The sequence below is a fragment of the Pelophylax lessonae genome, assembly GCF_965119305.1.
Source record: "Pelophylax lessonae genome assembly, chromosome: 13".
NCBI classification, from domain to species: Eukaryota; Metazoa; Chordata; class Amphibia; order Anura; family Ranidae; genus Pelophylax; species Pelophylax lessonae.
This window is the reverse complement of record NC_138780.1, coordinates 67,023,193-67,095,281: the sequence shown is the minus strand read 5'-3', so window position 1 is coordinate 67,095,281 and position 72,089 is coordinate 67,023,193. Positions and strand designations below refer to the sequence as shown.

Sequence of the window (72,089 nt, the reverse complement as noted above, 5' to 3'; positions counted from 1 at the left end):
GCGTCTCAATCTTGCGTCATTTTTGGCACCTTAAGCGAAACCTAATTTTGCTGCCTCTTGGCTCCGCCCCTGACTTCACCCCCTTTGCCCTGCGAGAGGAGGAGGGGAGAGGAGGAGGGGGGAGGAGAGGGGGGTGGAGGAAGGGAGAGGAGCAGAGGTAGAGGAGGGGGGAGGAGGAGGATGGGATGACATCACATATTTGAGGAGTCTGAGGACAGGTAAGTCTTGTACACTAACACTATACATTCAGTTATAGAATGTCACTGTGTTCTTCACTCACCACTGGGGCTCTGCTCTGCTGCCTCTGCATCCAATGATTCTGTCTCTCTCAGTCTCCGGCCTTGCTAGTGTCTCCAGTTCAGGCTTCTCCAGCTGTCATACACCACACCACCAGGCACTAACCCTGGAGTGCCCACTACTCAGATGATTGGATCATCGCGTGACTCTGCTCTGCCACTGGGCAAAGGGGAGAGGAGAAAGGCAGAGCAGAGCTGGCTGGCTGTACTGGTCTCAGTGGGATGGCATTGATCATGGGAGGGACGATCACCACTTCTGGAGCTCTGGCACCAGAGAGTCTCTGAGACAGTCTGTGACCTGTCTATCACTGATCATAGAGGCATGGGCCGCCTCCATTCTGTCGGGACTCAGGAGACTGTCAGGAGATGTCGGTTTGGGTCTTCAGTGCTGCCGCTGGGCTGCGCCGCCTATACTCAGTGATCGGCCCGGTGGTAGCGCCGGCCCTGATTACAGGGTAATCCTGAGTGTGGCTCTGGGTTACTGCTTTTGGTACTGAAAATTAACCCCGAGCCACACTCGGGTTTACCACCAGGGAGGTTAATCATTTAAGCCTATGGTTTGAAAGGACAAAGTCTCAGCCTTTTTGGGGAGAGCACACTCTACCAGAAGTGTGGGGACATATTGGGCTATCTGCCATCAGGTGTCCTCTGAAGACGTCTAGCCAATGACGAAACGCGTTAGTGTAACGGACGTCGTAACGTCACATGAGCTCGGTGGAACGCAAGCCGGAAGTGCCGCTCTCTACATCGTAGCTCACACGTGTGACGGCATTTTATTGTATTTTCTCCTGATTTCACTCGTTTTATTTTATATTGGGACTTTGTTATGGATTATCTGTATTGTGTGCAATAAAAATATCAGTTTTTAAAAAACGGTACTGCACTATCTGGACCTTTCCTTTTTTATACATCCCTGACTGGAGGTGGATGACAAGAGGAGCGTTGCTGCAGGAAAAGGTACCTGTCTGGAGGGAACGCATCCTGGCCCTGGGGGGTCACTAAAGCTCGTATGGTCCTAGTGTCATAAGGCACATAGGACCCACGCAATCCGGTGAGTGTGAAATTCATCTATCTTGTCACGGTAGAACACAAGGAGGGACACCAGGGAGAGAGTGGAATAACCTATCACGAAGCACCAAGCACTATTCACTGTGCACTTTATTTTGAACTTTTATCACCAAGAAGTCACAATATTATAAACTTTTTTTTGCACATGAGCTTATTTTGCACATGAACTTTAAGGAAATCTTATGAGAACATTTAATTTATGCACTATATATTAACTTGCATTTTTCATATTTATATTTATTATCATATTTATTAATTATTGCAATCTTATTTAAGTATATTTATATAATTTTATATACCATTTGCATCAGATCACGGGGTTTACACGCAATTTTACAATCTTTAAACATTGCAATTATCTTCTAAGCAATATATACTGTATATAGGTAATCCTATATAAACAGATTACTTCACATTTGATCAGGTGTCCAGTGACTGGTTTGCAAGGCTGCTACATGGACTTTTTTCATATATTCACAGGGTTTTACCAGGTGGATGTCAGAGCGGCGGAGGATACTGCCTTTGACCGTAGATCCTTTGGGGTTTGATGGCGGTGGTTATTGTTGTGTCTCTTGCCCCTCAGGTTTTGTTGCTATGGTACATCCCACATATTTATGATTTTAACCTGCTCTGTGTCCGGTGATGTACGATAAAGTAAATTGGATTTTTTCCACATACTTACATCCTGGAGTACATCCTGGGACAAAGAGGTCCCTCCCGTCTTTCTGGGAATTCATTGCTTGCTGCAAAACTGAGGTACTTCCTGTGTACAGGAGGGGTTATATGGGGAGGGACTTCCTGTTTGATTGATCTACCAGTGTTAATCACCTATAGGTGACGCATAAACCACATAGTTATGATTATAACCTGCTCTGTGTCCTGTGATGTACTCCAAGAAATGGATTTTACAGGTAAGTATGTAGAAAAAAATGACATTTTTGTTGCAGAGAATGCCAGAAATCTGACTTGTATCTTAGGCAGACTTCTGGGAAAATTGGTGAGCCAATCACACAAGCAGGAAATGATGTTGCTGGGGGATGGTCAGTACACATTCTGTGTACAGAACCGCTCCAGGTAGCCATATTGCATTTTCAGAAAATTACAACAGCTGCAGATTGAAAAGGAAAGGTCATTTTTAACCGCTTGCTGACCGCCGCACGACTATTTACGTCGGCAGTCAGCCCCTCACAGGCAAAGCGACGTAGGGCTACGTCACTAGCCTGTGAGGCTCTAGGGAGCAAGCGTGCGCCGCCGGAGGCACGCTCCCGCGCGGTCACAGACCCCCCCACACGTGTGCCCGGCGGCACTCGCAATCTTCCGTTACATCGGAAGAAAGGCAGGCGGCTAATGTAAACAAACAAACAAATGTAAACAAAGCCGCCTGTCATTCTTCCCTGTGTAAGAATGGAGATCACACGGTTCTACTATGTAGGACCGTTGATCTCTGTTCTTACACTAGTAGCCACAGCCAATCACAGTTAGAAACACGCCCCTAGGGACACACTTAACCCCTCCCTCTCCAATAAAGTTAACTCCTTCACTTCCAGTGTCATTTTTACAATAACAGTGCATATGTATAGCACTGATTACTGTAGTAAAGTCACTGGTAACCCCAAAAGTATCAAAAATGTCAGTCAAGGGTCCGATCTGTCCGCCGCAATGTCGCAGTCCCGCAAAAAAAAACGCAGATCGCCGCCATTACGCGTTAAAAAAAACAACAAAAATGACAAAAATCTTTCCCTTTGTTAGTAAACGCAATAACTTTTGTGCAAACCAATCAAAATAAGCTTTTTGCGATTTTTTTTTTTTACCAAACATATGGTAGAGAAAAAAAATTGGCCCAAAATGTTAAAAAAAATTTATTTTTACATTTTTTTTTGGGGGGGGGGGGATTTCATATAAAAAAATGTGAAAAATATTGTTATTTTTGCAAAATTGACGCTCTTTTTATAGCGCATGATCAAAAAATCGCACAGGTGATCAAATACCACCAAAAGAAAGCTCTGTTTGTGGGAAAAAAAGGACGTCAAATTCGTTTAGGTACAGCGTCGCACGACCGCGCAATTGTCCGTTAAAATCACGCAGCGCCGAATCGCAAAATAGGCCCTGGTCAGGAAGGGGGTAAAATCTTCCAGGGCTTAAGTGGTTAATAACATTCAATTACAATATGATTTGTGTCGCAAATGTATACGCTATATTTTTTTTCTTTATTTGCTTTTTTTTTTTACCACGGAAGTGGAGTTACCCTTTAAAGATATTTATTACCTCAAACAGAAATCACAGTACTTTTGACAGTACTTACCAGATAGTTGATTTTCTTTCCAGAAGGCTGACATCTTTTTTTTTTTTAATCCAGGGTCAGCATCTACTTTCTGGACAGAAATACTGAATGCTGCTAAATCCTAGGTCAAACCTCTCCTGGTGTCTTTCACCTCCTGAATTACTACTAAAGTTACAAGGTAAAGATTGAGCGATCACCGAGTGAAAGGAGACTGAGGCAATGCTTCCCCCTGCCTGCAACAGACTGATGACATCAATGCCTCTTAGTTTCCCTCACAGCCTGGAGCTTAAGGAGGAAATTTTCTCTCCCCCCATGTGTTTTCCTTTTTAATTCTCTTTCATCTTTTTCACTGGGTTGTTCACAAAAAAATACTTAATTACCGAGCATATCCAGCTTTGTTCTCCCGCCATTCTCAACTGTCACATGCCTGGTCCAGTGCCGCTATCTTATCTCCTTATGTCATCAGGAGTCAGCTCTCCTTTCCTCACACGCTGTCTTTGTGTGAGACAAGGAGAGCTGATAATTGGAAAGTCTGACAGAGCACAGTGATTACATTGTTTACACTGATATTTAGGGCACTGCTCATTAATGTCCTGATTATCAGTGCAGCTTATGAGTGCCCATCAGCGCTGCCTCGTCAGTGCCTCCTCATCACTGCCCATCAGTACAGCCTTAACAGTGGCCATCAGTGCAGCCTTATTAGTGCCCATCAGGGCAGCCTCATCAGTGCCTGTCAATGCCCATTAGTGCTGCCTCATCAGTGCACATCAGTGAAGAAGAAAAATTACTTCTTAGCAACATTTTTTAACAAACAAAGAAAAACATTTTTTTTTTTTTGGGCCTTTTTCATTTATTTAGCAAAAAAGTAAAAATGGTTAAATTAAATACCACCAAAAGAAAGCTCTATCTGTCTCAACATAATTATAAAAATATGTCATATGTCATATAGGTAAAGTATTTGCTTCGTCATACAACTGTCATTCAAAGTGTGACAGCACTGAACGATGAAAATTGGCCTGACACCAAATGACACCAAAATATAGTGTCCTTATTAGGTAGGCCAAAGATGATTCGCTTTTCTTTTCTGCAACCACAGAAAATTGCTGGATTCTCCCATCAACACAGTCACTGTTAATGGGGGAATCCCAATTGCGGAGCTATTGTGTTCTCCGGGCAGGGGAGAGGGGGGGGGGAGTGGGGAGCCCTCCATGCTAGGAGAACACTGTGACTGCAAGTAAAATCCTGCTGGTTGTGGGGTACAATCAACCTGTCCATAAATGGTTTGAGACTCGGCCAGTTCAGCAGGGACCAGCTGAGAGTCAAGCCATCTATGGCCGGCTTTACTATGCAAGTATAACAAGCCTTAGTAAACATGTTTTAGGCAACATTGACCAAAGGACAATAAGGAAAAGAAGGAAACAGGAAGGGGAAGGGGGGCATGTATGATTTTCATGAAAAGCATAAACAATTGGAAAAAATCTAAAAAAAAATGTATACAATTTCATACAAAATTAATGAAAAAAATAATAGAACATATGGCAATCAATAGTACATCACTCATTCATTAATAATTGGCCAGTTCAAGAGGCTCAATTGCAGTAGTACAGTTTTACCCGTATTGTAAAATACAACCTGTATCCGGGTTCTAGTCTGCAGTTGGGCCACACTCGACATGTTTCGTGGCCAAAGCCGCTTCTTCAGGAGTATAGGAACATGAAAGGACCAAAGTACTACAAGGACAAAACATACATAAGTCCACAATATACAACCAATGAAAAAATAAATACATTTATTCTGTTACACATCGTTTGATAGCTGTGGAGAATCACAAATGCTCACCCTGGGTAACAATACCACCAAGTATCGAATTCAGTAAGGGCTCCAATAATACTTTCCCCTGGGGGGGGGGGCGAGTGCGGGAGTAGATACAGTTAGCCAACCTGGGTGGTACAGATGAGGTAATACAAAGATCATGATCATGTCGGGTGAGAAAGATATAACAGCAGATGATCTAAAATATCCTGAGTACATACCACACTAGTATTGCAGATGGGAATCTCCTAATATGTGGACATTGTAGGGAGATAGTCCAAATGCCCAATCAAAAATAGATATGTTGTAAACTGTCCACGAGGCGAAATTAAAATATATACAGACTTATAAAAAGAATGTACACTGAACAAAATTATAAAAGCAACACTTTTGTTTTTGCCCCCATTTTTTATGAGCTGAACTCAAAGATCTAAGACTTTTTCTATGTACACAAAAGGCCTATTTCTCTCAAATCTTGTTTACAAATCTGTCTAAATCTGTGTTAGTGAGCACTTCTCCTTTGCCGAGATAATCCATCCACCTCACAGGTATGGCATATCAAGATGCTGATTAGACAGCATGAATATTGCACAGGTGTAAAGTGTATAATGCCCTGTACACACGTTCCGATAATCGTACGATAAAACTCGCTTTCGACCTGATCGCACAATAATCTGATCGTTAGTACATAGCTTTCGACAGCCGATCATGACAGTTGGTCCAACAAAATCCGAAGGGACAAACAGAAAAACTTCTGTCATACGATAGCCCCGCGAACGACAATCGTTTCATCAGTACACTATGCGTCCGCTAAAAATCAATCGACAAAGACCGCGCATGATCAGAAACACTAAAATAGCACGGAAAAAGCCTGGCTGCCATTGTTTTTGTTTTGCACCATCTGATACGTAGCTAAGCAACCAGGAAGCTTTTCCCAAATTGTACGACAAAAATCATACGGTTTGTTAGTTATCACATTGGGACTTGTCAGCCTGGGCTACTGGAAATGTGCGAATGTACATAGGACTTGTATGTATATGTAAACATGGAATGTGCTACAAATGTAATGTATTGCCATGAATGTTGAAGTGAGTGTAACACTTGGGGCCATAACTCACAGTTCGCTCTAAACTGATTTTTTTATTTTTTTTATTTTGCCTTTTTACAGGCAGGTGCAGCTTTAAAGCTTGACATGTTTTGTATCTGTTTACTCAACTAAATCCTATCTTTTATATTTTACAAAAAAAAAAAGGGTATTATATTGTGTTTGTAGGCACTCATTATTTTAGTGTATTTGTTTCACTGAAAACATGCACTTGATAAACATTCGCCCAAATAACATGTAACACAAAAATTGCAGCTGCCACAATTTTATTCTACAGCCTCAGATTTATAAAAAAAAAATATATATCATTTTTGCTGATTTTAGGTAATTTTCTAGCAAAAAATTCTAATTTTAAACTGTAAGTGAAAAATTTAAATGTTGCCCTGGTTGTGAAGTGGTTAATTCTCATGGCAATACGTTTTATTTAAAGACTGATGGGTCATAGCATTAGCACAAACATAGCCAAGACTAATAAAAACTACAATTAGCTAATGGTATATATAGATATTTTAATAAAAATATGACTAATTCAGTAACGTTTGAGGCTTTAGGTGCATTAGACACAAACGGGGCCTCTTGCTTTCCCTGGTACATGTTAAGTCACGTCTCTTTCTTGGTAAACAGACTGGTTTGGCAAGCTCTAGTGAGTATCAGGCCTGTTATACTGAATGGCTGAGTCATTAGTGCAGGTCACAGAGACAAAAACATTCATTATTTAGAGCCATGACGTACAAAGCCGGGTATGAACATTTCCTGCACACAGAAACATTACATATACATGGGCTTTGTCCCACTTTGTTTAATTAATAGATGAATGCTATAGAGACTTACTACATAAACTAAAAAACTTGCCATTCTCTAGATCCTATCATCCTGTGCCAACAGAAGTCAGACATTTCCTGTATTTAATGTTCAAGAGGGAAGGATATTACTTATTACTCAGGAATTACATTTTGGTTTTAAACAAATGTTCTGGCAGCAACATTTCCCAACATTGCACTCCAAGCAAAACTTTTTTTACATTTTTGTTTTAGAAAACTGCCAGATTTTTATTGCTCTTCCTGCTTGGGAAATGTATCCTCACTTTCTGTGTGGTCATCAGGATGGAGCTAATCAGAACCCACCTGAGTGAGCCTGTCAGGAGGCTGTCACTGTATTGGTCCAATCATAAGTGGCCGAGGCATTTCCAGCCCCTGAGCTGCCAGTATACATGCCCCTTCTATAAGTGTGGCTGTAGGGCCAGCAATTGCCCCCCTGGCCCAGTCCTCCCCTGATCACTAGTCACCATGACAGGAAGGGAACAGAATATCTTTAACAAACAAATGAAATTCACTTATTAAATATTGCTGGAAAAGGTTAGAACCTCTGACAGGTTTTTTATGTCTGTCTGTATCCCCGGCTCAGAAATGTACTTCACTTCCTGTACTGTCACTGGGACAGTAAGGCCTCATTTACACTTGCGTTGATTAGAAACACACATTAAAACGCCTACCGCTTTAACATGTATTTTTTATGTGTTTTTTAGGCTCTAGTGCTGCTTTATGAACCTTTCTTGAAGCTTAGGAAATGCCCTGTGCGTGTTTGTTTTCTATTTATTTTAATGGGGAAATGATGTCAAATGGGACGTGATGATGAGAAAGTTGCCAGATTTGAGGCATGGTTAGGTGTTGGTGTGATATCTGGCGTTCTGTTTTTTCTTTATTTTGGTGTTTTCATCATCTGGAATATGCAGTTTTGGGCAAAAAGGATAGGGAAGGGCAACCAAACTGATAAGAGGCATGGATGAGCTCAGCAATGAGGAAAACTTAGAGGAACTGAATTTATTCTCTCTTGAGAAGAGGAGATTAAGGGGGGATATGATCAACATGTATAAATACATAGGTGGTCCATATAGTGAACTTGGTGTTGAGTTATTTACTTTAAGGTCATTGCAGAGGACAAGAAGGCACTCTTTACATCTAGAGGAAAAGAGATTTTGTCTCCAAATACGGAAAGGTTTCTTCTTCCTAAGAGCTGTGAAAATGTGGAATAGACTCCCTCCAGAGGTGGTTTTAGCCAGCTCAGAAGATTGCTTTAGAAATGGTCTGGATCCTTTAACTAGGTGTACATTTATAGGTAAAGTTGATCCAGGGAATATTCGATTGTCTCTCTGGGGATCAGGAAGGAATTTTTTCCCTTGCTGTAGCAATTGAATCATACTTTGCTGGGGGTTTTTCACCTTCCTCTGGATCAACTGTGGTTATAGGATTGTGTACAGTATATGGGATTGTATGGTTGTGTTTTCTTTTTTGTTTTTTATTGGTTGAGCTATATGGACTTGTGTCTTTTTTCAACCTGACTAATTATGTAACTATGTTTTTGGTGACTCAATAGAACCCCCGCTCCTCAATTTTCTTGGCTTGTTAGTACACCTACTAATCAGATCTCCAGCTCAGGTGTTTCCTGGCTCAGTAGATCCCCTGCTCTGCAGATTCCTCTTGGCTCAGCAGATCCCCTCCTCAGCGTTTTCCCAGCTCAGTAGTACTAACCGCACTCAGTAGTACGTTCTCCCCTCAATAGTACCCTCCACTCAGTGGCACACTATCTCCCCTTCATCGGTCAGTAGTACCTCCCTGTTCAATAGTACCCCACCTGCTCAGTAGTGCATTCTCCACCAACCCTGCTCAATAGTACCCCCTTACTCAGTAATACATTGCCCATACCCCCCCACCCCTCCACTCAGTAGTATCCCCTGTTCAGTAGTATATTACCAACCCCCAGCTCTCCACTCAGTAGTACCACCCCTGCTGTTGTACTTTTCAAAAAGGGGTCATTTGGGGAATATTTGTACTGTCCTTGCATTTTAGGGCCTCAAAAAATTAGATGGGTCTTTAATACATGAGGATTGATCAATTTTAAAATATATATATACCATAGTTTGTAGAAGCTATAACTTTCACACAAACCTAAATTTATGAGGACATTTAATTGTATTACAAATATTTTATAACTGAAAGTAAGAGTGATTTTCAAAATTTGCTGTCTTTTTTTGTTTATGCAGCAAAAAATAAAAAACTCAGTGGTGAATAAATATTACCAAAAGAATGCTCTATTTGTGTGAAAAAGTGTCATTTGTGTACAGTGTTGCATGACCGCGCAATTGCCAGTTAAATTAGCACAGTGCTGCATAGCAAAAAATGTCCTGGTCATGAAGGAGGTAAAACCTTCCAGAGGTCAGTGTTTAAAGACAGCCATCAAGGCTGTACTAAAATGCTACAAAGTATTAGCTGCCTTCCTCTACCCTTGCGGTACTTATCAAGTCTAGGCTCCACTGCTGTGCTTCTCCTCCTCTCTGCTGACAGGAGTAGGAAGTGACTCTGCTGTCACATCTCTCATCATCCCATAGTGACAGAGCCTAATGCAAGATTATCAGGGGGCCCCCAACTATCTGGGACACTTGGGCAGTGCCCATGGTGACCCTCGCACTAAGACAGCCCTGCTGCTTCCTCCTGCTCAGTAGTACCCCCTGCTCAGTAGTAGTATCCCCCTCCCTGCTAGGTTTGTAACCCCCCCCCCCCCCACTTTCCCTTGGTCTTCCTCTCGGCTTAGTAGCAGTCCCCCCTGCCCATTCTTCTGATTCTCAGTTCTGCTGATTTCCTGCTCTGCTGATCTGATTACCCACTCGGCTGATTCCACACTGCTCAGTTTCCCGCTCAATCCTCTCTCTGGTCCTGCAGTCCTCACCTTTCTGCTGTCTCATTTTCACGCTGTACACCATGTGTGATATCTGTTGATCCCCCCGCTCCAGTCCCCTGTTCACCTTCCTGCTGCTCCACACTGAACACTACAGCCTGAATGTGAACATAGTATAGCTAACACTGAATGAGTGCTCAGACTGACTGTAGGGCATAATGGGCATTTGCCCGGTGGGCTGGGGCCGCTGGGCCATTTGTCCCTATGGGGCCCAAAGTTGAGCTGCCCCTTGAGCCTGCGTGGCTCACCCAGCCTCTCCACGGTCGGCTGCCTATTAAGTCCGCCTATGAGGAGACCCCATCTCCTGATCCTAAGACAGGACAGACTGCCACTGCTGCTGACTGACACATGGAGGGAGCCAGAGAGAAAGTGCTAATGAATATATTATATATCCCCAAGGTAAGAACTTTTCATGGGGGTGGAGTGCCGGGAATGGGGGAACCGGGGAATGATGATGATGGGGATGAAAGCTTCCATAGGAGGACCAGACCTTTTCACTGGTTTGTGACCTCCTCCACCTGGCAGCATCCACTCTGCCCCCCTCCACCTGGCTGCATCAACTTTGTCCACCCCTCCATCTGGCACTGAAGCCAGATCAAGCCATCAGACAGTTCCAAATCCGTGGTCATGCTGATACAGAGCCCTAAATATCAACCCATTGGTTACAAACTTACATTTTCGCAATACTTTAAAATGGGTCAGAGACTAAATCTCCCATTGGACCAATACGTTTACAATGCAGATGTGTTATACACACCCCCTCTATGATATCTTACAAAATGGTAGGATTTTACTGTGGAAATTTAAAGATACAGAGCCCCAAATACTAACCCATTGTCTACAAACTGAAGTTTTCACAATTCTTCAAAATGGGTCAGAGACAAAATCTCAGATTAGACCAATACGTTTACAATGCAGATGTGTCATACACACCCCCCTCTATGATATCTTACAATACATATGGTAGGATTTTACTGTGTAAATTTAAAGATATAGACACCTAAATATCAGCACATTAGTTACAATGAATGTATGCCCCAAATATCAGCACGTTCATCAAAATGTATGTTTTCATATTTCTATATATGGAAAATCCTTCTATATCTTCTAATACATCTAAGAATTTACACAGACATATCTGTTTAAAAACATTGGTTTACCCTAGATATTTTCCTTTTTCAGTCAATGTGTCCACAAATAGTTTGTGGTTGGCACTTACATTGGAAATATTGTAATATAACATATACATATAGAACACCAGCATGGCCACTGTAGTAAAATCCTACCATATTGTAAAATATCATAGAGGGGGGGGGGGGGGGGGGTTGTAAGATATCATGGGGGGGTGTATGTGTGAGAACTGTGTTTAGTGGTTATTTTATATATTACATTCTGTTATATACTGTGTCATCTAGTTTTTCTCCTGAATATCCAACCAAAAAAATTTGGAACTGTCTGATGGCTTGACTTCAGTCCTGTCCCCCTCCACCTGGCTGCATCCACTTTGTCCACCCCTCCACCTGGCTGCATCCACTCTGTCCTTCACCTGGCTGCATCCACTCTGTCCTCCACCTGGCTGCATCCACTCTGTCCACCACCTGGCTGCATCCACTCTGTCCTCCACCTGGCTGAATGCACTTTATCCACCTGACTGCATCTACTTTGTCTACCTCTCCACCTGGCTGCATCCACTTTGTCCTCCCCACCCACCTGACTGAATCTACTCTGTGCACCCCTCCACCTGGCTGCATCCACTCTGTCCATCCCTCCACCTGTCTGATGGCTTGACTTCAGCACCTGGTTGCATCCACTCTGGCCAACCCTCCACCCAGCTGCATGCACTCTGTCCACCCCTCAATCTGGTTGCATCCACTCTGTCCTCCCCTACATCTGGCTGCATCCACTCTGTCCACCCCTCTGCCTGGCTGCATCCACTCCGTCCACCCCTCCACTTGGCTGCATCCACTCTGTCCACATGGCTCTGTCCTTCCCTCCACTTGGTTGCATCCACTGTGTCCACATGGCTCTATCCTCCCCTCCATTTGCCAGCATCCCTCTCTCTCCTCTGTCCACCTGGCTTGGTCCTCCTCTCCACCTGGCTGCATCCCCTCTTCTGCCCTGTCCACCTGGCTTTGTCCTCCTCTCCACCTGGCTGCACCCCCTCCTCTCCTCTGTCCACTTGGCTGCATTGCCTCCTCTCCTCTGTTTACCTGGCTTTGTCCTCTCCTCCACCTGCCTGCATCCCTTTCTCTCCTCTGTCCATTTGGCTTCATCCTCTCCTCCACCAGGCTGCATCCACCCCTTTCCTGTATCCACCTGGCTTTGTCCTCTCCTCCACCTGGCTGCATCCCCTCCTCTCCTCTGTCCACCTGGGTCCCTCCTCCCCTTCACCTGGCTGCACCCCCTCCTCTCCTTTGTTCACCTGGCTGCATCACCTCCTCTCCTCTGTCCACGTGGCTCTGTTCTCCCCTCCAATTGCCTGCATCCCTTTCTCTCCTCTGTCCACTTGGTTGGCTCAGTCCTCCCCTCCACCTGGCTGCATCCCCTCCCCTCCTCTGTCCACCAGACTGTGTTTTTGCCTCCACCTGGCTGCATCCCCTCCTTTCTTCTGGCCACCTCGCTGCATCGCCTCCTCTCCTCTGTCCATATGGCTCCGTCCTCCCCTCCACCTGCCTGCATTCCTTTCTCTCCTCTGTCCACTTGGCTCAGTCCTTCCCTCCAGCTGCCTGCATCCCTTTCTCTCCTCTGTCCACTTGGCTCAGTCCTCTCCTACACCTGGCTTTATCCCCTTCTCTGCCCTGTCCACCTGGCTTTGTCCTCCCCTTCACCTGGCTACACCCCCTTGTCTCCTCTGTTCACTTGGCTGCATTGCCTTCTCTCCTCATCTGACTCTGTCCTCCCCTCCACCTGCCTGCATCCTTTTTCTCTACTCTGTCCACTTGGCTTGTCTTCCCCTCCACCTGGCTGCATCCCCCCTTTCCTGTATCCACCTGGCTTTGTTCTGCTCTCCACTTGCCTGCATCCCTTCCTCTCCTCTGTCTACCTGGCTCTGTCGTCCCCTCCACCTGGCTGCACCCCCTCCTCTCCTCTGTTCACCTGGCTGCATCACCTCCTCTCCTCTGTCCACCTGGCTCCATCCTTGCTTCCACCTAGCTGCATTCCCTCCTCTTCTCTGTCCACCTGGCTCTGTCCTCATCGCCACCTGGCAGCATCCCCCCCTCTCCTCTTACGTCCTGACTCCATCTTCACCTCCACCTGGCTGCATCCCTCCTCTCCTCTTTCCACCTGGCTCCATCCACCTCTCCCCTCCTCTGTCCACCTGGCTCATCCACTCTGTCCGACCCTCTAACTGGCTGCATTCATTCTGTCCTCCTCTCCACTGGGCTGCATCCACTCTGTCCTCCCCTCCACCTGCCTGCTTCCCTCTCTCTCCTCTGTCCACATGGCTCTGTCCTTCCCTCTACCTGGCTGCATCCCCTCCTCTCTTCTGTCCACCTGGCTCTGTCTTCCCCTCCACCTGGCTGCATCCCCTCCTCTCTTCTGTCCACATGGCTCTGTCCTCCCTTCCACCTGGCTGCATCCTTTTCTCTTCTCTGTCCACCTGGCTCTGTCCTCCCCTCCACCTGGCTGACTCCCCTCCTCTCCTCTATCAATCTGGCTACATCCTTCCCTCCACCTGGCTGGATCCCTTCCACTTCTCTGCCCACCTGGCTGCATCCCCTCCTCTCCTCTGTCCACCTGGCTCCATCCTCGCCTCCACCTGCCTGTATCTATTTCTCAGCCCTGTTAACTTGGCTCCATCCTCCCCTCCACCAGACTGCATGCTCTCCTCTCCTCTCCTCTCCTCTGTCCACCAGGCTCTGTCCTCGTCTCCACCTGGCTGCATCCCCCCCTCTCCTCTGTCAACCTGGCTCCATCCTCACCTCCATCTGGCTGCATCCTCTGTCCACCTTGCTCTGTCCTCCTCTCCTCTGTCCACCTGGCTTTACCCCCTTCCCTCCCAGTGGTGTCCCCTTTTCTTCTCTTTCCACCTAGATGTAGAGCAATTGCCCCGGGTGGCCACCCTAGGCAAGTTTGTGGAGCCAAGTGACAGATGCTTTTGTTTTATTTAATCATGCCCCCTTAAGCCCCTCCCACTGTTAACACAATTTGGCCACACCCACTGTTCCCCACATTGCTGCTCTCTTTGAGGCATCTAAAGGTGTCCCAGGTCTTTTACAATCTTATAGTGTATACTACAAAAAAAAAAATTCCAAAAAGACCGCAGACCATGATGCCTGCACCCAGTGGTATCTGCTGGTAAAAACTCAGCAAAAAGCAGAAAACAGAATCTCTTACACAATGTGCAAAGACAGATTCTGGTTTCTACTTCCCTATGAAGCAGGCTAAATATAACTAAAAGACATTAAGAAAACGGTAGTTGTCATTATTTGTAATTTGGTTTAAAAAAAAAAAAATGGGCTGCTCAGTCTAAAATGGCCATGGCTTATTTTTTGTCCCAGTCTAGGCCTGATAAGAGCAGTGTGAACAGCAAGCTTTTACAAAGTATTTGCAGAGCTTTCAGCAAGCTACACTGAAGCATTTAGTGCCGGTTCACACTACCACGGCACGACTTCGGGGGCGACCTGTGAAGTCGCGTGCACCGCGACTTGCACGGACTTCACATAATGGAAGTCAATGCAAGTCGCTCCGATGTCCCCCCGAAGTAGTACAGGAACTATTTTCTAATTCGGAGCGACTTGAGTCGCTCCTATTAGAACGGTTCCCGTAGCACAGAATGGACCGCGACTTGTCAGGCTGACCAGTCGCCTGACAAGTCGCGGTAGTGTGAATGGGCACTTAAAGTACAATTTAGCTCCAGTTTGTAAATGTTGAAGACAGATTTCAATGGGATTGTCGATTGCCATTTTAACCACTTGCCGACCGCCCACCGTAATATTAATGCGGCAGGGCAGCTCGGCTGCGTCCAGTCACATAGTACTACATGACTGTAGTGCATGTGGTTTAGACACAGCGGGAGGCGGGCCGCAGCAGGAACGGGGGGCGATTGCCACTGCCCTCCCGCGATCGTCCGAGAAACCGAGAGAAGATCCGCCTGCTTATGTAAATAAAGCAGGCGGATCTTCTGTCAGACGGGCCGGGAGAGATCAGCAGTTGCAGCTAAGCACACACACACAGTCAATAAGCATATTAGGCATACATTTAACCCCTTTGATCACCCCCAGTATTAACCCCTTCCCTGCCAGTGTCATTTATACAGTAACAGTGCATATTATTTACCACTGATTACTGTATTAGTGTCCCTGGTCCCCAAAAAGTGTCAAAAATGTCAGTTAGGGGTCCGATCTGTCCACTGCAATGTTGCAGTCCCACTAAAAATTGCAGATCGCAGGCATTACTAATAAAAAAAATTAATAAATAAAAAGTCCAAAAATCGATCCCGTAGTTTGTAAACGCGATTACTTTTGCACAAACCAATTAAAATACGCTTTTTGGGATTTTTTTTTACCAAAAATATGTAGCAGAATACAAATTGGCCTAAACTGATAAAAAAATGTAATTTTTAAAATATTTATATTGGGAATGTTTTATAGCAGAAAGTAAAAAATATGGCGTTTTTTTCAAAATTGTCACTCTTTTTTTGCTTATAGCGCAAAATGTAAAAACCGCAGAGGTGATCAAATACCACCAAAATAAAGCTCTATTTGTGGGAAAAAAAGGACATCAATTGTATTTGGGTACAGCGTCGCACGGCCGTGCAATTTTCCGTTAAAATAATGCAGTGCCGAATCACAAAAAATGGCCTGGTCATTAAGGGGGTAAAACCTTCTGGGGCTGAAGTGGTAGCAGGCTTCAGCAGGCTTTCAACAAGGTTCTGCTAGCAGCTTATTTAAAGTGACGATCAGCACTTCCATTGGGATCTGAGTTCAACTTTGGAAAAGAGAGATTTAATCGCCAAATACAGAAAGGTTTCTTCACAGTATGAGCAGTGAAAATGTGGAATAGACTCCCTCCAGAGGTGGTTCTGGCTAGGTCACTAGATTGCTTTAAAAAAGGCCTGGCCTAAATGTACATAATATAACTGGATACTAGTTTTTATAGGTGAAGTTGATCTGGAGAATATCTGAATGCCTGTTTGGGGATCAGGAAGGAATTATTTTCGCTGCTGGAGCAAATTAGATCATGCTTTGCTATTTGTTTGTTTTTTTGCCTTACTCTGGATCAGCTGTGGTATATGACTGTGTCTATAGGATTGCGAAATAGTGTTTTGTTTAGTTTCCCTTTTATTGGTTGAATTAGATGGACTTGCGTCTTTTTTCAACCAGACTATGAAACTATGTAATATTTACAAACTAAAGGCTGAACAGTACTTTAAACCCCTCTACAAAGCTTGCTGAAAGCTCTACAATTGCTTTATAAAAGCTTCCTGTTTACACTGTTCTTGTACCACAGGCATTCAGTGCTTTCAAAAAGCATGTCAAGTGCCTCATGATACATTAGTGTGACAGTCAGTGGGAAGAATACTCCTTACTCTTGTCATCATTAAGAAGAATTACCCCCTTACAGATAGCTAAAAGGAACAATGGTGTCATTGGAAACTTATCTGAGAGGCAGCAATTGCTCATTGCTCAAGGAACCCCTACCAACCTCAGGAGGAAACCTAGGGATCCATGGAACCCTGGTTGAGGAACCCTGTTCTAATGCCTTTCTACTTTAGCCCAAACTATTTTTTTTCTACTTACTTGTGTGCACTGCAGAACACATTGACTTCAATAAATATATTTGGGAAAATTCAATAAGTACTACCGACAGACACCCTAGAGAATAAAATAGTGGTAGTTCCATTTTTTTGTTACATTATATTCGTGAAAAGGTTGCAGTAAAAAATACACTAAAGTTAATTTTAGGGCAATTGACAGAGCTATATAAGTACCAGAAATAAATAAATAAATAGGGCACATAAACACAATTAATTACCCATATTTTTGAAATAATATTAAAAATGAGGTTGCATTGTGTAAATAGATACCCAACATGTCATGCCTTGGAATTGCCTGTGAAATAGCAGCAAACTTCTGTACCGTATATTTTCCATAGGCGATACTTTAAAGTATTAATCGACCGATATAGTTTTTTTACCGCCGATACCGATATTTTGGTCATCGGATATCGGTATCGGCCGATATTGGCCGATATTTTCTGACATTAAAAAAAATATATATATATATATATTTTTTTTTTTAATGTCTACAGGTACTCTTGTGGAGGGATCTGGGGGTCTAAAAGACCCCAAACCCCTCCTCTGCACTTAAAAGCATTCAAAACGCCAAGTTTGGCTGTTTTGGATGCTGTACGTTTTTTTAATTCGGCGCCGCCAGTACCCGGAAGTGATGTCATGACATCACATCCGGGTACTCGGTGGCGCCGAATTCAAAGAAATGGAGACCTGGTCAGACGGCAGCAGTGAAGGTAGGATGCCTGGGTCTCCTGGTGAGACAGGAGACCCGGGCGAGCCACGGAAGGCGGCGGGAGGAGGGTGACGTCCCCTTCCGCTCCTTGGAATGACAGCCCGAGAGGCTTCTCAGCCATATCGGTTGTCATTACAAGACAGCTGACCATCAGCTATGGACACCGGTAGCGGGATGATGCCTTTAGCTGCAGGCATCACTCCGGTACAAGCACTTTCCCAAAACATCGGCAATATTGGTAAATCAAAAGGCCGATTCCGATATATTGGGGAAAGTGCATATCAGCCCCTGATATATCGGTGTTGCCGATAATCGGTCGATCACTACTTTAAAGCCCCTACGGGTCATCAGTTTAGAGTTATACAGGGGCTCTGGTGCTAAAATTATTGCTGTCACTCTGGCGTGCACGATCATATGTAACATGTTTTTGTAATATGTTTATCACAATCAACATTTTCATGGCTAGGCATCCCCGACGCATGCGTGTATGTGGGAGTGAGGGAACCTTAAACAACTTTTGGGGGGATTTTATGTGCTTGGATGTAACTTTAATGTTTTTACAATTTTTTAAAAAGTTTTTTACTTAACTTTTATTTCATCGTGTGATGATTTTTTGGTTCTCTTAAAAGTGGAACTTTAACTAATACAACTTAATGAAAAAGAATTTTCTTTAGCAAAAAAAACATACATTCCTCAATAATAATCATGCTACCAAAATTACCCTGTGCCGTAACTTTCCTTCAGCATTTTTCCTGTTTCTGCTTGCTGGATGTTGCCATTTTGCTGAAGTCCAGAGTCCCTGAGTAACAGCAAATGTTTGGGCTGTCAGCAAATTGGCCTCTACAAGTTTGGCACAGTGCCTAAAAATAGAGGGCAACTTAGCATGCGCAGAGCAGGGCGTGATAGTGTATTACTGGATTTTAAAGAGCATAGGCACTTATTTTTGAAGTATTACATAGCTATACCTGTAAGGGAGCCAGCATTAAGTGTTCTAACAGGACTTAATTTTCTGACTAAAGTTCCACTTTAACCACTTTAAGACCGGAGGATGTGGCTGCTCAATGACCAGGCCCTATTTTGCGATTCGGCACTGCGTTACTTTAACGGACAATTGCGTGGTTGTGCGACACTGTACCCAAATTAAATTGACATCCTTTTTTTCCCACAAATAGAGCTTTCTTTTGGTGGTATTTGATCACCTGTGCGATTTTTATTTTTGCGCTATAAACAAAAAAAAAAAAAAAGCGACAATTTTGAAAAAGTAACAATATTTTTCACATTCTTTTATATGAAATTCTCAAAAAAAGATGTAAATATCAAAATTTGTTTTGATATTTACAATTTGTTTTCTGCTAAGTGGTTAATGAGACAACAGGGGTCTAAAAACCCCCTGATGTCTGACCTGTCCTCCAATGAACCTAATGCAGTGCAGATCACAAACAGACGCGAAAGTTACGTTTTATGCGTTGCTTCCAAGTCAGTAAGAAGAAATGAGTAGTGGAGGATGGCGGACACATGTCTGCTCTGCTTCCTCCCTTGGCATCCTGGTTTGCATACGGAGCCCAGAATGCATGGTAGGGGTGCGTATGCTGGGGGATGATGATGGGGATGGCCATTACCAGGCGTGTTTAGAAGTGATCAGACGGCTGCCCGGCAGCTTGCTTGTCAGATATACGCACACTCCCGTGGGTGCAGCCACCGAGAGTGTGTGTAAAATCCCTTGCTGTCAGATTCATACAATGTAGAGACTTGGCAGTTAAAGGGTTAAAAATTGCCTGCACTAGATTCAAAAACGCCTACCGCCCCTTTTTGTAACTTTACCAATACATGTAGCAGATTCAGGTAGTTCTTAAAACCTTCACTTTTAAAAAGTGGTGCTATTAATGCACCAAATTCAAAAATAATTATCCCCCAGTTCGTAAATAAATACATTGGAGGTAATTAAGACCTACTCTAACTTGGTGTACATAGACAGGCAAAGTGCCTATCCCTGTGCGCAGTGCAGTAGAGCAGCATATTTGCTGCCGCTACCCTTTTACTGTCATGAGTTGTTAAGGAGACTGTTGGCATTACAGCTGACAGTCTCCTAGCAACCAGTGACTGCAGTTGGTGGAACCTGAAAGGGAAGCTGAGTGTCACGTACCTGGGAGGAGTCTGAGTTGACGAGGTCGGCCTCTCTTATATCTCCTGCCCAGACCCCACTGAAGGTGAGACAGAGGATGTCAAGGGCCAGGAGGGACACGAGTGCCTGTGGTTGTTGATGGATCAGGATAGGCTGCTTGTCCGGATCCCGGAAACTGGAACATGCAATGCTGTATGGAACATGTGCAGCAGATAGCCAGGCAAGCACTCGGGTAGTTCTGAGAGACAAGGTTTGAGACAGAGTCAGAGTAGTAGGAAAGCCAGGGTCATCAACAGGTGGTGCAGCAGGGTACCAAATCGTAAGCAGAGCCAAAGTCAGGGACGGAACCGGGTTAGGTTTAGCAGAGAAGCAGAAGCAGAATCCAAGTCCAAGTTCAGAACAAGCCAGGTCAGCAACAGGGAAGCATACAGGTATCATCAGGTCACAGGAAACAGCTGAAGATCAGTCAGCACAGGAAACAGGATTGAACTTCCTTTAAATAGCCCGTCTGGCACCACGCCCATTAGTTATTCTTCTGGGAATAGCCTGTGCACGGCCACACCCCAGACGTCTCACAGGGATTCCCTGACACTGAGACACTAGTTCCCCATCAGTTCTGCTCTCACCTTGTTATTGACAACAGGTAGTGGGTGGATTCTATAGCCAATAGCAGGCTGTCTATTTGCAGAGGATTCACCAATTGCTTGCTGTCAATCACATGGGTCGTGGACCTGATGGAGAACTAGTGTCTGTGAATCTCCATCAGGCTCTGTCCCCCAGTACAAAACTTCCTGCCGCTGCACTGTCTGACTGGTGCAGTGGTGGGGAGGAAGTAGAGTTGCACTGAAGACAGAGTGTCTACATCAGTGGTTCTCAATTCCGGTCCTCGGGACCCACCAACAGGCCAGGTTTGCAAGATTACTAAATTACATCACAGGTGATCTCATTTGCTGCTCAGTGATTGCAGTATTCTAGTCTGCATCCCCCAAGGTAATACTTAAAATCTGGCCTGTTAGTGGGTCCCGAGGACCGGAATTGAGAACCACTGGTCTACATCATATGCACCATACTCAATGTATGCCTAACAATCATATCCCTGTCTACAACAGGTACATAAATCTGTCGTCTACACTAGCATTTGTCATATGTCAAAATTCGAAGGTGTCTTAAGCTGTCCATATAAAAGTCAATTTTTTTCATTCAACCAGTAGGTTGAACCAAAAAAAATGGATTCAAGTCCCCCATCCACATGCTTGATGTAATTGAGGGAATCCTCCCTGCTGAGCTATTGTATTCTTACAGTGGGGAGACTTCTTGCTGTCAGAATACACTGATCAGTATTGCAGGCTATAACCTGCAGCGCTGATCAAGTGGGTAAAATCTGACAGGGCAGTTGTACAGAAGTGGATCGGTAGATTAACATCTGTACAACCACAGTGCCCATGCATGAATCGGTATTTGGCTGGTCTCTGCTGAACCGACTGAATTTTAATCCCTGTATGGCTGTAGCGATGGGCTCAGGTGTGTTTGGATCGACCCCGCCAGGAAGCTGCCACTGCACACCGCCAATCATAGGCAGCATGTGTATGTGCAGCTGCCTATCTGGATATGTCTCACTGCCTATGATTGGCGGTGTGCAACGAGGGCTTCCTGGCGGGCTCGATCCGAACATGCCCGAGCCCATCACTGATGGCCAGCTTCAGACAGATTTACTTGCAATACGCCTCCCTCGCCCCTTGGCACATCATACCTTTCTGATAAAAGGCATGGCAACAAACAGGGCATGGACTGATAAAAACTCTTAAACAGATTGATCTGTAGGCAGAGGATGTAATAAACAACAATCAATGCTGGTGTTCACAGTTGCAGTGGCAGATCAGTCTGTTTAGGAGTATTTTTGAGTCCATTTAAAATTCTGCCATTGCAACCAGCCCTGACGAAGGGGGGGTTGTTTGGACCACAAAACGGGTTGGCTGACTTTTGCCAATTCTTGCAACTTTAACCACTTCTGCTTTCATACCTTTACACACTGTACAGGACACCAGGGTTGGATGGGGGATATGTGTCTCCATCCTTTGGGGATAGTAAAGGAGAAAGCACAGAGTACTCAGGGATTCTTACCCATGCAGGGTGAGGGATTCTGAGGTGATACGTTAAGAAAGGGGAAGGCTAATTTGCAGTCAGATTGTTAATTCCCGAATTCGAAGGCTCAGAAATATATTGAGTGGAAAAGAGCCTCTAACCCTGACTTTGGGTATCTTGCCCCTGTACGGGTTACCCCACCTGTGGGAGAGGAGGACTAAAAAGGGCAGAAAGCAGCCAGCAGGGGTCTATGAGGTGTTGAGTGGAACAGGACACAGTTGTGAGAAGGATGTGAGCTTTCTGGCTATTGAGACTTTTCTACTTTTTTGAAACCCCTGGAGCAGGCAGAAAATTTAAACCCTATTTTGGGACAGGTTTATGCTGTCAGTAAGCCGAGGTTTTGTTTTTGTGGACTGTTGCGGATAATAAGATATTTTTGTGATCCGGACCCCCAAATTTTACAACCCTCTTATGGAGCAAAGAAGCTGTTAGATTTCTGTCATGGGCCTGTATATTCTGCAATAACTGTCTTCACATAATTTAACAAAATAACAAATATATTGTTTTTTCAGGGCAAACAAGACTTTGTTTTGGTGTTATCGTTTTGGAGGTTTGTATGACACTCACATTATAATTCTGGTACAAGGCATTGAAAAGTTATTTGCAAATGAAATAAAGGCATTTTTTCAGTTTTACCTATTTTTATTGAAACACAAAAATTATTGAACAAAACAAATAAACATTTTTTTAATGATGTAGCACCCTCTAGGGTGTGCTATCAGATTGAGAGTAGGCAAACTATACTTTGACTCATGCTTAACCTGAGTCTGTAATTGGGTCAGGGTTATTAGAGGTTAGGCCAGCATGACTTATACAGACAGCCTCCCCCTTACACTAAAAAGTTGGAGAACATTCTAGATACTAGCGGGCGGAGGTTAGGAGAGATGTTCTTCATATTTAGGGGCCCGTAGCCAATCCTCAAGAGTTGGGCCTGGCAGGGGACTAAATAAGCCCTTAAATAGATGAGTCGTGGGAAGGGAGTCAGGTAAAAGATGGAGATGCAGTGCTGAGGAGTCTGTCGGTGGCCCTTGATGCTCACCCCCTAGTCTGGGGGTGCTCTTCCTTAGGTTGGGGCCTGGAAGGACCCTGCCACAAAATAAGTTAGAGGGAGGCTTACCGGAGAGGCAGCAGGAGCAAATAGAGGACACTGTGAGCACGGCAGCATGGTGCAGGGATTTACAAGGGGAGAGATGCCACAAATAGAATTTCTCTTTTGAAGACAGCAATGTGCTTTAAAGTGATTGTAATGGTTCATTTTAAAATAAATAAATAACAAGCATGTTATACTAACCTGCTCTGTGCAAGGGTTTTCCACAGAGCAGCCGTGATCCTCCTTTTCTGGGGTGACCTGGCGTCACTCCTAGCTCCTCCTCTTCATTGGGTGCCCCCACAGAGAGCTACTTTCCATGAGGGGGCACCAGCGCAGGAGCACTCCCGTGTTCTGCTGCTGCGTCCATTGACAGACTGCAGGACTCGGCCCCCCGCCCCCGGCTCCCGTGTCACTAGATGTGATTGACAGAAGCGGGACCTAATGGCTCCTGCTGCTATCAATCTATCCAATGAGGTTCCGAGACAGCAGCTGGAGCTGCTGGGCTCATGCTCGTCGCTGGAACAATTGGGTTCAGGAAAGAAAAAGGGGGGGGGGTCTGGGGAGCAGCTGAAGCAGAAAAGGTTTTCCACCTCAATGCAAAGAATATGTATTAAGGTGAAAAACCATGATACTTTACAACTCCTTTAAGTCTTCAGCCTTGCCCCGGGAGATCTCCAGTGGGTCAGTCGGGTAGACTGGTGAAGAGGGTCAGTTGGTTAGACTGATGGGAAGAAGCAGCCAGGTGGGCTGGTGAAGAGGTGGCCAGGTGAGATAGCATTTCCTGCAGTGGTAGAGTTGAGACCAGTGTCTACAGGGGAGTTGGAAGTGCTCTAGGATTCAGTTCACAACACATGTGCTACTTTTCTAAGGGACTGAGAGTTCCTAGCCCGTAAGGGGCTTTTGCTGAATTAGCAGAGACTGTTAGCTTCAAAAGAATAAATAATTTGGAGTTTTGTAGAATAAGTCAAGCAGAGCTGTACAGAGGATCAAGTCAAGCTGTGTAGGGGGGTCAAATGGAGCTGTAATATAGGGAGGAAGTTGTCTCTGGTTTTTGTTACAAGTTCCCCATCCCCTTAATAAAACAACAAAAACAAAGCTCAAGGACTGTTTTCTGTGTCTGGATACCAGTTGAAAATGCTTTCTGACTGGCTGTGCAGCAGTGGGGAACCCTTTCACTTGCATCCCCTATGGGGGGTAGTGCTACAACGGATAAAAAAGAGAAATAAAAAAAACAGCATAATAATAGTTGATAAGAGGAGAACTGAATGGGGCAGTAATTAGAGTTTATTAGGGTTAGCTATGATTTGAAAAGGTTTCAAAGAGGGCTTTTTATTGTTTAACTGTAGGCTAAACCAGAGTTTAACTAGACACACAATCTTCCAGAGTTTAACCGCTTGCCGACCGCCGCAAGTAGATATACTGTGGCGGTCAGCCCCTCACAGGCAAAGTGACGTATATATACGTCACTAGCCTGTGAGGCTCTGGGGAGTGAGCGGGCGGCGGCGCGCTCCCGCACGGTCACAGACCCCCCCGCGCGTGTGACCGGCGGACCTGATGTCCGCCGCTCACTCTGCGAACGTCGGGGGAGAGGGAGAAAGGCAGGCGGCTAGTGTAAACAAGCTGCCTGTCATTCTCCCCTGTGTAGAAACACTGATCATACGGTTCTACTATGTAGGACCGTTGATCAGTGTAACTACAGCTCAAGCCACAGCCAATCACAGTTAGAATCACGCCCCTAGGGACACACACAGCCCCTCCCTCTCAAATAAAGTTAACCCCTTCACTGCCAGTGTATTTTTACAGTAACAGTGCATATATATAGCACTGATTACTGTAGAAATGTCACTGGTAACCCCAAAAGTGTCAAAAATGTCAGTCAAGGGTCCGATCTGTCCGCCCCAATGTCGCAGTACCGCAAAAAAAATCGCAGATCGCCGCCATTACGCGTTAAATAAAAACAACAAAAATGACAAAAATCTTTCCCTTTGTTAGTAAACGCGATAACTTTTGCGCAAACCAATCAAAATACGCTTTTTGCGATTTTTTTTACCAAACATATGTAACATAAAACAAATTGGCTGAAAATGTTAAAAAATGTTGATTTTTACTTTTTTTTTGGGGGAATTTCATATACAAAATGTGAAAAATATTGTTATTTTTGCAAAATTGACGCTCTTTTTTTGTTTATAGCGCGTGATCAAAAAATCGCACAGGTGATCAAATACCACCAAAAGAAAGCTCTGTTTGTGGGAAAAAAAGGACGTCAAATTTGTTTAGGTACAGCGTCGCACGACCGCGCAATTGTCCGTTAAAGTCACGCAGTGCCGAATCGCAAAATACCCCCTGGTCTTTTAGCAGCCAAATCCTCCGGGGCTTAAGTGGTTAACTAGACACACAATCTTCATATAAATAAATCAGAGAAAACACAAAGTAACGATAATTTACAAACACTTTTCAGAAGCTCAGTTTTTCCTAGAACCTGCTGCTGTCATTTTACTAGCCGGCTATTGCCAGTAAGAATGGTGGTGGGAAAAGCATGGTGAAAAGGTGCTATGTATACCCTGCATACTTTGGTTGTGCATAGCAGTGACCGCATAACCGATTCCCCAAAAAGTCTAAAAATGTATAAAGAATGTAGATAAACCATAAATATGAAATATAATATGTGCCACCCTTGAAATGGTTGAAAAACTAATCATATAATTCTAAAAATATTCACATAAATACATATGAAAAATACATGTAACTAAACCGATCAGTGTCCAATCAAACTTGTGAAGCAGTCCACAGTTATATACATAGTAAGCCCAAACTCTTTAGACCACATCCACCACTGTGCAATTCCTTCAGGCAACTTTAGTAATAAATCCAATGTATATAAATCACCACTATCTTCACTGGGTGATTAGAGATGTGCACTCACATCACCTTTAAATTACAGGAGGTCTATAATGTCAGTGCCCCCATGGGGTTAAACATCCTTTGTCATTGCCTTTCTTTATATCACAACTTGGGCCCAGGAGACAAATAGAAAACTCATAGTGCTCACTGAAGAATACTTTAGCCTCGGTTCACACTACAACGATGTTTCCCGAACCACATGCAAATCGCACTGCCCTTGTGATGTGTAGCGGGTATCGGTGCAATCTTAACGACACCCCAGACACATGTCGCAAACACAGTGCATTTGCCTGCACCGTACAAAATGACCATGCAATCCGTTTGCAGTGCATTTTTAAAATTGCTGCATGCATAACTTTGGTGAAGATGTGGTGCAATTTGAGCCATTAAAAATTATAAGGCCCAAATCTCACCGCACTGAATTGCATGTGAATTGTACAGGAATAAAGTGGGTTTCCTGTGCGATTCATAGTGTGAACCAAGGCTTATTAAAATTGCTCAAAAGTATCCAGATCACTCGCATAAAAGGGTTAAAACCAACACATTGTCCATTTGAATCTATAAACATCATCCCAGTTATATACTTGGCTTTCCTCTGCTCAGCATGATAATTTCAACCGGAAACTCAACTTTACGCATTATGTCCAATGGGATGGTACATGTTATACTTCATATTGTTTATATACATTATATACATTCGTTATATAAAGTATTTTTTTACTTTTTGTCACTTTTACCATGTACTTATTTTTAAGGGGTTTTGGATTGAAATTTAGTGCTGTACTTTCTACAGTTGTTGTTTAAAAAGGCTGTAAACCTCCAAAAAAAATAAAAAAAATAAAAACCTGAAAGACAAAGTCATAATGAGCTAGTATGCATCTCATACTAGCTCATTATGAAATGCTTAACTTAGAATGAGCCCCCGCTGCGCCACCCGCTCACCGCTGACACAGCCGACATGTTCACCCTTCTTCCTTCAGGGTTTGCATCCTACAGCCATCTGATTGGCCAGAGCCGCGATGACGTCACACGCACGTTCGCGGTATAGGGCTCTGAAGGAACAGTACAGGTGGCCATACCTTCAGAGCATATGTGCCAGTGATGTCACTGGCTGCATGCAAAGTAAATATCTCCGAAACGGTACATGTTCAGGTCAGGAGATATTTACAGTACCTATAGGTAAGCCTTATCATAGGCCTACCTATATGTACAAGTTACAGAGTAAGCTTTACTTCCTCTTTAAGTACCATAACTTGCTCATCTTCACTGAAAGTGATGTCAGTACTTGAATTTACCTACAGTCGTGGCCAAAAGTTTTGAGAACGGAACAAATATTAATTTTCACAAAGTCCACTGCTTCAGTGTTTTTTGATCTTTTTGTCAGATTTTACTATGGTGTACTGAAGTATAGTTACAAGTATTTCATAAGTGTCAAAGGCTTTACCTGACATATGCATGAAGTTTATGCAAAGAGTCAATATTTGCAATGTTGACCCTTCTATTTTCAGGATCTCTGCAATTTCCCCTGGCATACTGTCAATCAACTTCTGAGCCACATCCAGACTTATGGCAGCCCATTCTTGCATAATCAATGCTTGGAGTTTGTCAGAATTTAAGGTCGGGGGAGTTTCCCGACCATGGACCCAAAATTTCAATGTTATGTTCCCCAAGCACTTATCACTTTTGCCTTAAGGCGAGGTGCTCTATCATGCTGGAAAGGGAATTGGGGCTGATTTACTAAAGACAAATCCACTGTGCACTACAAGTGCACTTGGAAATGCAGCCACTGTAGATCTGAGGGGGAAGCTCTTCTGATTTTTTCGTCCAATCATGTGCAAGCAAAAAGGCTGTTTTTTTTTATTTTCCTTGCATGTTTCCCTCAGATCTACAGTGACTGCACTTCCAAGTGCACTTGTAGTACACAGTTGATTTGCCTTTAGTAAATAAACCCCATTGTTCATCACCAAACTGTTCTTGGATGGTTGGGAGAGGTTGCTCTCAGAGGATGTATGTGTATCATTCTTTATTCATGGCTGTGTTCTTAGGCAACCCCACACATGAATGGTCTCAGGATGCTTTACTGTTGGCATGACACAGGACTGATGGTAGCGCTGACCTTTATTTTTTTTCCTGATGCTCCAAACAATCAGAAAGGGGATTCACCAGAGAAAATGACTTTACTCCAGTCCTCAGCAGTCCAATCACTGTACCTTTTGCAGAATATCAGTCTGCCCCTGATGTTTTTCCTGCAGAGAAGTGGCTTCTTTGCTGCCCTTCTTGGCACCAGGCCATCCTCCAAAAGTCTTCGCCTCACTGTGCGTGCAGATGCACACATACCTGCCTGCTGCCATTCCTGAGCAAGCTCTGCACTGATGGTGGACTGATCCCGCAGCTGAATCAACTGTAGGAGACGGTCCTGGCGTTTGCTAGACCTTCTTGGGCACCCTAAAGCCTTCTTCACAAATGCAGGGCAAATGTTTTTTTTATGGGATGAAGTTCATTTTCATGGTAAAGAGGGACCTTGAAGGGCGGCGTGGCCTGAAGCTGCATGGAGTAGGATGTGGTTCTTCGGAGCTCCGACGGCCGACTGTTAATTAGACTATCCTGCTATTTATCCAGTGCCATTACTTACCTCACAGCTGCACCTAAAGACTGTACTCACGGCAGAGGTATGTCAACCCCCCCCCCCACAAGACCGCTGATACCGTTGCTAAACTGGATCGGTACCGACATAAGGATAAGGATGCGCAGGCCGTAGATGGCTTCTCTCTCTCCGCTGAGGCTGAGTCTCCGGCTATGGATACCGCTAATGTCCTGGAGGCCATATCTACCTGCCTGGTGACTTTGACGATAAAAATTGAGGAGGTCAAGGTCAATATTTCCCTCATCAGGCAGGATATCCATAAACTCTGCGACCACGTGTCGGAGGCCGAAAATCGCCTTAGCCACGTGGAGGATGCTATTCCACCTATGCGGGCCTCCTCTGAGCAAGCTACCCGCTATATCGCTCAACTCCAGCAAAAACAAGATGATCTGGAGAACTGCATGAGATGGAATAACTTGCGGTTTGTCTGCCTGCCTAAAGGAGCTGAGGGGGTTACTCCTGCAAAATTTCTGAAGGACATACTCATTAAGACCTACGGCCGGGAGTCATTCTCGCGCTCATTTGTGGTAGAACATGCTCATCGTGTGCCAACCAAACCACCACCTTCGGGAGCACCGCCACGTGTCTTCATAGCCAAATTCCTCAATTACAGGGATCGAGACATGATTCTCTGTCTTTTTCTTGAGAAGGGCAATATGCCATACCACAATACACATGTTCTGGCATGTCCTGACTTCTCGGCGGAGGTTCAGAGACAACGGAGCTGGTTCACCAAGATCAAAAGAGACATTGAAATTAATTGCAATTAATTTGATCACTCTTCATAACATTCTGGAGTATATGCAAATTGCCATCATAATAACTGAGGCAGCAGACTTTGTGAAAATGAATATTTTGTGTCATTCTCAAAATGTTTGCCCACGACTGTATATCTGTGCTGTTTGGAATTGTAATGCTCTACTACTCTTGGACAGATAACAGCAAATTAAAGTCTATGTAACCCTAACAATGAACTTCTTCCTTTTAGTGTGATGAATATCTAATTGAAAGTGTTTTATCATAATTGTTTGACAAGTGAAAAAATATACTTATAGATCCTACCAGAAAACTGGTGAGCTAATAACCTCATGTGCTCTCTGCCTGTGCTAACTTATCAGTTACATTGTTTTCAGTTACATTGTTTTTGTTTTTCTTGTTGCCAGGACTTGGTTAGGCTCTGAGTGATGGGATCTATGGGGCTACATCTGGGTTTATATGTTCTATTATTTTGTTTATCTATTTAACACTTTTATTTGGTTTGATATTATTTTGATCCTGTGTTGATAAATTTTGATATATGATACATAATTTGTATATTATTTTTGGGTTTGTATTTCTTTGCAGATCCTACTTTCCTTTTGAGCTAAACTCCAGACGAAGCGGAAAATCCACGAAACATGTAAAGTAAGATTGGAGATACCTTCGTGGGGAACCCCCAATGGGGAGGTCCCTACAGTGAATACCCAATCTATTCAAGAGGAATCCCATACTCCTTTAATCTAATCTACTGTTGGTTGATTATGTTGATGATGTTGATTTATGTGTATTGTCATTTTTGCATGGGGCTTTTTATACTTTTGTATATTCAATAATTTATTTATTTTTTAAACATTTTGCCAGTTCATACTTCAGCCCACTTGTTCTTGAAACAAGACAGATCATGGGGGTTTTCAGCCAGGCTTCCAGGGGCAAGGGGGGAGGAAGTAAATGGCCCACAGGTAAGACCATAACAATAATGAATATTTTACAAAGCTGCAACGTTTTTTAATATCTCCTGGGACCCCTTAACTGCATAGGCTATTTTTTTTAAAAAGGTGAACGTAGCCTTTAAGGAGAAGATGAAAGGGAAAGGTTTTACGTAGTCCTGCCCTAGGGTGACAGTGTTGCTCCTCCATAGGTACAGTATAGTGAGTAAGGATTGTTGCCCTAGGAAAGGAAGTGTGCTACCAGTAGGTTTACTAGGTGAAAAAAATGCATGAAAAAATGAAACTAATTCAGCTACATCTAGGATTGCTAAACTGCAATGAATTACTTTTCTGTACTTGGGTGTGGATACTTTTTCCATGTCTTTCTTCTGTAGATTTTCATATAGCCACTACAAGCCACTACACATAATGAAGTTCAATCCAACAGCAAATTCCTTCTCTTCCAGAATCCATACAGTATCTGCTGTTAACTTATTTGAAACTTCCAGAGGGCAGGCAGTGCTGAGCTGGGGGGAAAAAACACTAACTAATCATAACTTGAAATTGTGTATAAAACAGTCAATTAGTATTGTCTACATTGAAAATTATACACGATTGTATTTTCCATCACTTGAAGATAAGCATGTGTTCAGAACTAATGTAAAGGGCTTCATGATGTCATGTTAAACAGGCTCTTTTCAATAAGCATTGGATTATTGGAAGCATGGAGGTGGTCATTAGAGACATCATGGTGGATACACTGGAGGAATAGAACAGGACTGGTCAGCTTTCTTTAACTGCAGTCACCTTTACTATCATTTGGATTTGCAGGGTTGCCAAGGACTGCCAAGAACTATCTGTTAAATAGCCATCAGGCTCACTGGAGTACAAAAGGGTAATCCACATAAAAAAACTCAGGTCCTTCTCATTTCTTTTTTCACATCCTAAAGTAGAATTGCCATAATAAAACTCTAACTGTGGAAAATAAGTCCAAGAATTCACAATCACTGCTTTGTGTTGGCAGTATCAAAATGGGTTTCTGAAGAATGGAGTCTTAGGAATGTTTCTCCGGATCATCATTTACGTTGCAAAGCTGAAATTTTTCGCAATCCTTTCAATCGCTCTAATAGTTCCATTGTGAATTCCTGAAATAAAAATTTAAAATGCGAGTTACCAAACTTTACTTCATGCCCATTTGATTCAATAAATGTACTTAGAGAATCTATTGTATAGTGAATCTGACTGATTTGTCACATCCATTCATTACATCCATACAAATGAATATACTCTACCATAGCACACACATTAAACTTTAATAACAACTCCACTCAGATTCCCTAATTCTGGGTAGCATGACATAGAGCTTTATCCATTATTGGGCCCATCATATTATCTAGAATAGGGGTCTCCAAACTCCAAACTGACTGAGGCCAGTGGGAGTAGAATATGCTCCAATATCAGTGGGACTAAAAAAATGCCTCAGGCTTGATTGTCAGTGGGAGCAGGGAAATGGTTTATTGATTAGTAGGAGGAGGAATAGTGTCCCATCATTGGTATTGACGGGAGGAATAGTGCCCCATCCCTGTTGTCAGTGGGTGCAATAGTGCCCTAGTTTTGGTGTCAGTGGGAGGAATAGTGCCCCATTTGTTGGTGTCGTTGGAAAGTATTGTGCCCCATCATTGGTGTCAGTGGGAGGAATGGTGCCCCATTGTTGGTGGCAGAATAGTAGTCTTCCATCATTGGTGTCAGTGGAGTGCCTTGTATCAGTGGGAGCAATGGTGCTCCAAGTGCTGGATAAAGATAAGCAAAGGGCTATATCTGGCCCACAGGCCAGAAAAGAGGTACCGTGTAATAGAGCTTTAATTAAAAAAGAGCAAAAAGGTACCACTTTATAATTCAGAGGAACAATATTTTGGCATCTCCAGCAGTGTATTTGTGTATTGTCACACAAGCTATATTTATATGCTAGATGTATGTTTTTGCTTAAGGCAGCATTAAGGCAATCTATGGCTCTTTTAAAGGGAAATGATAGTGATTTTTGATCCATTTTACATTAATTTCTGTTCAGGTTTATAAACGAATATTGTATATTATTTTAGTGTTTATTAATATTCTTATTTTACATATAAACATTTAAAACAGGTTGCCTTAGTGTTTTATCTGTGCACTGAACGCTGGGTTGTCTAATAGGAAAGCCCAGCATTAGACGGTTTACTTGTTGACTGCACCTGCAGACTAAAGTATGTATTTTCAACTGGGATCCTGCTATTCAGCTCTGTACTCACAGTATAGCAGTAAACAATCTAAAAGCCTGGAGTACCAGACTTACACTTGCCACCTACTGCCTATGAAACTGTAAATATTAATTTATAGGCAATACTTCACATTTACCTAACTTAAAAAAAAATAAAACACATTTTCAACAAATTTTACTCTTGAGTGTAATAAATAAAGAAAAACTATGTAAAACACTGCACATTCCTTTTCAGAAAACTGAAGAAAAATGAAAGAAAGACAGTCCAAGCAACAATCCTTGTTTACGCACTTTTCATGCATTTCTGATGGCTAAAGGGTTTTTTTGATGCAAAGTATTCAAAAGACACGTTTTACTTGAAAATGTAAATGTTTAAATCAGTGTAACTTACTTCTGTAGGTCTGGTACATTCTTGAAGGATATCCTGGCAAAACAAATATATAAAGTATAATCTTTGTGTCATACTTCCAGAACCTTTTTATACTTTTTATTATACATATTGGTTCATGTATCAACTCCATTTAATATCTAGTCTGCATCACTTGCAATGTAATTCGTATTAGGGGCGCGCAAAACATGTCACTGCACTTCTCTTTATGAATAAAGTTATTTTATTTTAAAAGTATAACTAAAGTTTTTTTTTTTTTTTTTTTGAGTTTTAGATTTAAAAGGAAGGATTAGAACACCTGTCATTCACCCTCTCTCTGTTCTGTTCACCAAGAGTGAAAGTGAATGACAATCCAAAATTTTGGGTTGCAACCAGAACAGGAAGAGGGAAATCTATAGGGACAATAGTTCTGGGAAACCTTATGACTACTAGGGATTTCACTCACTTATATGGAATTTACTCTTCTTGCTCTGGGTATGGGACGGAAAGTAAAGGGAAATCTCCCCAATGGGACACAGATGGCAAAAAAACTGTCAGGAAGTTATAACCCTCTCCTGAAAGCCTCTGCTGAATAAAAAAGGTTTTACCCTTAGTTCTACTTTAAAGAAGTTCTTTACCCTCCAAACAAAACATTAAAAATCAGAAGCTACAAATTCTAAAGACGCTGACTTTTAATGATAGGACACTTCTCTGTCCAGGGATCCAGTGCAGTCCTCACCCAAGCCGGCTCTTTGGCCATCTTCGGGTACTGGCATGTTTACTGTGGGAAGCCGGCTGTGACTACTTGCAGCTTTACAGCTGGCTTTTCTTCTGTGCATGTGTGAGCAGCTCTGCACTTTGTGAGTGGTTCTGCAGCTTTCTAGGACCTGTGACATGTCCCAGAAGGCTGCTGAGGAAGGAAAAGGGGCAGAATTTCTGCACAGATTGCAGCAGTGACCTGAACAGAAGTGGAAAGTATCAAAACTAAATACCTGCTCCCCCCCAAACAAAATACCAAAACTTAAAGAGGAGAGGGGGGGGGGAGCCAAACAAGCGGAACTTCCCTTAATAGGTGAGCATTTTATCTGTGGTTTCTACTACACACATATAAGGATTTTGCTGCCCTCCACTGTCTGTATTTGTAAATAGCTTCTGCTTAATATTTGCCACAGAATTACGAAGTAGACACAGAGACCTGAGCCACATGACCTTATACACACAGGTGCTGCTGTTATTCACCCACACCAGAAGCAGAGACTATTAGGCAAATATTTCTATGTTCTAATAGTTTAACTGCAGTTGCCCATAGCTTCTCGTGCGTGTATCTAAATTAGGTACAGGTACATGTGCACAAATCCACCAGGACTCTTGTTGGGCCCTTTGCTGATAATACCTGTTTGTTCACTGGATGTTTGTACTATTAACAATCTTGTCCTATATAAAGCTTGTATTGCTTCCATAGTGACGCGCATCTATATACTTATGGTTAAAAGAATATGTTGGTCGCGTTAGTTTCTTTGCTCCCAATTATTTTGGTAAATAATTACTATAAAGGCACAAACTAAAGAGTATTAGCAATAAAATGTTTTGGTCATTTATTGGTACAAAAAAGTTAAAAAGCATACTAGAATAGACATTCTAGAATACATATTGTCCATAATGATAAAAGACTGACCTAACAATGGAGATATATGAAAGAATATCAACCGCTGCATGGATATTTGCTGATGCCACCATCGTGAACAATTCTGCTAACAGAGGGAGGCGAACGCCACAGGGGCCCATTTCTGTATTATGTATTTCATTTCTGTATTATGTATATACAGCATATATCAATAGCTGTGAACAATATGTATTCTAGGATGCTTTTTAACTTTTTGTACCGATAAAATGACCAAACTCTTTTACTGTTAGTCCTCTTTAGTTTGTGCCTTTATAATCCCATTCCCAAGAGGGTATCTGTTCTATGTATGTATTTAACCACTTAAGCCCCGGAAGATTTTACCCCCTTCCTGACCAGGGGGTATTTTGCGATTCGGCACTGCGTGACTTTAACGGACAATTGCGCGGTCGTGCGACGCTGTACCTAAACGAATTTGACGTCCTTTTTTTCCCACAAACAGAGCTTTCTTTTGGTGGTATTTGATCACCTGTGTGATTTTTTGATCACGCGCTATAAACAAAAAAAGAGCGTCAATTTTGCAAAAATAACAATATTTTTCACATTTTTATATGAAATTCCCCAAAAAAAAAAAAGTAAAAATCAAAATTTTTTAACATTTTCGGCCAATTTGTTTTATGCTACATATGTTTGGTAAAAAAAATCGCAAAAAGCGTATTTTGATTGGTTTGCGCAAAAGTTATCGCGTTTACTAACAAAGGGAAAGATTTTTGTCATTTTTGTTGTTTTTTTTTTTTAACGCGTAACGGCGGCGATCTGCGATTTTTTTTGCGGTACTGCGACATTGCGGCGGACAGATCGGACCCTTGACTGACATTTTTGACACTTTTGGGGTTACCAGTGAAATTTCTACAGTAATCAGTGCTATATATATGCACTGTTACTGTAAAAATACACTGGCAGTGAAGGGGTTAACTTTATTTGAGAGGGAGGGGCTGTGTGTGTCCCTAGGGGCGTGATTCTAACTGTGATTGGCTGTGGCTTGAGGTGTAGTTACACTGATCAACGGTTCTACATAGTAGATCCGTATGATCAGTGTCTCTACACAGGGAGAACTGACAGGCAGCTTGTTTACACAAGCTGCCTGCCTTTCTCCCTCTCCCCCGACGATCGCAGAGTGACCGGCGGACATCGGGTCCGCTGGTCACACGCGCGGGGGGGTGCGTGACCACGTGGGAGCGCGCCGCCGGCGGCGCGCGCTCGCTCCCCAGACCCTCCCAGGCTAGTGACGTACCGATACGTCACTCTGCCTGTGAGGGGCTGACCGCCGCCGTATATAGTCGTGCGGCGGTCGGCAAGTGGTTAAGGGATAACGGCACACAGCATTATTTTGCCAGATCAACAGGATCTCACAAAAGTGAGTACACCTCTCACATTTTTGTAAATATTTATTATATCTTTTCATGTGACAACACTGAAGAAATGACACTTTGCTACAATGTAAAGTAGTGAGTGTACAGCTTGTATAAAAGTGTCAATTTGCTGTCCCCTCAAAATAAAACACAGCCATTAATAGGTTTTATAAAGATATGAGTCTTGCGCTGTCACGGATTGATTTATATAAAATGTCTCCCTGATGCACCAAGTACAGAAATCTGTTACCTTATACAGTTAGTCAAAGTATATATTGTGTGTGGGGGGGGGGGGGGAGTACTGCACTTCAGAGATCTCTAAATATATGGTTTGCTAATATATTACATAAATATTCTTCATGGTATATATGAACTGAAGGAATGTTGTTGGTATAAAGCATACAATAACAAAATTATCATATAAATTGATCACATAGATCTATCATTTGAAATAATTGTGCAAACATGCATTCCTTAAGTGCAAATGTGCAAATATTTAAAGTTTTTCAAAGGGGACACCCCGTGGAAAAATATAAAATGTATATACTTTTCCGATAAACAAAAACGTGAAAAAACTCCAAATACTGAATAAATAGTGTTATCAATCAATATATAAAGTGCAAATGTTTACATAAGTGCTAAATGAGTAAATTTTAACTCCCATGTGAATCCATAAATTGTGAAGTAAATAAATCACTGAAAATATGTGCTAAATTGTCCAATATATACGTGAAATTCCTCTAAACAAAAATTATTTTTGTGTTGAAAAATAATGTCCAATCGATAAGTGTTGATTCTCAATCGATTGCTTCTTTATCTTGCTTAGTGCACTCCTTACACCTCAAAAAACAGTGACCCAGGTGCTCTTCAGTGCTGGCACTTCTATTTGCTCTAACCGCTCACCTTAGATCAATATCAAATGCCCCTATGTTATATATGCCTGGATCCTCCACTTCTCACTTTCCTCTGGGTGGTCAGGTGGGGTTCCTTCCCGCTCTTTAATCGATCTGATCCCCTGAGGAAGTCACGTGGTACCGTGACGTAACGCGTAGGGCGTACACCAGAGACAAACCGGAAGTGACGTTACGGGACAAACAGAATGAGTCCCGCGGCAGATACACAAACAGATCCTGGCAGTTTTAAATGTGAGTGACTACATTGTTTTTAATAAAGAGTTTTAATTTACTGCACTATGATGGCCCCTTTATTCTAACGAGCTACAAAGGTCGCTATAAGGAGGAAGGAATAACAAACCCCAGATCGATTAGAGGGAAGGAACCCCACCTGACCACCCAGAGGAGAGTGAGGAGTGGAGGAGACACAGGATCCAGGCATATATAACATAGGCGCGTTTGATATTGATCTAAGGTGACCAGTTAGAGCATATAGAAGTGCCAGCACTGAAGAGCACCTGGGTCACTGTTTTTTGAGGTGTAAGGAGTTCACTAAGCAAGATAAAGAAGCAATCGATTGAGAATCAACACTTATCGATTGGACATTATTTTTCAACACAAAAATAATTTTTGTTTAGAGGAATTTCACGTATTTATTGGACAATTTAGCACATATTTTCAGTGATTTATTTACTTCACAATTTATGGATTCCCATGGGAGTTAAAATTTACTCATTTAGCACTTATGTAAACATTTGCACTTTATATATTGATTGATAACACTATTTATTCAGTATTTGGAGTTTTTTCACATTTTTGTTTATAGGAAAAGTATATACATTTTATATTTTTTCACGGGGTGTCCCCTTTGAAGCACTTTAAATATTTGCACATTTGCACATAAGGAATGCACGTTTGCACAATTATTTCAAGTGATAGATCTATGTGATTAATTTATTATTTATATAATAATTTTGTTATTGTATGCTTTATACCAATAACATTCCTTCAGTTCATATATACCATGAAGACTATTTATGTAATTTATTAGCATACCATATATTTAGAGATCTCTGAAGCGCAGTACCCCCCCCCCCCCCCCACACACACACACACACACACACACACACACAATATACACAGCCATTAATGTCTAAGCCGCTGGCAACAAAAGTGAGTACACCACTAAGTTAAATGGTCCAAATTGGGCCCAAAGTGTCACTATTTTGTGTGGCCACCATTTTTTTCCAGCACTGCCCTAAACCTCTTGGGCATGGAGTTGACCAGAGCTTCCCAGATTGCCACTGGTCCTCTTCTTTTCATGTGACAACACTGAAGAAATGACACTTTGCCACAATGTAAAGTAGTAAGTGTATAACTGTGTAAATTTGCTGTCCCCTCAGAATAACTCAACACACAGCCATTAATGTGTAAACCGCTGGCAAAAAAAGTGAGTACACCCTAAGTGAAAATGTCCAAATTGGGCTTAATTAGCCATTTTCCCTCCCCGGTGTCATGTGACTCGTTAGTGTTACAAGGTCTCAGATGGGAATGGGTGCAGGTGTGTTAAATTTGGTATTATCACTCTCACTCTCTCATAATGGTCACTGGAAGTTCAACATGGCACCTCATGGCAAAGATCTCTCTGAGGATCTGAAAAAAGAATAATTGCTCTACATAAAGATGGCCTAGGCTAAAAGAAGACTGCCAAGACCCTGAAACTGAGCTGCAGCACGATGGCCAAGACCATACAGCAGTTTAACAGGACAGGTTCCACTCAGAGCAGGCCTCACCATAGTCGACCAAAAAAAGAAAGATCAGGAAAATAAAAACAAAAAAAATAAAGAAATAAATGAGGGTAATGCAAGATTACCAGAATAAACAAGTATTTAATGGCTAAGCAAAATATCAACAAGCTAGGATCTACAAATGCTACACCAGAAAGGGAGGTACATATAGAAACCCCCAACAGGACTAGAACCCCAGTACATTATACACCAAGGGACTACAGTTATGAGAGACGAAATGATAGACAATGGGATACACCGAGAACACCACAATATATACAGTATATTAGGGGAAAAGAGGATACCCACACCAAGGACCACAAAACACATCACCACAGAATGGAAATAGACCTCCCTATCGGGGCAGATGGGGGTCCAGTCCCTAATAGGAACCGTGAAAGAAATCAATATCACAACCAGAATAGGAACCAAGGATATACATACCAGAACAAACACCAATATCAACTCTATAGATCCCATGATTATTCTGGATATGAGCAACAACCAAAACCTCAGAGACTTTGATTCAGGAAACCATTGTTTAGACAAGATCCAGTCTATACACAAAATAGATACTCACCTTTACAATATGAGGAACAATACCCCAATTTCCAAGATCCTATTTTAGAGGAGAGGTGGAATCAATACACCCAAGAAGGGGGACGAGTAGAAAGAGTAGGAGAAGAGAAGGCAAGAGAATACAACAGAAAAAGAAGAAGAGGGGAGGGTACCTTTAACCTCAGTGGTATCAATTCAACCCAATAAGAATTGAAAGTACTTTTCCACCAAGGAAGGCCTTAATATGTTAAAAACAAATGTAGGTGTACAGAAGATGCTCAGAATCCTATTACCTCTGAACTACCCCCATGAGTGCCAAATGTGCACAAACACACACCATTTAGAAACAAGTCCATTTTTTAACCCCAGCATTTCATACAATAGGTATATTAATATGTTTAAAAAACTTGTTACAGAAGATTTGGATAAATTACCTGTTTACAGTAGTATAGTATGAAGGACATGCAATTTTGGGGCAAAGAAACACATAAAAGTCATTGGAGGAGTGAGAAAAAATTTGGGAGCTGAGCAAAAAAGAATCTAAGTGCATTCATGAGCTCAGCGCACTGGCGCCAAAAGGCCTCAACAAAGAATTTAATCTGGCATGCTTTCTAAGTCACATTTTTTTTTTAATCGCCTTTTTTTAACAAGTCAAAATTTTAAAAATCGCATATTATACTTGAAAAAGAGGGGATATGGGGCTGCGCTAAAAAAATGATATCAGGATCTGATAAGTGATAAAGCCCAATAAATATCACAGATGTAGAAAGCAATATAAATCAAATAGAAGTGTAAAAGCAGTCTTCAAGTGTAAAGAAGAGTGTGAAGTAGTGGCTCGAAGTGAAATATAAGTAAAAGAATAACTAGAATAAGTTGTCCCTATGTTTTAATGGATACTCTATGATTATTTTCTTTTATTTGTACACATTATCTCACATAGTGATATTATATTTTATTCTATTACTTATATTTCACTTCGAGTCACCTGTTATAATCACACTCTTCTTTACATATTATAATTGTATATAAAAGTAGACTCTATTTGACTTATTATTTTAAAATATTTTATTATTCTGTTGTTTATTTGTGTTTTTGCACTTTATCTGTATAAGCAAAAGCGGTAGTATGTAATAGCATGATTTCTATCACATCGAAAACGAACTACACATGGTTAATCACAAAATTGATGGAATATTGTTCATTGTATATTGTGTGCTATTTTTGGATTGACACAATGGCAGGGTATCTCTTGGGGACACATATATGCAACACCGATGAGATCATGAAGGGATTGTACATCGGATCTTACCATGTGTTGTATATAGAGCAGTATACAGAGCTCTGGATCCATGAGAAAAATGGTGCTAACACTGGCTACTAGAGGTCAGGGGACTAAGGCAAGATGGCACCTTATGCTGTTGTGGAATCTAAGCTTCAGGAAAATGGCACCCAGTCGGGCTACATATAAGTTAGCATGGTGTGATGGCAGGTATATTCCCCTGAGGAAGCCATGTGACCTTGTGGCGTAACGCATAAGGGAGGGTTCAATCTGTCGTCACGCTGAGGCAAGCATTGAGAGCACATTGTGGTAAAATTTTCTGATTATCTTATACCCGCACTGTGAAGACTGAATGCTTTTACAGTTTGGTGTACTATAAGCACTAGGAAAATGTGAGTATTTTTATACTTAGTATTTAATAAACTGGTTGTTTTTAAAGATAAAGCACTATGTTCAGCCTTTTCTCTTTATGATTTGGGGTATGGAGATAAGTGTAAGATCAAACAGCATAAAACAGATCCCTAGAGAGGGACAAAAGAGCATATAGACCATTGGATGGTCTTATCCCCCAGGTGACGGCACATCGGATGAGCAGATTATCACTAATGTATGTGGATGATTGGAGTACATAGTGGTAAACACTAATTAAGGAAGCAGTCATTTGGAAATGTGAACACAAGCTTGTTTTTTTGAAAGATTGAAAGATTGAGCATATGCAAGAGAATTCATAGCAGAGGACACTTTTTGGACCGATGCATTGTTTGTTTTGTTTTGTTAACATTTTATTTGGTTTAATATAATATGCTGATTCTGAAAATTGCTTTGCAAACATATTTAAAGGGATACTAGCACATTAGCATTTGGGAACGCAGCACTTATAACTTATTTTACAAGTAGAAACTCAGTACCTGTAGGTTACAATTTTGCTCCTCTATTGAAAGATCCAAAAGATCATCAATATCAATTTCTGGCTCTGCAGCTTCATCCCTCAGCCCCTCCTGTTGTAAGAAATACAAAATATTGGAATAGAATAACATATCATTTTAGAACTAAACATTGATTTTGAATGTCAGGATAAACCAACAACCAGAGCAAAAATTACAATTAGTGCCCATTCTGTTTTCAAATAAAGGCATGGTTAAGACTAATAAAAGATATTGAAATAGGAGATTTCATAGACATACAGCATACAACAATGACCCTTTCACATTGTATGAGAGTGGGGAAAGATTAGAACCTCTCTCAGGTTTTATAGTGTCCCCAATGGGAAAATGCAGTCTACGTATTTTGAGGACAACACATCGTACCTTTCATCAGGTCTTAAAATATACACTATCTATTGGTGTGGACTCAAAACTCTGTATTGCATGTACTTGGCAACACTCAGCAGCTGATGGTTTTTTTCCAGCAACTGTTGAATATTGACGAAACTTTGCAATACAAATTTATATTTACCTAAGGCTAGGACAGGAGATCTTGTCCAGCCTGGCGGCAAGCAAGACCATCAGGCACTTGTGCCACTTTGCACTCCTGCACTACCTATCTACTCTATCGGTGGTGTAAGAGAGACCTTCCTCATTATATCGGGCTCTTCTACCAGGTACGTCGCAGTATACTTGGATTTTGCAAAGGCATTTTACAGTTTCCCAGTCACATGTGTCAGCTGAAGTCTAGAGGCTTAGAATCTACAGTTTCTAATTGAATAGAAAATTGTATAAAAGGCAGTATTCAGAGAGTAGTAATTATTGATTCATGCTCCGAATGGTCTGAGGTTATAAGTGGTGTACCCCAAGGTTCAGTGCTGGGACTCTTACTTTTAAACTATTTTAAAAATGTAAATATAGAGTTTGGAATTAAAAGTATAATTTCAGTGTTTGAGGATGACACCAATTCACCAATTCACAAGGAGAATATTGAAGAAAGAACTGGAAAGAGTACAGAGAAGGGAAACCAAATAAGACACATGGAGGAGCTCAGCTATGAGGAAAGGTTAGTTGAACTGAATGTATTCTCTCTGGAAAAGAGGCGATTAAGGGAGGAATATGATTACCATGGATAAATACATAAGTGATCCATATAATGAAATGGGTGTTCAATTATTTACTTTTGGATCATTACCAAGGACAAGGGGGCAATCTTTACATTCAGAGTAAAAAACATTCAACCACCTCACACAGAAAGGCTTCTTCACAGTAAGAGAAAATGTGGGATAGACTTCCTCAAGAACTAGTTCTGGCCATTTCAGTAGATTGCTTTTTAAAAAGAGCTGGATGCATTCCTAAATGCACAAAATATAACTGGATACTAACAATTATAGAAAATAACACCAGGGATGGTTGACCCAGGGATTCTTCAATTGCCTCTTGGAAGATCAGGAAAGAATTTATTTCCCCTGCTGGGGAAAATTTGATCATTAACACAACACTGCGCAAACATGTACATACTTTCCCATTCTACAATAAGGTGCTCAGTGCCTGAGATACCACTATCAACAGATGCCAAGCACTCTCACATGGTCAGGATGGCGAGCATGTGTTGCCCTATTCATAAAACTTTTAAAAGGAGCGTGCCTTGTCCTTTTCATATACATTTCATAAGGATATTTGTAGGATGGGGAGCATGCCTTGTCTTAATAAATTAACTTTTATTAGGGTTATATTTGTAGGATGGAGAGCACACCTTGTCCTAATCAATGAACATTTATTAGAGTTATATTTGTAGGGTGGGGAGCATGCCTTGTCCTATTCAATGGACTTTTATTAGGGTTATATTTGTAGGATGAGGAGCATGCCTTGTCGTATTCAATTAACTTTTATTAGGGTTATATTTGTAGGATGAGGAGCATGCCTTGTCCTATTCAATTAACTTGTTTTAGGGTTATATATGTAGGATGGGGAGCATGCCTTGTCCTATTCAATTAACTTTTATTAGGGTTAAATTTGTAGGATGAGGAGCATGCCTTGTCCTATTCAATTAACTGTTTTTAGGGTTATATATATGTAGAAAGGGGGGCATGTCTTGTCCTATTCAATTAACTTATATTAGGGTTATATATGTAGGATGGGGAGCATGCTTTGTCCTATCCAATAACTTTTATTAGGGTTATATTTGTAGGATAAGGAGCATGCCTTGTCCTATTCAATTAACTTTTATTAGGGTTATATTTGTAGGATAAGGAGCATGCCTTGTCCTATTCAATTAACTTTTTTTTAGGGTTATATATGTAGGATAAGGAGCATGCCTTGTCCTATTCAATTAACTTTTATTAGGGATATATTTGTAGGATGGGGAGCATGCCATGTCCTATTCAATTAATTTGTTTTAGGGTTATATATGTAGGATGGGGAGCATGCCTTGTCCTATTCAATTAACTTTTATTAGGGTTATATTTGTAGGATGAGGAGCATGCCTTGTCCTATTCAATTAACTTTTTTTAGGGTTATATTTGTAGGATGAGGATCATGGCTTGTCCTATTCAATTAACTTTTTTTAGGGTTATATTTTTAGGATAAGGAGCATGCCTTCTCCTATTCAATTAACTTTTTTTAGGGTTATATCTATAGGATGAGGAGCATGCCTTGTTCTATTCAATTAACTATTATTAGGATTATATTTGTAGGATGGGGAGCATGCCTTGTCCTATTCAATTAACTTTCATAAGGATGATATTTGAATAATGGAGAACCCACATTATCCTATTCATATAACTTTCATAAGGATGATATTTGAAGGATGGAGAACCCACATTATCCTATTCATATACTGTAACTTTTATAAGGATGATATTTGCAGGATGAGAATCATGCCTTGTCCTATTTATAATTTTCATAAGGATGATATTTGTACAATGAGAAGCAAGCCTTGTCTTATTCATATAAATTTCATAATGATGATATTTGTAGGATGGGGAACATGCCTTGTCAAAAGCATGATATTTGCAAATCGAGGGTGTGCCAGAATAGAACAAATTACCATCAGGGTGGGTTCACGCCAGCGGCTGCATTGCAGCGCGATCTGACAGTTTCCTTTTTTAATTTTTTTAACAAACTTTATTGAGATGTCACACACACATCTCATAATGTTCAATTACTAGGAGCGCAGTGCGAGGCAGAGGATTGCCCCGCACTGCGCTTAAAAAAAGTACTGCATGCAGTCATTTCTCTAAGCATACCCTGCTGGGAAACGAAGCTGTCTAACAAAACAAACCATCTTATTTATAAAATGTTTCTCAATCCTCTTTTTCTTAATATGTGTATGAGCTTATTTTGCAAATCTAGATAGTCACCTATTTAAACCTTCAATCTTCCAACTATGACCCACAAGCAAAATATATTTATTTGCCCTTAGTTTACATCCTAGTTTTCAGTAACTGAACAGCCTTGTCTTTCTAGTATTGTATAATCATATCTTGTGACATTTTTATGATTATCAGATTGCTCTTGGATTCTCTCTGGATTCATCACTTTCTGTTAGGTAAAATAGCCGATATACATTGCCCTGAAAAAGTATTCATACTGCTTGAAATTTTCCACATTTTGTCATATTACAACTAAAAACGTAAATGTATTTTATTGGGATTATATGTGAAAGACCAACACAAAGTGGCACATAATTGTAAAATGGTAGGAAAATGATGAATGGTTTTCAACATTTTTTTACAAATACATCTGAAAAGTGTGGCATGCATTTGCATTTCCTCTGATACCCCTAACTAAAATCCAGTGGAATCAATTGCCTTCAGAAGTCACCTAATTAGTAAATAGAGTCCATCTGTGTGTAATTTAATCTCAGTATAAATGCAACTGTTCTGTGAAGCCCTCAGAGGTTTGTTAGAGAACCTTGGTGAACAAACAGCATCACAAAGGCCAAGGAACACACCAGACAGGTCAGGGATAAAGTTGTGGAAAAGTTTAAAGCAGGGTTAGGTTAAAAAATATCCCAAGCTTTGATCATCCCACAGAGCACTGTTCAATACATCATCCGAAAATTGAAAGAGGATGGCACAACTGCAAACCTATAAAGACATGGCCGTTCACCTAAACTGACAGACTGGGAAGGAAAGCATTATTCAGGGAAGCAGCCAAGAGGCCCATGGTAAGACAAGAGGAGCTGCAGAGATCCACAGCTCAGGTGGGAGAATCTGTCAACAGGACAACTATTAGTCGTGCAGTCCACAAATCTGCCCTTTATGGAAGAGTGGCAAAAAGAAAGTCATTGTTGAAAGAAAGCCATAAGAATTCTTGTTTGCAGTTTGTGAAATGCCATTTAGGGGACACAGCAAACACGTAGAAGACGGTGTTCTGGGCCGATGAGACCAAAATAGAACTTTTTGGCCTAAAAACAAAACACTATGTGTGGTGGAAAATTAACACTGCACATCACCCTGAACACACCATCCCCAACGTGAAATATGGTCTATGGCAGCATCATGTTGTGGGGATGCATTTTCTTTAGCAGGACCAGGGAAGCTGGTCAGAGTTGATGGGAAGATGAATGAAGCCAAATACAGGGAAATCTTAGAAGAAAACCTGTTAGAGTCTGCAAAAGACTTCAGACAGGGGAGGAGGTTCACCTTCCAGCAGGACAGCGACTCTAAACATACAGCCAGAGCTACAATGGAATGGTTTAAATCAAATCATATTCATGTGTTAGAATGGCCCAGTCAATGTCCAGACCTAAATCCAGTTGAGAATCTGTGGCAAGACCTGAAAACTGCTGTTCACAGACGGTCTCCATCCAATCGGATAGAGCTTCAGCTATTTTGCTTAGAAGAATAGGCAAAAATTTCACTCTCTAGATGTGCAAAGCTAGTAGAGACCTACCCAAAAGCTGTAATTTCAGCGAATGGTAGATCTGCAAAGTATTGACTCAGGGGGGCTGAATATAAATGCATGCCACACTTTTCATATTTATTTAAAAAAAGTTAAAAATCATTCATCATTTTCCTTCCACTTCACAATTATGTGCCACTTTGTGTTGGTCCATCACATAAAATCCCAATAAAATACATTTAGGTTTTTGGTTATAACATGACAAAATGTGGAAAAATTCAAGGGGTCTTAATACTTTTTAAGACACTGTAAGAGCTGTCCCTTCATTTTTTATATTTAATGCTGCCTTAATATCATTCTATTTAAAATTGATTCTTTTGTATCTGGTTTACTAAGGTGAGTGTTATTTTAACTCTGATTTATTTTTTGTGCTTATTGGAACTAACAATGGAGGCACATTTTTTTGACCTTACCCTCTATTTATGGAAGTCTAAAATTTAAATGTGTAATATAAGAGGTCAGAAGGCCCATTTTAAATTAGTTTTGCTTTTTAATTTTATCTTATATATCTATATTTTAACACAAGAGCTCATCTGTGAATATCACAATAAACCAATGTATATGGCAGCAAATTATTGACAATGAAATAAAGCACTGGATAGGATACAACTACGTCTATTTCCATCATACAGTATTTCCTTAAAAATAGCGTATTTACTGTATTCAGAAAGATATTTACTTTTACTTGTTAAACCTAAGGTTGGATATTATTTTACATGCACAAATTTGTGTCTGTGCCTGTTTTTTCTCCCCTCTGGCCACCAGTGTGAAAAATCCCGAAGGTGGACCTTATGTTTTTAACTTAATTTTTTTTTAAATGTAATTTCTTTTTATCCAGTAGAGTTTCCATATATAGAATTTGGCTATTGAACCACAAGATTCTAGGTGGGCTATTTTAGAAGTAAAGAAAAAACATCATGCGCTTTAACCTTATCTTGATCTGATAAAGTTCTTGTATTAGAGGCCCTTGGGGACGTGCGGTTTGTACCACAATGTTTAAAATAAATACTACACTATATGACTGTTGGTGTCATATGAGTGTTTATACTGCCTCCCCCCCCCCCCTCGTGAGAGAGGATTTTAACACTGCCAAACCTTTTGAGTGGATGGATCCAGGGATCACAGATTGAACTTGGAATTCTCTTCCGCAAACAGTCGTATCAGCAGGGAGCATCGATAGTTTCAAAAAACTATTAGATGGACACCTTAAAGACCACAACATACAGGGGTATACAATGTACGGTTAACGGCAAACACACACACACATCATAGGTTGAACTGGATGGACTGATGTCTTTTTTCAACCTCACTAACTATGTAACTATGTAACTTGTTTTGCTACTGTATTATATATATTCTTTAGCAGCACGTCCATGCGGTGAGTGTAAAGTTCCAAATCACACGACAAGCCACACCCCATTGCCAGCAATGGAACCATTCATATCTCCCCGACTCCTGACGCAGCAATTTTGAAAAAGTTTCCTGCACTACTTTTTCCTGATTTCATTGCAACTTGCATTGACTTCTGTTAAATGAAGTCTCAAGCCGCAATGAAATTGATGATGCAAATCACACTTATCTGCGGCTCTGAAATCACGCTGAAGTAACGCAGTTTCAAAGCCGCACCAGTGTGAACCAGGGCTTATGCATTACATAAATTTAACAATGATATTTTTGTTATGTTGACCCATTAATTTCAAAGACTGTGGGTTATTTATTATAGTAGATCATTATTGTTATGTTTTCTTTACACTTATTAGTGCTGCAGTTTATATTCATAACAACATTGCAAGGGAAAAAATGCTGGACTTTTCTCATTTTGATAAAAACTGACAAGCATTTTTATCATATTTGAAAATATCGCATAATAAGACACAATTATAGTATTGGTACAGTTACTGCAATCTGCAAAGAATTCTATATAGATTTTGCTATTGAACTGCAAGATTCTATGTGGGCTACTTTTGCAGTAAAGAAAAAACATCATGCGCTATAACCTCACCTTGGTCTGGTAAAGTTCTTGTATTTGAGCGTCAATCCACTCTTCTAGTTTAATCCTGCGCTGCAGTTCCTTGCGATTGTATTTCACTGTGAGTTTCCCCAAGTTTTTGGGTGTGTTGTCTCTGTCATCTTGTTTTTCTACGTTTAAGAAGGTGACTCGAGGAGTAGTGCTGTCACTGGTAGCCATTGTCACTCTCCGAGACACTGACCTGGGAGTTTGTAAAGTTTGATCCAATTTTCTTCTGAATGAAGTAGGTCTGCAGTTGTGCAGAGGATCCGAATACATGTGATCAGGAGACAGGGAAAGACTGTGACGAAGGTACAGCTACAAGGAAGCAAAGTCTCTGCCAGCTTCTTGTGTTTCACAGTTCCAGGCCAGATAGAGATCAAATGTTCACATATTATCTTATATCACTCTAAAGGGATAAGCTGCAAGATAACACCAACAGTTTTATGGTTCATTGGCATTACTATCGTCCACAAACTGCTAACGTGGAATGTGTCTGATGTATAAATAGTTACAAACCCGTATTAAGAAAGAATTCACAGTCATAGTCCACTTCCTTTTAATAACGTTTGATGCCTGGTTATCTCTGTCCTCACTATTCTGAATCACAAGCCCTGGACAAGCATGCAGATAGTGAAGTCAGTCTTGTGTCAAGTGTCTTGATCTCCATAACCAGCAGGGTAAGTGACTCGGAAAGTATTGAAACCTTTGGATCCACATAATAATCAGACAACAAGTATTTTTAAATAGGGGGTTCAGCATTGGCAGGCTCAGTACTTTTTCATACATGTTTTCCTAATAGTTAATATTGTAGTGCAACAGAAAAACATCAGGCTTTGACCAGGACTCATGTGGAAGCTATGACTTAAATTTCAAATTATTTAATATTAATGTTGAACTCCAGCCTTACCTTCAGTCTTGCACAGTTGTAGAGGATCCACTCTTGTACTGAAATTGCTTACCGTGAGCATCTTAAAATCTGCAGCAAGTCATTTATTGGCAGTGGAACATCCAGCATCATCTAGTTTTTATGTTCCCAGCCTGTTTGGCCCAGCCGTTTTCTGCAATGGGTTTTATTTCTTTCAATTGTGAAGGCTCAGCATAACATTTTGGCATTACTCATGGCGGTCTGCATGTAAATGCAGCCTGCCTAGGGTGGCCGCTTCCTCCAGACTGATATCTTCTAATCAAGGCACTTTGATATCTGCATACCTCCTCCAAAGGGACTCCTCCAAAGGGACTCCTCCAAAGGGACTCCTTACCATTTGCATCAGGGCTGAGGGCTCCTGATAGGAGTACTGAGATGCGGTGATATGAGGTTTTCAAGAAGATATGTATGGCACCCTGCGGGCCCCTCCAACCAGCCATGATCTGCATGCATTGCATAGAAAAACATAAACACAGTGATGACATCATTGGTCATAAAATAGGGTATGTACAGACAACAGAAAGGATTTTCCAAAAAAATAAAAATAATAATAGTTAGCATGTTGATGAAAGGAGGGGGGTTTAAAGATGTCAAAAGTAAGTAAGTAAGGAACAGATTAATTTTTCTTTTTCCATTTGTGATCCATTGGGAAGATTTCCTATCCCTGTCCTGTTGACGATGGTGACACTGTAGCAGGAAAAGACGGAAATCTCTAAACGTAGACATGGCAAACTAATGGAGGTTATAGCCTCCCAATACCCTACTTGCCATGGCGTGATACAGCGATATACCTTCACATCTCCTTTTTTGAATAAAGTAAGTAAAGAACAGTTGATTTTTTTTTTTTTTTTGTCATTTGTGATCCATTGGGAAGATTTCCTATCCCTGTCCTGTTGACGATGGTGACACTGTAGCCGGAAAAGAGGGAAATCTCTAAACGTAGACATGCCAAACTAACGGAGGTTATAGCCTCCCAATACCCTACTTGCCATGGCGTGTTACAGAGATTTACCTTCACATCTTCTCCTGGTGATGTTTTCACTAGCAAAAGAAATGAGGGATGGTACCACAGATAGAAAGTTGTTTTCTACTCTATCCAAAACTACTAATAAAAATGTTGTAGGCAGATACAGCTTAAAGTTGGAAAACCTAAACATGTTTTACCTTAAAGGAGGAGTCCAGCCTAAAACTTAAATCTCTAAATCTACTTGCAGGCACAATCTAAGATTAACCTATCTAACTCTGTAAAGTAAAATTCACTATACCTGTGCATACTTTTTTCTGAAGCCAATCCGATCTCACGCTGAGCTGTCATCGGAAGCTTCTTTATGACGGCGGGTGCAGAGGAGGTGGAGAGCAGCGGAAGCTGCATAGTAACTCTATCTGTGACGTCACTTCCTAGGCATTTCACAGTTATTGTTGGCTGTGTCCTGCACAGAGCATCTGCCACTGGAGACTGGACTGGATTGGCTTCAGAAATAAAATGTATAGCCAGTTTTGTTTTACAGGGTTAGATAGGTTAGTCTTAGATTGTGCATGCAAGTAAATTTAGAGAGTTTCGTTTTAGGCTGGATTTCCCCTTTTATTGGTTGAGCTAGATGGACTTGTGTCTTTTTTCAACCTGACTTACTATATGTAACTATATGTAATGCATTTCCTGCAAGGTAAAAATAGTTTCAGTATGCATATCACTCCCTAACCCCTACTTACCTGAGTCCGATCTCCATCTAGTGCTGCCCACATGGAAAAAAAATACATTAAAAAAAAAAAATTAATTCCCCCCCCCCCCCCAAATATATTGGAAATATATTTGAAATGCTACAATTTTGGCCATATTCAATATATTTCTAAAAAATTTTCCCTTAATATATTGGAAATATATTTTTCTTCCATATGGGTGTGCCCACCTGTAGAAACCATTGTCAGTAGCACCCGGCTACATAAAGAATGATGGCCACCCTCTGGGCACAAACATCAAAGCAGCAAAGTTTTCTCTACTTTTTTTCAGCGGTTTATAGTCAGTAGAAGAACAGATTGAAATGTAACAGTATGTAAAAAAAGAAAGGCATTAAAAAAAGAAACTATGTATTAAAAAAGTGGTAACATGCAGCTAGCTGTCAGAGAATAGAGAGCATTAGATCAAAGAGATGTAAAATCATCAAAACTGTAAGTAAACTTATGCATCAAGTGAAGAGCAGCCAAGATAAAGAATATGCATACAGTGAGGCAGTGTTTCTGGTCATCAGACTGACAGCGCCCAATGTAATCAGACAATTTTAATACAAAGCAAAGCAAAAAATGATACCTAATATACAGAGACAGGGCCAGGGAGGTTTCTTGCAAGGTTGATTAACTTTGGACACCGTCCAGTCACAGGCTGGGGGCGGGACCATGATGGCCAGGGCTTAGAGGAAGTGAGCTGAATGATGCTGGCTGTCATTCAATGCCGAAAACTGAGGACATCCAGGGGTGGAAAAAATGTCTTACAGAGTACAGCTCTGGATTGAGCAAGTTCATCGAAGCAAAATCTGCCTTTTTTTTTTATCTTTATATTCATTTTTATTGTATGTTTAGCTGGAGTTCGTCTTTAATATTTTTTTTTTTCCAACACAAAAAATATGGAACGCTTCACGAATTTGCATGTCATCCTTGTGCATGGGCCATGCTAATCTCTGTATCGTTCCAATTTTAGTATATGTCCTGCCGAAGCAAGGAACGTCTTTAATATTTTAAATGTACTGACAGTAGCAAACAGAACTCTAATAGGTTTCTCAAGGTTATTGCACTTTCCTGATTATTATTGAAGTTTGAATTTACTGCCTTATTGAATTAGCCTGATAGTGCACCCGGTTCTATGATCTACATTACACACCCAGCATTCTGTATTACAACAGAGACTGAATGTTGTTTAAAAGTTTATTACCTTCTGGAATTGTTGTATGTCGTGAGTTGACCATACGGTATTAACAGACACACCTTGGTTTAATAATTCCTGAAAAGATAGCGAAACTGTGAGCAAGGTACAATTGTAAAAGATACATGAACAAGAGTAAAGTATCCAACCTATGCACAATTGTGTAAGGAGGTATGCAAATACTACCATAAACGTTTCTCTTTGGACCACCAGCATTGTTTTTTTCTGCATCTACAGTTCACTGTATAATCTCTGAATTATTTTGTATCCTTACAAAGTAATGCATGAGAGTTACATCACCCATGGCTTGACCAGTCAAGACAGTCAAAGATTATCAGAAAAAAAAGTTACAGTGATAAGAGAGAACGTGGATATTGCATCTCTGGAGTGGAGGGCTTTGCAAAGAGAGCAGGTGTTGTGCATTTATCTTGCAAAATGCCCCCCTCCAGTGATTGAGTGAGTAATATTGTGCAATTAGGCTGACCCTATATTTTCTGTGGCTTAGCTTTCATTCTTGGTTTGACAGCTAAAGTATTTACAGTATCCCACAAAATTGAGTACACCTCTCATATTTTTGTAAATATTTATTTTGTTATATCGTTTCATGTGACAACACTGAAGAAATTACACTTTGCTACAATGTAAAGTAGTAAATGTACAGCTTGTAACAGTGTAAATTTGCTGTCCCCTCAAAATAACTCAACACACAGTCATTAATGTCTAAACCGCTGGCAACAAAAGAGAGTACACCACTAAGTGAAATTGTCCAAAAAGGGCCCAATTAGCTGTTTTCCCTCCCCGCTGTCATGTGACTCATTAGTGTTACAAGGTCTCAGGTGTGAATGGGGAGCAGGTATGTTAAATTTGGTGTTATCGCTCTCACTCTCTCATACTGGTTAAAATGTCCAAATTGGGCCCAAAGTGTCAATATTTTGTGTGGTCACCATTATTTTCCAGCACTGCCTTAACCCTCTTGGGCATGGAGTTCACCAGAGCTTCACAGGTTGCCACTGGAGTTCTCTTCCACTCCTCCATGATGACATTACAGAGCCGGTGGATGTTAGAGACCTTGTGCTCCTCCACCTTCCATTTGAGGATGCCCCACAGATGCTCAATAGGGTTTAAGTCTAGAGATATGTTTGGCCAGTCCATCACCTTTACCCTCAGCTTCTTTAGCAAGGCAGTGGTCGTCTTGGAGGTGAGTTTGGGGTCATTATCATGTTGGAATATTGCCCTGCAGCTCATTCTCCAAAGGGGGTGGATCATACTCTGCTTCAGTATGTTACAGTACATGTTGGCATTCATGGTTCCCTCAATGAACTGTAGCTCCCCAGTGCCGGCAGCACTAATGCAGCCCCAGACCATGACGCTCCCATCACCAGGCTTGACTGTAGGTAAGACACACTTGTCTATTTAGCCCCACCTGGTTGTCGCCACACACGCTTGACACCATCTGAACCAAATAAGTTTATCTTGGTCTCATTGGACCACAGGACATGGTTCCAATAATCCATGTCCTTAGCCTGCTTGTCTTCAGCAAACTGTTTGCGGGCTTTATTGTGCATCATCTTTAGAAGAGGCTTCCTTCTGGGACGACAGCCATACAGACCAATTTGATGCTGGTCTGAGCAATGACAGACTGACCCCCCACCCCTTTAACCTCTGCAGCAATGCTGGCAGCACTCAATTTCCCAAAGACAACCTCTAGATATGACGCTGAGCACGTGCATTCAACTCCTTTGGTCGACCATGATGAGGCCTGTTCTGAGTGGAACCTGTCCTGTTAAACCTCTGTTTGGTCTTTGCCACCGTGCTGCAGCTCAGTTTCAGGGTCATACCATGGGGTATCAGGAGAAAACACACTGAGGGGGGAGGTGTTGGGAGGGCATACTATGGGGTATCAGGAGGGCACACACTGGGGGGGCTGGGAAGACATACCATGGGGTGTCAGGAGGGAACACACTGGGGGGAGGTGTTGGGAGGGCATTCCATGGGGTATCAGGAGGACATACACTGGGGAGGGGGGGTTGGGAGGGCACACACTGGGGGGGTTGGGAGGACATAGCATGGGGTGTCAAGAGGGAACACACTTTGGGGAGGTGTTTGGAGGGCATACCATGGGGTGTTAGGAGGGCACACATTGGGGGGAGGTGTTGGGAGAGCATTCCATGGGGTATCAGGAGGGCACACACCAGGGGGTATTCACAATGCTTTTTTGAGCTAAATGAAAAGGACATGCATTTCCATCTGTCAGCTAACAGCACCTCTATGCTAAGCTGCAGTAACTCAGCAGATGTAGCATAGAGGTCCTTGTAAACGAATCCACCATGTACAGCTAGCTGAGCCTACCTCCAGGAACATTCACTCGGCTCCCTCTGCTCATCTGCTCACACTTCCCTCTTCCAGGCGGGCGCGATCTCCGTGGTCAGGTACATCCCCATCTCGCCCACTCACGCAGCAAGCAGCCTGCAGGAGATAGGCTGGAAACCTGCTAGGGGAGGTACAGGGGGCGGAGTGTCAAGTGTCTATGTGTACTGGCTGTGAGTTGTCCCGACTGCAGCTCTGATTTCCCGGGGTGCGCTCGGCCTCACAATCAGTAATATTTTCTCGGGGGGAGCAATTGCCCCTTTGTCCCCCCCGCCGAACCCCGGAGAGTGACTCACCGAACCCCTGGGGTTCGATCGAACCCAGGTTAAGAACCACTGGCCTAGGCCATCTTTATGTAGAGCAACAATTATTTTTTCAGATCCTCAGAGAGTTCTTTGCCATGAGGTGCCATGTTGAACTTCCAGTGACCAGTATGAGAGAGTGAGAGCGATAACACCAAATTTAACATACCTGCTCCCCATTCACACCTAAGACCTTGTAACACTAATGAGTCACATGACAGCGGGGAGGGAAAACAGCTAATTGGGCCCTTTTTGGACAATTTTACTTAGTGGTGTACTCACTTTTGTTGCCAGCGGTTTAAATATTATTGGCTGTGTGTTGAGTTATTTTGAGGGGGCAGCAATTTTACACTGTTATACAAGCTGTACTCTCACTACTTTACATTGTAGCAAAGTGTCATTTCTTCAGTGTTGTCACATGAAAATATATAATAAACTATTTACAAAAATGTCAGGGGTGTACTCACTTTTGTGAGATACTGTATATTTGTACTCAAATGTACTTAAAACCAAAATGTTTCGTTTTTGGATACAGTGAGATTAGCAACCTTGTCAAGTTTTTTATTGCTGTCTATGTTCTCACTCTGAAGATTCACCTGTAAAGGGAAATATCGAAGCTGGGCCACAGATGGAAAAAACGTTTGGGTTTTAAATATACTTTAAATTCTAACTTCTGATGCAGTTGATGATGTTTAAACACTGTACAAATCGGTAAAAATTTGTTTGTGGTTGTTAAATTATGGCCAAGTTTCCCTGTGGCAAATCTAAATAATTTCAAATAGAAGAATCATTTTACTATAGCAATGACCCACTAAAGAGGTGCTGGATGGGGGCATGGCTAGGATGTAAGGCGGAGTAGACGTGCTGAAGCCGAGCTCCAATGCTGCCTGAGACTTTACAGTTATCTTGCGCTCCTTCTCGTTATCCCCGGCTCCACTAACCTTCACCCTGGGCTCCAAGAAGTACATTACAGACTCCCCTGTTGTCTCCAGGAAAGCTCCGCTCTTCTCGTGTTCCTTTACACACTCCCCACCTCTCCTCCTCATCGGCGGCCATCTTGCCCACAAGGCAGCAAGCTCCTGTCATGTCAGTCAGCACACAGACAGCATCGGAGACCGGGGACACAGCTGGTCCCACCACTGCTGTCATCCTGGAAGCTATTAAAGCCTGTAAAGATGGGCTAACCACGAGAATTGATTACCTGGCAATAGACATTAGTCTGATTCGCCATGATATGGATAAAATCTGTTCCAGAGTCTCAGAAGCTGAAGACTATATATCTCAGCTTAAGGACTCCACAAGGTCAGATTCCCGTGAACTACAGGCATTGCAACTTCAAGTGAAGGCGCTGCAGGAAAAAGCAATAGACACAGAGAATTGCCTTCGGCGCAATAAAATTTGCATTTTGGGCCTGCCAGAAAAGGCGAAGGGGTCTAAACTGATTGAATTTGCAGAGACCTTCCTTACACAGCTACTGAATCTCCCAACTATGCTGCCTACATTTGTAGTGGAAAGGGCCCACAGAGTTCTTCCGACGCCTCCAATCCCTGTTGCGCCAGCAAGACCCTTCTTGCTTCGATTACTCAATTACTGTGACCGAGACCGGATCCTGGCGGCTGCCCTTGCGAAGCAGGAACTGAGATACGAGAACTCCAAAATCCTTCTCTTTCCAGACTACTCACCTGAGATCCAACAGAGACGTCGAAGCCCGAAGTCCTCAAACGGCTCTGTGATCAAGGCCTCAAATTTAGCCTCCTGTATCCAAGCAAGTTTCAGGTGGATGACGGCGATAGGGCCAGATTTTTCAAGTCTCCTGAGGCAGCGGCGACCTGGATGGTGGTTAAGAAGAGGATTCCATATTACCTTCTGTGATGAGGTTCTGTTAATTCTCCATGTTACAGCAAGCATTATGGCTTTGCAGCCCTCTTAAAATTTCTACCTTTGGGGTTTTCTGTTTTTAGCCCCCCTGAATTTAGTTTTTTTCTTGTGCACATCACCCCCGCCCCCTGTTTCACAGATGTTCTCTGCACACTTAACTGCCACATGCAAGACTGGACCTACATTCTGGACGCAGCCATGCTTTAGTTCCAGATACTGTTTATTGTTTAGTTTAGGGTACAAGCCCTTACCTGATCTACCCCATTGTTTTGTTTTTTGTTCAGTAGAGTTGTCAGGTACTGGCAGGGTTAGCGCTATGTGCTTGGGAAGTTTTTTTTTTTTTGTTTCTGTTTGTATGTTTGGTTAACTTTCATTGTTCATTAGTCATGGCATCACGTGACCCTGAGACAATATTCATCCTGTCTTAGAATGTGAGGGGTCTCAATTCAAAATTCAAAAGTCCACTCCTCTTCCAATATGTTAAGACCTATAATCCCCACATACTTATTTTAAAAGAGACGCACTTAATAGGAAGTAAATTGATGACCCCCAAAGACCATGGATCCAGAAGGCCTTTCACGCCTCTTACTCCACCTATGCAAGGGGAGTCTCTATATTGATAAACAAGTCATTGCCCTGTATAGTGGAAACAGTTCATACAGACCCTCATGGGAAATATGATATATTAGTGATTAGCCTATGGCAACGGAGATATGTCTTTGTTGGGGTGTATGTTCCGCCACCATTTAACTCTGATTTGCTATTTTTGATCCTGGAGAGGATCACCCCCTATTGTCCTGCTAAGATACTTTTCATGGGTGATTTTAATGCCATTCTAGCTCCTGAGCTGGACAGACCAACGCTTTCTAAGGCTTCTGTAGGAGACTTGTCCAAGTGGACCCTGACGGAGGTTTGGCGGTGGCGACATCCCACTACCAGAGCCTACTCATGTTTCTCTACCTCCTATAAAACTTCCTCCAGAATTGACCTTGCATTTGCTAATCCTACAATGTTGGCGGATGTGGTCACGGCTAACTATCTCCCTAGTGGGTTGTCGGCCATAGCCCTTAAGCCCTAACATTGCGCTCCCACTCAGAGCGGAATGGCTCCATGTGGCATCCAAGTACTCACTGGATCTCACACCCTGACATATCTGACCACATCTCTACAGCATTAGAGGAATACTGGGGCATTAATGCGGAGTCCTCCTCTCCAGAATCGGTGTGGGATGCCTTTAAGGCCTGTACTAGAGGCCATTACATATCAGCCATTAGGGCGGTTAAATCCAAACAGCGGGACTCAACAGCTCCTCTTCAGTCCGATATTCAGAACAAATCTAACCAATATGTTTTAGACTCCTCTCCCGTTAACTTCGATATCATGCAGGCCTCCAAAAGGGAGTTGCATTTACACTTGGAAGAGGTCACACAGTTTGATTTATACAACTCTATACAGCGGTTCTTTGAGCAAGGGGATAAAAATGCGATGCGATTTAGCGATCATGTCACAACACAAAACCCCTATAAAGGTTATCTCTGAGGTTCAATCTCCCACAGGTAAGGTAGCATCTTCCCCCATAGGTATCCTACAGGAATTCCAGTCCTACTACCAAGAGCTGTATGACTCTACGTTGCTTCCTAATTTTGGGCCAGATATCTTCACTTCCCTGTTAGATCCGATAGCGTTGGGATGGCTTTCAAATAAAGAACGATCATACTTGGTGCGCCCTATCACCTCGCAATTTGCTCTCTCTCCATGGGCAAATCTCCAGGGCCTGATGGCCTCCCCACAGAGTTTTACAAAACTTATGGGGAACTAATGGCCTCCCTACTTGTCTCTCTATATACACATTGCTTGGCTGAGGGTGCTCTCCCCCCCTCCATGTATGAGGCGCACGTCACCCTTATCTACAAACCCCCTAAAGACCCAAAACAATAATCCACTTATAGGCCTATTGCCCTTCTCAATAATGATTTTAAGATTCTAACCAAGCTCCTTATGAATAAGCTCCAGCCCATACTAACCTCCATCATAGATTCGGACCAAACAAGGTTTATGACCCACAAATCTACAGACGTTAATCTGCACAGTTGTGAAATTAATTGGATTCTGCATTACCAGGGGTGGCAGCCTGAATGCATGGGGTAAACAATGTGCCACATCCTAATGAAGAATATTGGAACTAATTGTAAAAATATGGAATTGCTATCAGGGTCTATGGTTTTTACAATATGTTTTTGTAATTATTTATTTTAATTATGTAATTTATCATTTTTTTCTCTGCTTTTAAATGTATGTTCCCTCTTTGTATGAATACAATTTGATATTTTTAATTATGTGCCTACAAAATCCAAAATGTTTACAAATAAATAAAATATTAATCTGCGCAGACTGTTTACCAATATTCAGGCCAATCATGATAATCAGAGTCATTGCCTCTCTGGATATTGAGAAGGCGTTTGATACCGTAGAGTGGCCTTTCCTGTGGGAGCTTGGGAGAATGGGGTTTCCTTTACTTTTTATTACATGGCTGCGGATAATATATCTCTCCCCAAAGGCGGCTATTTGCTTGGGGGGGGGGGGGGTCTCCTGTCATCTCCATTTTGTTTGTATAGGGGTACCTGGCAGGGCTGTCCTCTCTCCCCAGCCCTTTTTGTCATCATCATGGAACCCGTGGCTGAAGCTCTACAGATATCGCCCCATATCAGGGGACTCAGATTGGCGTAGCTGGAGGAGAGGATAGCACTATAAGAGGGCGACCTCCTACTTTTTCCTAATGATGCTTTTTTTGCAGGGAGCATTTAATGTATTGGATTCCTTTTCAGGGGGGACTGGACTTTCTCCTTTTTATGGGGTCCTCACCCTCCTCGATTCAAGTTGGCTACCTTAATGTGACCCACTTCACAAGGAGGTCTAGCACTGCCAGATTGCCACAAATATTTCAAAGCTACCCAGTTGGCCACTGCTGCCTGGTGGCTTAATCCAGACCTTTCCAACCCAGCCACGGTCCTAGAAGCAGTGGTGGTGGGCTCATCGGAGGCCCTTAAGTGTCTACCATTCCGTGGACCCAGAGCTCTGAATGATTTAATGCCCTGAATGCACACTACCCTTTGGGCCTGGAAGGCGGGACTCGCCTGTGAGCGATCTCCAAGCACCGCAGTCTCCCCAACTATTCCCCTATGGAATAATTCCACCCTATCTCAATTTCTTTAATTGTTTGAGTCTGTGGCTTGGACCAAATTCAACATTAAGCTTGTGAAAGATGTCACTACAGACCTGTCCATTCGCCCATTTGATTATTTTGTTTCCAATCACAATGTCCCCCCCCCCCTTACCTATTTTGTTTCCTAAAGATGTCTCATGCTTTCAGGAGTCAATTCCCCTCTGGAGAATTTCAGTTGGTGTCCTCGGATTTAGAAAGAATCTTTTGTTATGATTGCTCAGAGAAATCCACCTCTGTTTTATATGCACACTTCCTCAGGGTATCCACTCCTGATCTTTTGATACTCCGTCAGTGGTGGTCCATTGATGCCCCTGGGCTGGATTCTGAAGACTGGGAGGACATATGGGATTATCCATTCAGAGTTCTTGTCTCGCTACGAGATAGACTCATTCAGTTTAAACTAGTACATAGGGCTTATCTCACCATTTATATAAAATAGGGCCTGCCCATTCTTCTGCATGTTGGCGCTGTGACAGTCTGCAAGGAGACTTAATACATATACTGTGGTCCTATCCTGCAATTACTGTATACTGGACACAAGTGCTCTCTGGTATTCAATCTGTGACCAATATTTCAGTTTTCCCCTCCCCTACGATGTGTCTGTTAGACTTGGTGGAGGATCTAGCTCCTGGAGTGGCAGATAGAACTTAAATTGGCCTCCTATTGTTCTATGCCAGGAAAGCTATTAGGTTATGCTGGAAAAGCAGAACTCTTCTAGTTTATCTTTCTGGAAGCGGTTGGACAATAATGCCCTCCCCTACTACAAAGATACATATGATCATAGGGGCTGCCCCAAGAAATATGATAGAGTTTGAGCCAAGAGGCTAGCGGAGCCTGCCATAGCTGTGGATAGTTAACAATAGCATGGGCTCCCTAAGGTTCCCTCTTGTTCACTTAGGGAAGCACTAACATTTCCTGAGATTCAGCAATTGATACATCCAAGGTGGTTAAACACAGGTTCTTTAGTTGTTTTGTTAGTTTGGTACTACACTCTTAAGGACTAAATTATAATACATCTTCCTTTGTGCCCCTGCGTGGGTTCAATGCCTGTGACTGGAAGACTGTTATTGTATTGTCTATATGGTTGTACTGTATTAAAATCTTATAAAAAAAAGGGAGGACATATGGGATTATCCATACTGCACAAACTCACATGCAGGAAAAACAAATGATCGTTTGGAAAAAGCCGCCGGCCGGACGGCTCCGCACATCCGCACTTCCTGAACGCTGTAGGGTGACGTCAATACGCCGTGATCTATTTACTCTGCACAACACCATATTTTATATTTTATGAATTGATTGGGTATTATATTGTGTTTGTGTGCATTAAAATTCATTAAAGTGTATTTTTCCCCAAAAAATGTGTTCGAAAAACTACTGTACAAATACCGTGTGACATAAAGAATTGCAAAACCCCCTATTTTATTCTCTAGGGCCTCTGCTAAAATATATATATATATATATATCTACTGTATATATTATTTGCAAGTATGCCTATGAAGTGTGTGAGAAATAACTTGCTATTATGACATTTTTGTGAACAAATTTTTTTTTATGTAATTCCTTTACTATTCAAATAATTGAGGGAAAAAATTATAACTTCAAAAAACTCACCATGCCTCTTACTAAATACCTTGGACTGTCTACTTTCCAAAAAGGGGTCATTTGGGGGGCATTTATACTGTCCTGGCATGTTAGGGCCTCAAGAGATTAGATAGGCCGTCAGTTTTTAATGATTACTACCATAGCTTATAGACTCTATAACTTTCACACAGACAAAATTAATATTTACTGATTTGGGTTATTTTTGCCAAAGAAATGTAGCAGTATAAATGTTGGTCAAAATTTCTGAAGAAAAAATACTTATTTGCAACATTTTTAAACTGAACCGAAGAAAAATGCTCTTTTTTCCAAAAAGTTTGGTCTTTTTACATTTATAGCGCAAAACATAAAAACCCAGTGGTGTTTAAAGCAGAGCTCCACCCAAAAGGGGATGCTCCGCTTGTTTGCAGTATTTGTAGATGCTGACATTTAATTTTTCGGTTGTGGGGGGGGGGGGAGGCGTGACTGGAGCTCCTCTTTAACCACTTAGGCCCCAAGCCTATTTTTGACACTTTTTGTTTACAAGGTAAAATCAGTATTTTTTGCTAGAAAACTACTTAGAACCCCCAAACATTATATATATATATTTTTTTTAGCAAAGACTCTGGAGAATCATTGCAATATTTTTTGTCATGCGGTATTTGCGCAGTGGTCTTTCAAACGCAATTTTTTGGGAAAGATTACGAAAAATCACATTTCACTGCATTTAAAAAAAAGTTAGTCCATTTTTTGTATATTGTGAAAGATGATGTCTGTAATGTTCTGGTACCTTTGGGTACCCTAATTACTCTTTCATAAGTGTATGCGCCCCACCATTCTCTTTTGGTAAGGTGCGCATACACCTTTAAGACTGATGCTGTCATCACTGAGCGCCGGACTGGATGGCTATTTAGATCGCCGGCTCTCACTCACATGTGTTCGTTCAAACTGCTTTGTGCCTTGATGCTAACCTGTCTTGAAGCTCTCATGCTTGCAAGCATACCTCGCTGTCGGAACCACGCTGCGCTGATCCCTGTATCCCGCTACCGGATCATCCGCTCTTGCCGAACCTCTCCTCTGCTACATTGCTATTAGTGATAAGTACCCCACAGGGGAAACCTCTATAACTTTCATACTAAAGCTTACACTATCTAGCTCTGCATACTAAGGACTATTACTACATCTGCATTATCTAAGATTGCTAGCTCTTGAGCCTACTACCACCTGTTCTTGCACTGGGTTGATCTCTCTTGTATGTCCACCTGCTACTCTGTCATCTGCTACCATACATGATTGCTAAACCTATCTGCATCCCATCTGCTACTATCTTACTTTCAAGAACATTTCCTTTCAAGTGTCTGTCATCTACCATCTCTACCCAACCGGTGTCTTCAGCCTATCATCACTGTGTTACTATATACATAAGTCACTCTAGGAAACATCTTATTGAGTGTGTGTATTTACTTGCTGAATTGAGATCATCCACACATGATGAGTCATTGAGAGTTGGGAATGGTGTCTCAGCGTTTCTCTACATGACTACTGAAGTGGAATATTTCTGCAGCTGAAAATCCACATCATACATAAAACGCAGGAGTGTTACAATGTCACGCTAAGTAAATACCCAACATGTTACGGTTTAAAATTGTGCACACCCGTGGAATGGCGACAAACTACGGTCAATAAAAATCTCCATAGGTGACGCTTTAAAATGTTTTAACGGTTACCAGTTTAAAGTTAGAGTATATCTCTTTTTTTTTTTTAAATGTTTTAACGGTTACCAGTTTAAAGTTAGAGTATATCTCTTTTTTTTTTTATATTATTAGTTCCATATACGTTTTCTTTCGCGCATGAGCTCACGGAGACGGGGCAGCTAAAATTATTGTTTTTTTTCCTATTTATTTTATTTTTTTTTTAATTTTAACAAAGGTTTTTTTAAAAAAAATCTGATTACTTTTATTGCTGTCACAAGCAATGTAAACATTGCTTGTGACAGCAATATGCAGTGACAGGTACTCTTTATGGAGGGATCGAGGGTCTGAAAGACCCTAGACCCCTCCACTACACTTCCATGTATTCAAAACACCAAAAACTGCATTTTTGAATACATTCTCTTTTTGAAACTGCCGCCTTTAGCAGCCGAGTAACCCGGATGTGACGCCATGGACGCCACCTCGGGGTTACGTCATCGGAGACCCGATCGAAGCTGCATCTGGCTTAGATCGGGACTTCATCCAGCCGGCAGACGGGAGACCCGGGCAGAGCCGCGGAAGGTGGTGGGAGGGGACATCCCCTCCCACTCGCCGGGGTAACGATCGAGCGGCTCCCAAGCCGCATCGGTTGTTACCCCTGGAAAGCCGACCGCCAGCTCTAAACAACGGTACTGGGATGATGCCTCTAGCTAGCTGTTACGACACCCCAAAGTATGAAAGGGGTTGCAGTCGTCTAGGATAATCCACTCCTGAACACCCGGACAGCTATCGACCACTCCAATCCGCCATACATGAAGCACATCAATAATTCCCCTCCAAGTACGAGACAAGGCTCTGTAGTGAGGTTCGATCAAGAGTAACTCTCTTCTCTTTTATTGAAAGAAACACAACACTTATATATACTTTGAGAATACCACATGAACAATGACTGTGTAATTACAGCCAGGTGAGCTCATTAACATACTTATCAATAGTCTCAGACCCTATTAACATACTGTCCTATTTTAGACAAAAGCACTTAGATAATCCGTAGACATACTTTAGGAGGGGTAGCTGGAAACAATCCCCCCCCCTCTCTGCAGCTAATACACATTGAATTAGCAGACACACTGTCTCTCTTCCTGTGCCTTACAGTGTATAGGAATAAGATAGATCTCCATATTTCCTGAGAGATACTGGTAATGCATATACTGTCCCAAACTCATAGGATAATGACACAAAGGGGTTTACAATCCAGGGACAGGGTGATCTGTCACACATAGTGACGGTTAGTACCGTCACACTAGCACATCTAGACTTTGCAATATTTAACCACTCTTCTTTGCAGAACTGCTCAGCTTCAGTTACATTTGATGGTGACTGTTTGTGGACTGCAGTCTTCAAGTCATTCCACAGATTTTAAATGGGGTTTAAGTCTGGGCTCTGACTAGGCCATGCAAGGACATTCACCCTTTCTCCTTCAACCACTGTGTGGTCCTTTTTGCTGTGTACTTTGGGTCATTGTCATGTTGGAGGGTAAATCTTTTCCCCATTGACAACTTTCTGGCAGGGGGCAGAAGATTTTCCTCAAGAATTTGACGGTATTTTGCCCCATCCATTTTTCCTTCTACCCTGACAAGTGCTCTAGTTCCTGCTGCAGAGAAACAGTCCCATAACAGGATATTACCACCCCAGGCTTTACCGTAGGAATTGTGTTATCTGGAGCATGAGCTGTATTGGATTTCCACCAGACATATCGTTTGGTGTTGAGGCCAAATAATTAAATTTTAGTCTCATCTGACCATACAACCTTTTTCCATGTGGCCTTAGAATCTTCAAGGTGCTTTTTGGTAAAGCTCGGTCATGACTGCTTGTGGCCTTTTCTTTTTTGTATATCAATTTGTATTGAGTTTAAAAGAACTACAAACTAAGGCCTTTAGAGGCTGGTACATAAGCCACAAAGGCAGAATAAAGGTTGACAGAGGGTAAGGGAGCGCTCAATAAAAAAGAAAGGCAACAAGAATTCAAAACAGTCACAATTGCTCACTAGATAAGCACTCAGAGCAGAGTAATATTATAACAGAACAGTCATTTGTTAAACCAGTAAGCCCAGGGTTCCCACAGTTTATCAAAGGTCGCGACAGGACCATTCCACATTGCAATTGTTGTTTAATTGGGATAATGGAGGTTGACTAGTGTGATAGCTACAGAAGGGTTAGGATTCCAGTTATTGCTTCAAGTAGGATATGGGTAACAATGGTGTGAAAAGGAATAGGAACTTCATCTATGCTCAGGCTCAGAATAGGCAGAGTTGTTTGAAGCCAGAAAAATGTCAGTCACTGCAGATACTAACTGGAACATTTTTTGACAAAAGTGAATTATATTTTTACAGGACTATAAGATATGCTTCAGGTTCCCTGTATGGCCGCACCCTCGCCAGCATAGAGGAGAATACCAAAGTAGTGAGATGTTTTGTGCCAATTCCCAGTGTTGGACACAGTGCGTGGCATTATAAATGAATTTTAAAGCTTTACATCACTCTGTGGGAGTAAACGTAGTGGAAAGATCCTCCTTCCATTTAAGTAAAGGTTTGGATTTGGTGAAAGTCATCTTTTCTTGGAGTAGCTATTAAAAGAGCATGATACATTTTTTCCTTCTATTTATCTAAAAGACAAAATAATAAAAAAAACTCCAAAAACAATCCAATACCCACAGTTGACCCACAGGAAGGCAAAAAACCTACAAGGCATGGTCCAATTTTCTGATCCAATTTGCTCCAGTAGAAAAAAAAGTTCCTTCCTGATCCCCCAGATGGAATCAGGCTGTCAGGTTCCAGGTCCAAACCTGCAACCTCTGTGGTGTCTGGCTGTGGCTGTTCTCACCATGCCAGCAGAAATGCTGGACAGCCTACTGTCTGATCTCTTAGGACAATCTTGCCTTGTCTCTTGTTTCGGATGAATCTTGAATTCTTTGCTTCTCCCATGAACTTCCTGATTTAAGCCATGTCCCTGCACTTCCTGTGTGCCAGATTATTGTGCTCTCTCCAGCCAATATCTTGCTCTTTAGCATACGTGTAACTGTCCTTATCTTCACTACCATTTGTTATTGGTTTGTTCCTCGACTACGGTTCTGCTTGATCCCAACCTGCAATCACTTGTTAATGACCTTTGACTTGTATTTGGCTATATCTGCTACTGGACTTCCTGGTGGGGCAAACCTGAGGATCACAATCTGGTTCTAACAGGCAACAAAACCCAACTCCAGCATCAGGAGCTCTGGTGAATACTGGTTAGTGCTAGACCCAACACCTTGAGTTTAAGCCGCGCCATCCACCAGGATGACCTGCTTGTTTACTTATCCTGCTGGTCGGTGGGAGCCTCTCTACTGCTATAGCTACTGGTCTCCGAGACTGACCCTGACATGAATATTCCCTGGATCAACGATTTCTGGTGCTATTGCCTATAAATAGTAATACCCAGTATACTAAATCCACAGCCACTCCTTTGTCTATGTTTTAGCTTATTTCCTCATAAAAAGAAATCAGATGTGTTTGGCAACTTCAGTCTTTTGTGAATAAATGCTCTCTATTGTTTAAAGCTCTTCTATGTGGTGCTTTATTAAACCCTCAAGTATTTTGCTGACAATATTGGAGATTTATTTCCTGATAGCAAATGTGGCCCAATACATAAATAAATGTCTGCAAGTATATGTTTGTGATCATATTAAAAAAAATTACAGTGGGAGAAGAGATGAATAATGTGCACTGCTGATGTCATTTCCTTGCATACGATGTTTGAACACAGTAAAGGATAATAATATCATGATTACAAATAATTTTTATCTTATTTGATTATCATGCACAACTATTCTTATATCAAGCATGAATGGAGCTTTTTATTTTCACCATAGGGATGTTGGCACTAAGCTGCACCAATCTTTAAATGTTCCTTTGGAAATTACGTCACATTTGGTTCAGTTGTCAGCTTGATGTGAACTTTGTTGTTTTGAAACCTTTTGTAGAAGCTGTGTTTTTTCTTTGGTGGGACATAACAGGTGATTTAGTTTTTTTTTTTTTTTTGCAAAGCATTAACATTGATATAGTATTATTTGACTTTAATATCAGCAGGGCTAAGAATCTAAACAAAACCAGATGCAGAAATGTAATTAAGGAGATGATATTACAGCCAGTTTCCTAAAAATAGGCTACCTAGTTTTTGAACCCAGAAAGTAGAAGAAGTACTGGTGATGGAGAAAGCAGAAATCTTAAAGGAGAAAAGGCAACAATTTAGGACAAAATACTTTAAATTTGCTGTATTTTTCCAGTACAGCTTGAAAGTACATCTTGTACAGAAAATTATTAGAAAAAAAAATCCTCTTTTGAAGGGGACAAGATTTTGGGCTCTATTCTACTGGAAAATCTGCAATTCAATTTTTAAAAAGCAGTCAATTTAGGAATCCAGTTAGCCCACACAGTTCTGGTACAAATAAAATATATTCTAATTCGGAACATTTTGTAGCCAACAGTTAGGAATGATGGGAGGCTTTGTGAAATTTGACGAATGTATGTCCTGCAAAAGCAGCAGGAAAGACATAGAAAATTCAAGCAGTTCTACTCCACTAGCAATTTAAAATAAAAGACTCACATGTGATTCAAAAGGATTGATTTATTTCTTTCAGTGTACCTGTGATAAACAATATGTTGGTTGGACAAAAGACCGTTAAAACTAAATACGAGGGGCCTTTTCTACAATATAATGACTGGAAAGAAAAACATGCCTGCTATAGACACTGTATAATCAGTACCATAGCAGTAGTAGAAAAGACACTATAATATGGTATATAACTAAATAAGGGGCAATTATATGGAAAGCATGTCTTGTTCTGAAACAAAGTGGCTATATAAAACTGTGTCCCCCTATGGGCTAAGTGCTGAAATTGAATGATATGCTTTTAACTTTTTTTGTTTTATTTTTTACTTTATTTTTAATGCTCAGATTGTTTATGGCTCCTAATATTATTTATTTATTATATTTATTAGTAACATTCTTGGTTGCACTATAATTCTTTTTTTTTGTAATTAATAGAGGAGTTCAACTCTATTTCACCTCAGTGATATATGTGGACGTACCAAAATAATTGTATTTGGTATCAATTAAAAGCCCCAGGTCTACCATGCCTGCATTATCCTTGTCAAAGTGAGTTGTTCGTTTTGAAACCCATTAGTTGTAACCACATGAACTTGTGATTTTATGGATGCAATTGCAGCCCAAACTATAGTAGAATAGAGAACAATATGCTTTTTTAACCTGGACAGGAGAGCCTTTTATCGTATCCAGAAAACACCTGCATTCTGCAATTAGGAGAAACTGGAAGAGCATTGTATTGGAGGTTATGTTTATTCTCTATGACTGTTGACTTTTTTATGTATCTTTTTAAAGTTTGCACATAGGTTTACAAGACACAAGATTGTACACTGAATACCAACTTATACAACAAAGAAGTTTCACATCCTATTGCCAAAGTGGGAAATGTCCTTTTGCTGAAATAACAGTGAAGTATTTTGTTCCAATCAAGCACAAAATTTAATTAAGTATTATGATCAGAATGAGGGGTTGTCTGAGTCCTTATTACCTGTGTTGTTCAAAAAGCTGAGGCAATTCTGCCTCCTGCCGTCCGGAGGTCATGTCCCCCCCTCTCCTTTACTTCCAGACGGGCATCCCTTTGGGCTCTCTGTCGCACTGTCTATATCGCATGTTCTGGTCCTATAATGTGTCACACCTGTTGTACCTGTTTTTGGCATACCTGTTAATAAAGAATTTATAAAAAAAAAAAAAGCTGAGGCAAAAAGGAAATCTACATTTGCAGTAATATGAGACCTTTGTTGGGTTTCATGAGCATGAAAGTGGCAGCATGAGAAGCTAATCTGCTCAACAATTACTTAGCAGGATAATAAGGGAGTGATGCGGGAGGCAAGAAATAAGTGTTGACTTTTAATAGTTAATAAGGCTGGCCAAAGATGGATCGAAATTTATCTGGTTCCTGCTGAACCAACCAAATTTTGAAAAGTCTATGGGCAAGCTGGTTGTACTAAAGTCAATCCATCGACTGACTTCAGTACAACCAGCCTGTTGGGTTTTTGTCACCCAATCACTGCCTGCAGCTATAGCCGCCAGCCGTGATGATTGTATTTAGCTGGTGGGGAAAGCTCCCAACCGGCAGAAGGCAATAGTGCTGTGGGAGGTATTTCTCCATCAACACTGACTGTGTTGATGGGGCAAATAAACAATTTTCTTTTCTTCAACCCGAGGTTGAAGGAAAGAAAATTGCATAATGTATAGTCAGCCTTACTGTCTCATATGTACTTTTAACTTGGATTGTGTTCATTGATGTACAATCTATTGAACTATTTTGGTTGTAGTAATCGTTAACATTTTTCCAGTTATTTAAAATGCTATGAAATTTATTATATTTATATGAAGTTTCGAAAACTTTATGAACATTGTCAAAAGTGTGTTGTGAAGGATGGCAATTTTTTTTGAATGAAAAAACAAATTTAAACCCGCGCTGCACAATAGTGATAAATTATGGTGATAAACTGTGAAAGTGTGCAGCTGCTGCAAACACTAAGAAAAATCTTAGAATAAATGAATAAAACAAATTTATGCAGCGCTAGCAATGAATTAGTGAAGATATAAAATTATAAAATTATGATAGAATCAATCTATATCATACAAACAATCATAATATATCAATCACACTAAGTGCATAAAATAACTGCAATAATTATAAAGTGCATAATAAACTAAAAGATTAAATATAAATTTCAAGTGAGAAGATTAAAGTGCATATATAAATAATTTGGTGAAAAAAGTCCTTATTGATGATCCAATGGGTGCCAAAGTGCCAAGTGAATAAAGGTGCTTATAAGGTGAAGGTGCTTATAAGGTGAGTGGGGAACCAAGAGGGCACCTTCACCTTATAAGCACCTTTATTCACTTGGCACTTTGGCACCCATTGGATCATCAATAAGGACTTTTTTCACCAAATTATTTATATATGCACTTTAATCTTCTCACTTGAAATTTATATTTAATCTTTTAGTTTATTATGCACTTTATAATTATTGCAGTTATTTTATGCACTTAGTGTGATTGATATATTATGATTGTTTGTATGATATAGATTGATTCTATCATAATTTTATAATTTTATATCTTCACTAATTCATTGCTAGCGCTGCATAAATTTGTTTTATTCAATTTTTTTTGAATGCCAAGGTAATTTGTTTGTACTTTCTGTTTTGTTTGTTTTCTGATACCATTCACCAAACTTGACACACCTCATATTTAGTGCCGGTTCACACTTCTGCGATGCGGGAAGGTTGCGAATATGCAGCGTGTTCCTGCATCGCTTCCGCACATCTGGCAGTTCACGCTGCCATATGCGATACGCAGGGGGTGTCAATTAAATGTTAACTACACCCCCAGTTTGATCGCATATCGCAGTGCGATCTGACAGTTCGCACAGAATCAGATTGCACAAGTGTGAACCACTGTGCGATCCGATCCTGATGCGGCTCAAAAAATGCCTCCTGTGCGTCTTTGGTGCGGATACAGTGCGAATTCAGCCATACAAAGTGTGGTATGTACACTGGTATTTGCACAAATTGGTATACTCTATGTATTTTACTATAGCTTTTTCTATAGTATCTATAGTATAAATTATTATCTTCACAAAACAAACAGTTGTCTAAGTGAAATTTAAAGCAGTGTTAAACCCAAAAGCAAAACTTTATTATATTGCAGTTTACCAATTCTGAGATGTGATGGCTATATTAGTTTCCTTTTTTAGGCTTTCTTCCTTCCATTTTTATCTGGTAATCCAGCCAGCAGGTCTGTTATTTTTCACAGCACATACTCTTAAGCAGTATGTATGAGTTTATGTGTGTGTTATGCGTCTCTCAGTGCCTGGGCCTTGATTCCAAGAGGCTGCACATTTGCGTGAATTACGATCAAGTATTTTATTACTTTTCTGACCATTATTAATATTTACTTAATTTCATGACTATTACTAAAAACAAATTTGATTTAAAGAAAAGTGTAGGGAGAGGTTTTGAAACATAATATCTCTTGGGTGTCAAGCATGCTAGATAGGCCACTGCATTATAACTAACTGTAATTGCCATGAGTGCAGCACCTAGGCCCTGAACTCTCTGTGAGGTTGAGCATAATGGTCTCCCTCTCAGGGACAGGGATTACCAAAATATAAGAGCAAGCTTGAATTGAGTCATTGCTAGGCATGCACTGACTACAGCTGATAGTACATACTGGCAGCATGGTGTTTCCTGCGTACACACATTTAGTGCATGCAGTATCTAAAGTATATTCCGCATGCATGCATCTGATACCACTATATACTGACAGCTGTGACCAACAATTAATAAATCACCCTGCCTCAAACCCTGCCTGAGTTTGTTATGTGAGGAAATGTAGCTCCTCAGACCAGTGGCGTAGCGTGGGTTGTCAGCACCCGGGGCAAGGAAAAGTAATTTGCGCCCCCTAACCCGCGGGATTTTAGCACTCAAGTCTCTTCCACTAGATTAGTTAAAGAAACCCTTACCCCCTAAGCACATGTATTGTTGGTTAATAAAACAAACATTGCCCCCTTTCAATGTAGAGAGACCAGCGTGCCCCCTTTCAATGCAGAATGACCAGCATGACCCCTGCCCCCTTCCAATGCAGAATGATCAGCGTGCCCCCTTTCAATGCAGAATGACCAGCGTGCCCCTTTTCAATGCAGAATGACCAGTGTGCCCCCTTTCAATGCAGAGAGACCAGCACGCCCCCTT

The 72,089-nt window shown here is 41.5% G+C and overlaps 1 protein-coding gene across 1 annotated transcript; it reads right to left on the bottom strand.

Moving 5' to 3' along the window:
- Positions 1–30,973: 30,973 nt before the first annotated feature.
- Positions 30,974–48,641, bottom strand: PPP1R14D (protein phosphatase 1 regulatory inhibitor subunit 14D). The gene is made up of 5 exons (XM_082274831.1): positions 48,352–48,641; positions 41,427–41,516; positions 32,993–33,025; positions 31,237–31,492; positions 30,974–31,200 (listed from the first exon to the last, which is right to left on the bottom strand). Exons 1-4 carry the CDS (start codon positions 48,634–48,636, stop codon positions 31,424–31,426), a joined length of 477 nt encoding a protein of 158 aa, XP_082130957.1. The 5' UTR covers positions 48,637–48,641; the 3' UTR covers positions 30,974–31,200; positions 31,237–31,423.
- Between the last annotated feature and the right edge of the window lie 23,448 nt (positions 48,642–72,089).

What these genes read in the sequence shown, in the direction of transcription:
- PPP1R14D (XM_082274831.1), bottom strand. Translation starts at nt 48,636, where the DNA reads ATGTATTCGGATCCTCTGCACAACTGCAGACCTACTTCATTCAGAAGA. An exon ending in AAGAACTTTACCAGACCAAG is followed by an intron (nt 41,517 to 48,351) that starts GTGAGGTTATAG and finishes TTCTTACAACAG; the next exon opens with GAGGGGCTGAGGGATGAAGC. An exon ending in AATGTACCAGACCTACAGAA is followed by an intron (nt 31,493 to 32,992) that starts GTAAGTTACACT and finishes TTTTTATTTCAG; the next exon opens with GAATTCACAATGGAACTATT.